This window comes from Bos grunniens, chromosome X (genome assembly GCF_055505025.1).
Source record: "Bos grunniens cultivar Pamir isolate PY7600 chromosome X, Bosgru_T2T1.0, whole genome shotgun sequence".
NCBI classification, from domain to species: Eukaryota; Metazoa; Chordata; class Mammalia; order Artiodactyla; family Bovidae; genus Bos; species Bos grunniens.
This window is the reverse complement of record NC_141194.1, coordinates 126,495,569-126,565,908: the sequence shown is the minus strand read 5'-3', so window position 1 is coordinate 126,565,908 and position 70,340 is coordinate 126,495,569. Positions and strand designations below refer to the sequence as shown.

Genomic DNA, 70,340 nt, shown 5'->3' with positions numbered 1-70,340 from the left:
AATTATAAAAAAAAAATACAGGTACAAAATTGATAACAAATACCAAAAAGCATAAATTAAAAATCTAGAGTAGAGTTTGGAATTTCAGATATACAATGTTATTTAAAAGAAGAAGAGAAAGAAACAGAGAAAAAGAAAAATAAAAAATAAAAAAGGGTCACAGAAATTATTTAAAAAATATATATATATATAGGTACAAAATTGATAACAAATACCAAAAAGCTAAAATTAAAAATCTAGAGTAGAGTTTGGAATTTCAAAAATACAATGTTAGAGAAAAGAAGGAAAAAAAAAGGTCAAAAAATATAAAATATATATATATATATGTATATGAAGTTTGCTTTAAAAAAAAGGGTCTTTTTTTTGCAAAGTAATCTGTTATAAAAGTGGAAATTAAAGGAATAATAGAGGACTTAAATTTTTTTTTAATTAAAAAAAAATTAAAAAAAAAAAGAAAGAAAGAATGATCGTACAAATAGTAAAAATATATCTAGGACTTTCTCCGGTTTTGTTGTGAGTATTGTGGGTTCAGTTCATTTTTGGCTAGTTCCTTGGTCTGACTTATATTTCTCAAGATCTATAGGCCCCTTCCTATGTAGTTGGTAGTAACCACAGGGTTTTAATCTATTGCCTGTAGCTTCCAAGGCGGTTCCCTCTGTTATAACTTCTTCTGTTTGCTGGTCTCTTCAGTGTCTGGTTTCTGCCCTGACACAAAGGGGACGGTGGAGGACACTTTTTTTTTTTTTTTTAGGCTCACTTGTTCAGTCCCACTGAGGGGAGGTGGGGAGGTAGGGAGGGATGCTGCAAACAAATAACACTGGTGTGTGCTCGCAGTGCCTCAGCCACATTGGGTCTGCCCCCTGTTCACGGCGCGTGTAGCCTCTCTGCCCACACTGCTCAGGCTCTAGGTTGCTCCGCCGGGAACCATCCATGGCCGGCCCTGGGCTACCTGTACTTCCCAGGTCCAAGCCGCTCAGGTTCAGGCACTCGGGTAGTCCTCAGAGGCATAGACTCTCGGTTGGGCCTGCGTTTTGTGCCCTTCCCAGATCCGAGCAGCTCAGGTGATGAGGTGTTTGGCACGCGCAATTGCTGTGACTTGTCGCCTCCCTGCCGCTCGGTTATCTAGGTGTGCACCAGCACACCTTCTCAGGCAGATGTTGACCGTCCAGACCCCCAAGAAGTTTTAGTTAGCAAAGAAGCCTGCTTACAGTTTTGTAGATAATGTCTCTCTGGGGCAGCGATTGTCCCCTTCCGGCTCTGGCTGCCTATCACCAGAGGGGGATGGTCTGCCGCCGGTATCTCTGTTCAGTCCTTTGTTCCGTGCGCGGGCGTGGCGGTGTCATAGGTTAGGGCTGGCTTTTCGCGTGGTAGATATTCCACAGTCTGGTTTGCTAGCCCAAATTATTTCGCTCAGATAGCGCTCGGGGTATTCAGGCCAGATTCTTGCGATGCAGCCCGCGCCGCGCCTCCCTGCCCAGCCCCCACTTGCTAATGGCGGATGCAGGTGTCTGCACTGCTTCTCTGCTGGGGGAGTTAGCGTAGGGCTCGCAATGTGCGGGTTTTAATTGTTTATTTATTTTTCCTCCCTGTTATGTTGCCCTCTGTGCTTCCAAGGCTCGGCACAGATTCGGCAGTGAGAAGGTTTCCTGGTGTTTGGAAACTTCTCTCTTTTTAAGACTCCCTTCCCAGGACGGAACTCCGTCCCTCCCTCTTTTGTCCGTTTTTTTGTCTTTTATATTTTTTCCTACCTCCTTTCGAAGACTTGGGGTGCTTTTCTGGGTGCCTGATGTCCTCTGCCGGCATTCAGAAGTTGTTTTGTGGAATTTACTCGGCGTTTAAATGTTCTTCTGATGAATTTGTGGGGGAGAGAGTGTTCTCCCGGTCCTACTCCTCGCCATCTTAGCTCCTCCCCCGACCACAGCTTTCTTATCCATTCATCTGCTGATGGACATCTAGGTTGCTTCCATGTCCTGGCTATTATAAACAGTGCTGCGATGAACACTGGGGTACACGTGTCTCTTTTAATTCTGGTTTCCTCATCAGAATTGATGCTTTTGAACTATGGTGTTGGAGAAGACTCTTGAGAGTCCCTTGGACTGCAAGGAGATCCAACCAGTCCATCCTAAAGGAGATTACTCCTGGGTGTTCACTGGAAGGACTGATGCTGAAGCTGAAACTCCAATACTTTGGCCACCTCATGCAAAGAGTTGACTCATTGGAAAAGACCCTGATGCTGGGATGGATTGGGGGCAGGAGGAGTGGGGGATGACAGAGGATGAGATGGCTGGATGGCATCACTGACTCGATGGACGTGAGTTTGGGTAAACTCCGGGAGTTGGTGATGGACAGGGAGGCCTGGTGTGCTGCGATTCATGGGGTCACAAAGAGTCAGACACGAGTCAGTGACTGAATTGAACTGAGTGCAGAGGAGCATGAATGTGAAAGAACATGGCCTTCTCAGGGAAGAACACATATTCTGGCCTCATGGGAGACGAAGAGAGTTAATGATATAACTTGCAAATGATGAAGGGAAAAAAGATAAGTGGCCCAAGGCAAAGAAACATGAGTTGGATGTGGTAAGCTCCACTGAGATCCAATTTCTTTTCAAATCTACCATTTGGGTGTCAGTGCAGGGTCAGAAGAAGAGGGAGACAGAGCACCCATGGTCACCGTACTCCAACACCACGTGAGCCTTTCACATGCACAAGCACAACATGTCTGCTGCCCCGTGGAACAGGGCGTGGCTGTGGGTGCAGACATCGAAGGCAAGGACCATGGTGTCACCAGAGAAGCCATAAAGGCAGCCATTAACCACATGTTAAACCAGGTCAGTCCTGTTGGGACCATCTTGAGAAGAGGAATGACCACCTCCATGGCCACCTGCAGTAGTGCTTGAATGCAAGTGTCAGATGCATTTTGAGTTTCAGCAGCCATGCATGGAGACCCCAAGGATTGGCAGCCCTTAGTGGATCCCTCCAAGAGCCCGTGAGCCAGATCTCTATCCTGCCTCCCTGAGGCAGACTCTAGACTTAGCCCTCACCACCTGGCTGAGGGCTGGCCTCCAGATATCCTAGAGGATCTGCCTGCCTAAGCCATGCTTCTGGTACCTCCCTTGGGAGGCCTGGCATGGCCACACCTCCTGGCATCCCTTCCTGGGGTCAGGTGTGGGCCTGTTACTGACACTACTTGCCTGCCTGTCCACATCTTTGATGCTCCTCCTTCTGTCAAAGCATTGAGTGTCTGCACTGAAGTAGTGTTCACCAGGGCTTCCATACGTGTAGGTAAACACACACACACACTGACAAAAGGTCATTCACATTATCAACTTTATATTATATGTGCAAAGCTCCTACAAAAGATGTCTCTCAAATTTGATCCACTCATGGATGAAGTGAAAGCACCGGTTTCCCTGCTTTCTTAATGTTAGATTTTCCAACCAACATTGTACATGTTATAGGGAAAAGGCGAGTCTTAAGTTCTTTGGTTTGCATGTGTTTGTTTGTTTGTTTTTTGCATGTGTTTGAATAATACTCGGGGGCAGACAAAAAGCATTTGAATGAAAATTATACCAGATATTCACTGGACTTCTGGAACTATTCTCTGTGGATTGCCTGATCAAGAACTTGGCCCATCGATCATTGGTCAGTGTGAGGGTGTCCCTGGTAAATCCAGACTTGTGTCTGGTTTTTGTAGTGATGGCATTCTAGCTTAGGACAGTGACATTAACCAGTGAAGTTCAGTGGAACCGGGAATCCTTAGTGTCAGAGTTGCCACCCTCGTCCTTCCCTCAGGAGATGGGCTCCATGCTGCCACAACATAGGGCTGGACCAGGGTATGAAAATTGTCGTGTGTCATCTTCTGGGACTTGGTTCAGTCACTAAGAGTAGATCTACATCTGGAAGAGTAATGGCTGCCCCAGTAGACCCACATCACTTGTCACAATCAGCAGAGAAACTCAGACCACACATAGCAGGAACTGGACCTTCATGTCGGTGCCACTGTGGCTGGAGACTAGGACGAAATTGTAGCCTGTGTCCTAGCCTGTGTCCCTGGGATACAGACAGATGGAAAAAGAAATCACTGGAGGGATATAGTGACAGAAAAACGAATGGGGAGGCAGAAGGAAGGCTGAAAGGACACCAGTACTGGAAGCAAGGCACAGACTAGCCTGCATTTGCCTCTGTCTAGAGGAGACTTGTGCCCTAGGGGCTTCCAAGATACTCACAGCCTTTCCAGTCTGAGTCCACCCTTCCTCCAAGCATCACCAGAATACCTCCGTGCCTGGAGATCCATCCCAAATATCATGAGATGACCACCAGTCAATCCCAAAGTCTTGGCAGAAAGGTGGTCTAGGCCTTTCATGTCTTGGCATTCCTTCGGTGGGGAAAAGAATCAGAACAAAAAGCAGAAAAGGAACCCAGAATGGGCAGGTCCCTACTGATCCTGTTCTCCTATAACCTACCTGTCACCCATTCATTTATCTCCTAGGTGAGACCACATTCAAGGAAAAACATGAGTAGAATTAGGCAGCGATCCCCTGCTCTCTGAATGTGTGTGTGTTGGGGGGGGGGTGGGGGGAGGTGGGGTGTGGAAGGGGCAGGTGAGCCTTAGCGATTTACAAGGTCCTTGACCTCCACCAGAAGAACAGAGTTCTAAAGGTGCACACCAGGTTCAGGAGTTATGTGTGCTGCTTTATGAATGTGCCTGTGCACTGAGACCCTCCTTCTGAGTGTCAGGATATCCTGTGTTTCACATAGATGCCCTTGCATCATCACATTTATCCTCACATCAATAGTTATGAGGGAGACACATACAGCCTGGCCCATAAAAAGCCCTCAATAAATGGAAAAAATTATGCTCACTCTCTCAAGTCTTCCCCAGGTTCAAAATGCCTTGGTCTCTTATAACACAGAAAACATGCCCATTGATTAATTTTGTAATTGATAACCACAGATCCTGTATTTGGAGTACTGGTGAGAAGTAGTCCCACCTGCTCCATCATCCAAATCTCAGCATGTTTCTCTCCTGCCTGCTGACTTGGACTTGCATAGCTAAGTCTGGTAGCTCACATCTTAATGGATAAGTTATTCTTTAACACCAGTAGGTCATTATACTGAGACAAAGAAAGAAATTTCAGCTGTAATGACTGTATAGAAGACCTTCAACCTCCACATACAGAGGAACCCCTTGGGCGGGAGGTCACACATTGCAGCTTTGGGGATCCCTTGACCGTGATGGCAAGATGTGTGTTGCTGACACCTGCAGTCTTGAAGGTCCTTTTGAATAACTGGGGAGAAACCTGAGCCCACCACCCGGTGGGCACATCTTCAATCAGGACAGACTGTCACAGTCTTGCTTTATTTTCCTCAGGAGGATGATTTCAATGAGCACAAGGTTTTAATGACCTCCTTAGCCCTCCTTGCCTTAGGCTGTCCAGGCACCCAAGTTTTCCCCCTCAATCCAAAGTTACATGAGCCTTGTGCAAGCATGTGCACTACATGTGTGGCGGCCATGTGGAACAGGGTGTGACTGTGCATGTGCACATAGAAGACAAGGACCATGGCTTCGCCCGAGGAGCAGTATGGGTAGCCACCCACCCCATGTTGGACAAGGTCAACATATAAATGAACTGGAGGGTGAACAATGGCTCCTACTTATTCCTCTTGCTTGTGGTACTGTTGGCACAAGTTCCACTGAAAGAAGTTCCCTGTGGCCTGAATTTTGCCCAGGGTGCGGCAATCACAATTTGTGGGGGACAGAAACCTGCAGAGACCTGATTTCTCATGTTAGGGTATTGGAGGCAAATACAAAGCTACATAAGAAACAAAGCTTTAATTTTCCCTATTAAACTGACAGCACACCTTCACTCCTCCATTTGCTTTAGAAGGTTAACTTTGGAAAATGTGTCAGTTCTTCATCTGCCTCTTTATATGTGTGGAAATCATTTAAAAAGCTCAATAAGCCTCTTGCCAATTTGACAACTCAGGAATGCTCCTTTAAGGACCTGGCAGGAAAATCCTTGCAAAGCGTGGTGCTAGGTCAGAGAACAACTTAAGCAGTTGAAACCAGAAAGTGCTAGAGCTCCTGGACACTCAGAGAAAGAAAAGACCATCAAAGCAGTGCACAAGAGTCAGTAAAGCTGCAGGAGAAAATCATGAAAAGGTGAGGGAAGGTAGCATCTCAGGAGGATTACAGCATCTGCAGAAGCAAGAGGTGTTCCTTCTCAGAACTCCCTCAGGTTATGTTATTATGCAAGAGGAGGAAACATTATAAACAAAATTAAACAGTGTGCAGAAAGTGCAGAGGTAGGGAAATCATCTCCTGGCAGAGAGGACCACAATTCACTAGGAAAATGAAAAGTGAAGACTTGAACCCAATATTAATGCCTAACATTCAATAGAGGTCCAAATTCACAAACTTCACACCTATCCACGTGCTTTACTATCTTCTATATCACAGTTATGGCCACCCAATGGTAGTGTGAGTGAACACGATTAGATGACAGGAGAAAGAGCCCTGAACTCACAGTGTCTCCCATATGTTTCACACCAAAGATCCTTGTCCTCTCCACTGTCAGTCCACTCTCCGAGCCTCTTCCTCATACCCCTGCTGACCCAAATTTCCCTAATCAAGAGGAAGCAAGACCTTAAATGGGGGAACTACTGGGCCCTTTCCCTCCCCAAAATGAGCTCCCCTTTCTGCTCACCCACTCCTGTAGCACAACACCACAAACAATGTGTAACTTCCCCTTCACTGTGGTACTAACAACACCTTCTTCCTTGAGAGTGCAGATAAGGTCCCCTTGAGGCAGTATCATTCCCACCAACCTGAAGACGCATATGGAAGTGAAGCCACCACCTAGCAGAAAAGGCTATCTAGCAGATCCACAAGGGGAGAGACAGATACAGCCTGGGGGCATAGCCCTCTCCAGCAAGAGGAAACCAAGGTTTTCATCCTCCAGTCGTCACACCTGACTCAGGAGTTTCCTGGACATCCAGGCTCATTGGTGCATGCCCGGAAGGAAAAAAGGCCTGTATCAAGGACGGCTCATTGACAAGACCTACCTGACTTCCTTTTTCCAACCAATGTGCAGAGTGTGCTCAGCGGAAGAGTGCCAAAAGCAAACGTGGAAAGTTCTAAAAACATACCCACACACAGAGATGAGACACCTCACAATTCACAATATCCCTGCTCTGCACAATGGCACAGAATTCTGACAACAAGCGACTTTCAACTTCTGCCCAGAGCTTACATTACCCAAGGCTTTTGCGGCACAGATGTCTGATTCAGGCCAGAGGTAGCTTACCGTCCAGACCCAACATTTCCCATAACCCTTGCTTAGAGTAGTCTGACACAAGCCAGAGCTCACTACACCCAGAACCCCTCATTTTGAATGTCCCTTGCAGCATTGAAGTCTGACTCACCAGAGCTATCTTACCATCTGGATGCAACATTTCCCATGACCTTGACTTTAGAGAAGTCTGACTCAGGTGAGAGACAACTGATGCCCTGATCCCCACATTTCCTATGACCTCTGTGGCTCAGAAATCTGACCCAGGCCAAAGGGAACTTAAGAGCTGGGCCAAACATTTCCCATGACCCTTGCTTTAGAGAATTCTGACTCAGGCCAGAGCCAACTTACACCCTGAACCCCACATTTCCTATGTCCTTTAGAGAGGGTATCAGGCAGGAAGGAAAGGCATCTCCAAATGGAGGAGATAGGCAGCAAGTGTCAGACACTTTTTCTCTCTCCCTTAAGCAGCAGGAGGAAACAAACTACAAGTGTCGGATTTTTCCCTTCTCTAATTTCTTTTAAAATTTTGTGTTGCCATGACTTTACCTGGTTCCACCTGAACTTAACTTGCCTCAAACCCTGAGGTAACCACACATTTTTCTTATGGAAATGTTTTTCTTAAGCTATGTTAGTGAACTATGTATTTACCCTAGACTCTGTCTTTCTTCACATTGGTTCTGCCTAAGACTCAGAAGGGACTTGACAAGCCAGGATGTTTTAGTCCTGCAAGTGTTCTTTTAAGCTATGCTTCAAGGAGGCTATCACTTTGTTTGGAAACCTGCCTTTCTTCAAGATTCATGTCAATGGTTTTATGGCACAGGACAACTCACCTTGTGCCAATGCTATCACAAAATGCATGATGTGGGTGAGGAGCCTGGTGCCAGTCTCTGAGTTGTGAGACGTTTCCTTTCTCTGATTAGCAGCATGCTGGTAGTGATATCAGTTCAGTTCAGTTCAGTCGCTCAGTCGTGTCCGACTCTTTGTGACCCCATGAATCGCAGCACGCCAGGCCTCCCTGTCTATCACCACCTCCCGGAGTTCACTCAGTGAGTCAGTGATGCCATCCAGCCATCTCATCCTCTGCCATCCCCTTCTCCTCCTGCCCCCAATCCCTCCCAGCATCAAAGTCTTTTCCAATGAGTCAACTCTTCCCATGAGGTGGTCAAAGTACTGGAGTTAGCGATATAACTTCTGGCTAAAGACTAGCATGGGGACACTCTTTCTGCCCCCTTCTGATGTCTACATCACAAGCTTACACTATCTACTTCATACTTTTATAAAACTGTATTACACAAGCACTCTGAGTGATTAGGCTTCATCACTGGCGCAGAATTGAATTCCTCTCCTCTGGAGGCCAAGAATCCCCAATTCTTTCCATGCTCAACAACATTTCTCCTTGCGGTACACAGGTCTGACACAGGAAAGTGCTACCTTACAACCTGAACCCAATATTTCCCATGACCCATGCTCTAGAAAACTCTGACTTGGGCCAGAATCAATTTATTTCCTGAAACCCACATTTCCTATGTCATTTATGACAGAAAGTATGACTCAGGCCAGAGCTAATTTAACACCCAGACCCAACATTTTCCATGGTCCTTGTGGCACAGAAGTTTGACTCAGGACAGAAGTAACTTATGCTCCTGACCCAACATTTCGCATGCTCCTTGCAGAGAAGTCTGACTCAGGAAAGAGCCTATTTAACACCTGGACCTAACATTTCCCATGATCCTTGCTTTAGTGAAGTATGACTCAGGCCAGAGCTGACTTACTACCCCAACCTAACATTTGCAATCCGCTATGTGGCACAGATGTTTGAATCAGGCCAGAGAATCTTTACTACCCAGACCCAACATTTCCCATGACCCTTGCTTTAGAGAAGTCTGACTCAGGCCAGAGCCACCTTAGGCCTGGAACCCCACATTTTCTATGCCATTCATGATACACAAGTCTGACACATGCCAGAGCAAACTCACCACCCAGACCCAGCATTCCCCATGCCAGTGGGAAAAGGGAAGTCTGACTCAAATTAGAGCCATTTGACGTTCAGGATCCAACATTTCTATGGCCCTGTGTAACACAAACGTCTGACTCAGGCTAGAGCAAACTTTTTCCCCAGACCCAATATTTACCATGACCTTCTTGTGACACAGAGTCTAACTCAGGCCAGTGCCATCTTACCACCCACACCCAACTTTCCCCAAGCACCATAGTACACAGAATTCTGACAACAATCGCCATGTCCACAAGCTACCAATGCCACTCTGGGCCTTCTTTAGGACTTTCACAAGGCACTTGGGTTGTGTGAGCTTTGAAGGAAGTAGAGTCTGGCAGGTATCTCAGTAGAACATACCAAGAATAGCTGCTGACTTTCAGCTGTCTCTTTATGGCAAACAGGGACATCTCAACAGGAGAGCTGAGCTCAACCAAGTACAGTCAACCTCAATGGGCACCTCCCAGGAGACCCTCAGAATACTCTTCTAGGCCACAGTATAGGAGGGGCAGTGGCCACGTTTCCTGAGCTGTTTTTAACAGCCTAAGGCAGTGCCCAGACTGAAGCAGGAACACAAGAACTTGTCTAGCAGTGACATCTAATAGTCTGAGGAATGCTGTAAAGAAGGGTAAAGCCCCCGTTATAAAAGTCTCACCTGTGCCTGAAGGCAATGTAGTCTCATGTCTCACTCAAGGATGTGCATTTCTATCATTGGTCTTCATGCTTTGCCGATCCCAGGCAGGGACAAGTATGTGGAAGGGGAAGAAAACACTTTTTGGATACAGGAAGCTTCTCGTATTTTTCACACCACAGTGCTTTGTCCTTAATCATTATGAGCAGCTGCATCCAGTGCTGCTCTGCCCTACCCTCTGCCCACCTGCAACCCGCAGGCCTCAGAAGGAGAGACCACGGTCTATATGCCATTCCATCTTTCCTGATCAGAGACTCCTGCCCTCGTGTGACCCAGTAACCTCTATAAGCCTCTCTGAAAGAAGAGACAATCAAACTGGCTGGCCAATCAGCCATGAAATCCATTTATTTCAACATGTATTCTCCCCAATTTGGGGAACATTTACCTTACCCGTTATTTCTACTACAGTAAAAACACACTGTGTCACCCCCAGATAACGATGTTGACTGGAAATGAAGTGGAGATGGAGGTGTGGGAACCACTGACTTTTGAAGCAAGAAAATATTACTTAAGAAGGCTTCTCACAGCTTCATAAATAACATCACCAGATATGGGGCCAGCTAAACCCAGCTGTAACACCCATCTACACCATATGTGGGGGGAGGAGCTCTGTTACCATGGCAATGTAATGATCCATTCTATACAACGAATGTCCCCTGCAAAATAGAGCTTTATCTATTTCTTACAAAGAGTACTCAAATCACAGGATTTGAGAAGATTAAGAAATAAACCAATGAAAAGAACTGAGGATAGTTCTTGCTTCTATTAGCCTTCGTATCAGTGGTGGTTGTGGTGGATTTCTTAATAGCATCAGCACCAGCAAAAGCACTATCATGGCCACCATCATCATCGTCATTTCCAGTAGGCTAACATGCCACTCCAAATGACTGCTGGTATCCTGATGAATCTAGTTTCTGCACATAACAGGAAAGCAGTATAAAAAAGAAAGATACCCCATTGCAAAATAATCGCCTTCAGATGCCAAATATTTCCCATTTCTCTGTCACCCACAGAAATCAGGGGCAAGCATGAGCTTGACACAGATAACTTAGATTGAAGACCTTAGATTGAAGACATTACCATTCCCACCCGAGAGAAAACATTCATTATTTGAACTTGATACAGGTAACTTGATAAATTCATTCATTGATACGGATAACTTGACACAGATAACTTGATACATTCATCGATTGAGCTTGATAAATATCATTTAGATTGAAGACCTTAGACTGAAGACATTACCATTCCCACCTGAGAGAAAACATTCATCAAATATATGCCTCAGGAGGCTAAGTGACTATGCAGGGCTAGGGAACAGCACCAGGAATAGCACAGAGGAGCCAGGTCACATCTGACCTGTACTGAGTAGCGTCCACTTGTCTTGCTCAAGACTGTCAGTTCTTGAGACTGCCGCCAATGGGCAAAACACTCTTTGCGAGTGCTCTGCCTTGTGACTGCTTCCTAAGAAGACAATAGTCAGCAGAAGTACGCATGAAAAAATTCACTGAGGCCCTTCCCCCTCCAAAGAAGAGATTCAGGATGACTGGGATGCAATGGGCAGCCAGTACAAGCCTGTGTGGAAAGGAGAGAAGGGGCCACGGTTAGTGTTAAGTTTCACAACTCTTTTGTCTAGCAGATGAGCCGGGCTTGGTCACCATCATGTCTCATGGTGACTGAACACAGGTTAGGAGAAACCTTTCTCTCAGTATTATACATTTCAGTCTGTCACCGCATGAGGAATCCACAATGACACCCATCATCCAAGGATTTAAAGTAATTTAACCCATTAAAAGTGTAAAAGAAAAGAGGATGAATGTCAATGTGCTGGGAAAAGGCCACACACTCTAGTTTCCCACCAAAAAGGAAATGTGTAATTTGAACATCGGTGGGTGAAATTCAGGACTTGTGATGCCAGCTTCTGACTCAAACTTGTACCACTAATAAACCAGAGGAACCAGAGCTGTCTGTTGAGACCGAAGGTTAGAAGGCTCTTTGAGTACATTTCTACTGAACATTTTCTCCTCCCACTTCAGTTGAGCAAATGACCTCGCCTGAATGTTGATAAATTAATCAACACAGAGAAAAGAAATAACTTAATATACAAAGAGGAAGAGTAGAAACCTTTCTGTCACTGCCAGGTAACAGTCACCCTCTGGCCAGCAGAGGGTTCACACCCTGGAAACTCTTCACAGGTGCAGGTGTGAAGCCATGTCAGCCGCCACATGAGGTGTCTAAGTTGACCAGTGCAGAATGTCACTCTCAGTAAGGAAAAGCCGAGTCCAGGGCTGCCTCTTGCTTTACAGCAGGACTAAGGACTTGTGGTTTCCAATAAGATTCTTCAGTAACTCCTGAGGTAACTTGAGGGACCAGAGAAAGGAAACAAGCGTGTAAATGAAATGATGCCAAAGTGTAAAGAGCTGGGGCAGGAAAAGGAAACGGTGGCAAGAAAAGGAGTTGAACCTAATACCATCCCTTTCTGCTCCAGCAGGTGGATTCACAAAGTGGGGGACAATATTCCTTGAGCACCAACTGTACCCGAAGTACTTAATAAAGGTTATCACACTGGATTCTCACAACATCCAAGACAGCATGCTAGAGATCCCATTGTGCAAAAGAGGGGGGAGTCAAGCTCAAATGTGATACTAAGAGAGAGCTGAGAGACTTTCAGATTCAGATACTGGAGGCTTTTTGTGTACGAAACACTTAGTATAATCCCAGCAATGTCTGCAAGGAAACACACAGCCAAGAATTACTTGAAGGGTGAAAATTTGAAGAAGTATTGATTCCTGACTTGACAATCACTTCTATTATATTCCCAGGAACCTTATCACATGTAAAAGGGGTCTGGGAATCCACCACTGACCACCACCCGCTTGGTCCACAGGTTCCATTTTAGACTTTTTCATAGACAGAAATATTTTCAATTACCTTCAGATCCATATTGTCATATTTGGGAAAATGGCACCCAGGCAGCACAAATTCCTCATTCATGTGGTTTATTTTCAACAGGCCAAGCCAGTCTATCTCTCTGCTGCCAGCTAGTACATGTATTTCCAAGCAGAATAAAAAGAGAGATCAACCCTTTGATGGTAAACCATCAAAATCATGTGATTTTGAAAACTGACATTCTAAAAGTCAATGTGTCTGCAACACAGGCAACAATGAACAGAGGATCATGATTAAGGACTGGAAAAAGATACCACTGTCTTATTTAAGGAACTGATTCAATTAACAGCTTCCACCACAGAATTAGCAAACCATGTCCAGGGAGAGACCTTGACACTGTTTTCTTAGGGACCCAGGAAAAGCATTTCAGCACCATCTTCAGTTATGCTACAGGTGACAGGAAACAAATCTTACCCTCTGCCCAGCATATTTGGCCCACATAACATAAGTTTGATCTTACGTGTCTAGTGGATCAGGCCAGTTGGTTCCAAATCCACTCTTCACTTGACAGTCCCCTAGGCTGACCAGCACTGGACTTTTCCATCACACGTCCTAGAGGAGACCTGCAAGAAGACTGCCTGTGGGTAGACAGACTAGCACAACTGCAGGAAAATCAAGTAACTTGAAAATTCATATAGGTGGGTGTCTGGGGCAAACACACCGTTTCCCTTATGTAGAGAAGCTTCCAAAAACATTGAGCTCTGGAACCCAATCATGCTACATCTTCCCATGATCAAGTAGGCCAAATGTTATGAAAGGTAACATAAGACAGAGACTGATCTTCAGAGATATGGCTGCCTCTTGAAAATGAACCACTGGTTCATCCTGCTTTAACCAAATATCACAGAGTAATTATGGAACATTACAGTGAAAGGCCATGACACTTGAAGAAGGACAGTCTCAGAGAACACCTTTTACTTTTTCTTTTCTCAGAGCTTGGGCCAGTGGACAGTTTGACATCAGTCGCTGCTGTTAAACAAGGGTTAAAAAACCAATCAGAAAATTTTTTCCTTATTTATGCAAAAAAGATAATGGAAAACTTTTACAGAAAACTTATGAAACAGCCCTGGACCTACATGTAACTGGGTTAAATGACACCAAACACTTACATTTTCGGCAGAAGATCCCAAACTCCATTAATCGCAGACGTAGTCAGATGAAATGCATTCAGTGTCATAACACATCAAAGACAAAGTCATATGATTAATTCTGCATTTAAAAATCAACACTATGCCCCAATGTTTATTCTCAAGGATGTTTATGAAGAAGGAACAATACCAGAATATAAACAAAATTATTCTATCAAACAAGAAATTATAATACAAAATAAAGCATAATCAGAAGTGAAGTTCATTTCCTCTCAATTGAAATTTGCACAAAACTATTTAAAGAAATACTAGGGTGCCCCAGGGACACAATTTACTGAATGCAGTGGGATGAACATGTAAAATGAAAATGTTAAGAGCATCCAGTCTTGGCTGACAAGAGGGGCTCATGCACATCCACAGTGACTGTGCACATTCGAGCACCCAGCCGGTCCATTCAATTCAGAATATGCCCACTGAAAATACGTTTATTTGAAGAGTATTTGTGAAACACGACGAAGATCGCAGTTAAGCAAAGTCAAATGATTTCAACGCCCTAAAAAGGCCCACTCCATTATAATGTATAATGAAAACAAAAGGAGAACGCTGGGTGCATGATATCCTTCTCAGTTTGAAAGAAAGCAACAGCCCAAGAGAAGGCTCTTCTCTTATTTGTAACCTTCAAACATCACCAAGTATTTTAAGGGCCATTTGTGCTTGAACAGAACGATCTTAAACACACACAAAATGCAAAACTGCTTTCAAAGGTGACTGAAGACCATGTCCAGGGTCTGTGAACAAGCCCCAAGCCGATCAAGCGGTCTGTGTACTCAATTTTCTCGTTAACATTCTCAGGATTTGTGTTCCATTTTAAGGCAAAACCACGAAGGAGACTAATCTGAAAGTTAACAAAGAAATGATATTAAACTTAAAGCCAAGTTGTTAAATGAAACATAGAACACCAAGGCAGCCAAGGTCTGTCAGCTTTCGAAATAGCGCCCGAATGCCCTCAGAGACTTACTTTCTCCTTTCACGTGGAAAATAACAGAAACACTCTCAATGGTTAAGAAATGGTTAAGAAAGTTACCTAGGACTGTTACTTTATCACCATGCATGTCTCTGGGCAAATACACCCTCCTTTCTAGAGACTGTATCATGCTAGCTGCACCAAGAGTCTACTTTCTCTGATTATTTTTCTACTTACCATTCATGTACATAATCCATATCTTTGGCTATTTGGGGACGTTTGTGTTTCCATATGAATTGTGAAATTTTTTGTTCTAGTTCTGTGTGTGTGTGTGTGTGCCTGCACGTGTGGAAGCCCTGACGCACACACACTTACAAAATTCATTCACATTCTCAACTTTACATAATGTGTGCAAACCTCCTAAAAAGATGTCTCCCATATTAGATCCACTCATGAATGGAATGCAAGTACCTGTTTCCCTGCATTTTTAATGTTAGATTTTTCAATCATCATTGTACATTTTATAGGGAAAGGTGCATCTTAATTTCTTTGATTTGAATGTGTCGCATAATATCCGGGGGCAGACTGAATAACATTTGAATGAAAATTATACCGGATATCCACTGCACTTCTGTAACTAGCCATTCTGTGGGTTGTCTTTTCACCTTGTTTATACTTTCCTTTGCTGTTCAAAAGCTTTTAGGTTTAATCAGGTCCCACTTGTTTACCTTTGTTTTTATCTCCATGACTCTAGGAGGTGGGTCATAGAGGATCTTGCTTTGATTTATGTCATCAAGTGTTCTGCCTATATTTCCCTCTAGGAGTTTTATTGCTTTTGGCCTTACATTTAGGTCTTAAATCCATGTTGAGTTTATCTTTGTGTATTGTATTAGGAACTGTGCTGATTTCATTCTTTTACATTTAGCTGTCCAGTTTTCTGAGCACCATTTATTGAAGAGACTGTCTTTGCCCCATTGTATATTCTTGCCTCCTATCTCAAAAATAAGTTACCTATAGGTGCATGGGCTTATTGCTGGGCTTTCTATCTTGTTCCATTGGTCTATGTTTCTGTTTTTGTGCCAGTACCATACTGTCTTGATGACTGTAGCTTTGTAGTATAACCTGAAGTCAGGAAGCGTGATTCCTCCAGCTCCATTCTTCTTTCTCAAGACTCTTTTGGCTATTTGGGGACGTTTGTGTTTCCATATGAATTGTGAAATTTTTTGTTCTAGTTCTGTGAAAAATGCCACTGGTAATTTGATAGGGATTGCATTAAATCTGCAGATTGCATTTGGTAGTATTTTCGCAATATTGAGTCTTCCTACCCAGGAACACGGAATATCTCTCCATCTGTCCATCTCATCTTCGATTTTTTTCACTAGAGTCTTATAGTTTTTATCTATAGTTCTTTCATCTCCTAAGGTAAGTTTATTCCTAGATATTTATTTTTTTGTTGCAATGGTGAATGGGATTTATTCCTTAATTGCACTTTTTGATTTTTCATTGTTAGTATATAGAAATGTAGGTGATTTCTGTGTATTGATTTTGTATCCTGCAACATTGCTAAATTCACTGATTAGCTCTAGTAATTTTTCATACTATCTTTAGGGTTTTCTATGTACAGTATCATATCATCTGCAAACAGTGAGAGCTTTACTTCTTCTTTTCTGATCTGGATTCCTTTTATTTCTTTTTCTTCTCTGATTGCTGTAGCTAGGACTTCCAGAACTATGTTGAATAATAGTGGTGAAAGTGGACACCCATGTCTACTTCCTGATCTTAGGAGGAATGCTTTCCATTTTTCACCATTGAGAAGAATGTTTGCTATAGGCTTGTCAAATATGGCCTTTCCTATGTTGAGCTTGGTTGCTTCTATGTCCTTCTTGTTCCTTCTATGTCATCCTTTCTTGAAGAGTTTTAATCATAAATAGGTGCTGAATTTTTCAAAAGCTTTTTCTGCATCTATTGAGATAATCATATGGTTTTAATCTTTCAATTTGTTAATACGGTATATCAATTGATTGATTTCCATATAATGAAGAATCCTTGCATCCATGGAATAAACGCAACTTGATCATGGTGTATGAGCTTTTTGATGTGTTGCTGAATTCTTTTTGCTAAAAGTTTGTTGAGGATTTTTGCATGTATGTTCATCAGTGATATTGGCCTGTAATTTTCTTTTTTGTGTGTTGTCTTTGTCTGGTTTCTGTATCAGGGTGATGGTGGCCTTGTGGAATGAATTTAGAAGTGTTCCTTCCTCTGCAAATGTTTGAAAGACTTTTAGAAGGATAGGCATTAGCTCTTCTCTAAATGTTTGATAGAATTCTCCTGTGAAACCATCTGGTCCTGGGATTTTGTTTTTTGGGAGTTTTTTTTTTTTTAATCACAGCTTCAATTTTAGTGCTTGTAATTGGGTTGTTCATAATTTCTATTTCTTACTGGTTCTGTCTTGGCAGATTGAACTTTTCTAAGAATCTGTCCATTTCTTCCAGGTTATCTATTTTATTGCCATATAGTTGTTCATAATAGTTTCTTATAATCCTTTGTATTTCTGCATTGTCTGTTGTAACCTCTCCTTTTTCACTTCTAACTTTGTTGCTTTGATTCTTCTCTCTTTTTTTCTTGATGAGACTGGCTCAGAGTTTTCTTCCAAAAGGAAGAAAGAATTCAACCTTCTTCAAGGGAAGATTTCAACTTTCCTTGAAGCCTGAAAAAAGGAGACCTCAAACACAATAACTTAAAAAGAAGTGAAAAGGCAGAGAAATACTGCACAAGTGGTGGAACAAACTAGAAACACAGAAGTCAAAATAATTGAAGAGGAAATAGGAAAATTACCTGAAAAAGAATTCAGAATAATGTTTGTAAAGATGATCAAAAGCCTTGAAAACAAAATGGAGAAAATGCAAGAATCAATTAACAAAGACCTAGAAGAATTAAAGAAGAAGCATACAGAGACAAAAAATCAAAATTATTGAAATCAAAAATACTCTAGAAAGAATCAATAGCAGAATACCTGAGGCAGAAGAATGGATCAGTGAGCTGGAAGATCAAACTGTGGAAATAACTTCAGAAGAGAAGAATAAAGTAAAACGATTAAAAAGAAATGAGGACAGTGTCAGAGACCTCTGGGACCATATCAAACACACCAACATTCGAACTACAGGCTTCCCAGAAGAAGAGGAAAACAAATGGTACGACAAAGTTTTTGAAGAGATTATAGTTGAAAACTTCCCCAACATGAAAAAGGAAATAGCCGTTAAGTCCAAGAGGCAGAAAGAGTCCCATACAGGATAAACTTTCATGACTATCCCTGTGACTGAAAGTTTTGGTAATAAAACACTTGTAGGGTTCCTGATGTAGTTCGTGGAATTCACCAGCAGATGGCACTGCTCCACTACCTTTTCGAGTTAAATGACACTGTACACCCTCCCATTGACAGCGACTATCCCCACTCCCTTCCTATGCACCAAGTCCTCTCTTATCTACCCTCTCTTGTCCATATCACAATTAGTTGTGGACAGCTAATTGTCCCTTCCTCTGAGTGCCTTGGAAATACATCTTTCCCTGGAATTTCTGCTGTCTTTCAAGAAATTCACCAATGGATGCCATTGCTCCACTAAGTTCTCCAGTTATACAAGATTTCATACATTCCATTGATATCTACTACCCACTCCATTCCTGTGTCCCAGGATCTCTTTTCTTTCTTTTCTTTCCTTTAACAAAATGGCAGTTTTTGAGTGTTTTCCCATGTCGTGAAGGCCGTGGCAACACTTCTTTCTCATGGCTTTCTGTTGTAGTTCAAGGCATCCACCATCAGACTGTGCTACTCTAGCCGGTATCAAGTTATACAAGTCTCTACATGTTCCCATTGACATCTACTCCCACCACTCCTTTCCTGTGCCACCACCTCTCTTCCCTTAACACTACGGGGTGTGCTTGGGTGATTGTCCATGCCAATGAGTAAGTGAAAGTCACTCAGTCATGTCTGACTCTGCAACTCCATGGACTTTACAGTCCATGCAATTCTCCAGGCCAGAATACTTGAGTGGGTAGCGGTTCCCTTCTGCAGTGGATCTTTCCCAACCCAGGGATCGAACCCAGGTGTCCCACATTGCAGGCAGATTCTTTACCAGCTGAGCCACAAGGGAAGCCCCCGTGGCAATGAAGGTCTTGGCAACGCATCCATCCTTCCAATGGCTTTCTGTTGTAGTTCAAGGAAACTACCACCAGGTGGCGCTGCTCCACTTGGTTTTCAAGTTATGTGAAACCCTATAGGTTCTCATTGACATCTATTTCCCCCACTTCCTTCTTCCCCAATACCTCTTTTCTTTTTCTTTTCCTTGCTCTTAACAAAACAGGCTGTGCCTGAGTGACTGTCCACATCAATGAAGGTCTTGGCTATACATCTTCCCAAACGTTCTCTGCTGCAGGTGGAGGAGTCCAACAGCCTATGACATGCTCCACTAGGCTATCCGCTGATACCAGGCTCTACACCCTCACATTGACATCTATTCTACCCACTCCCTTCCTGTGCCCCAAGACCTTTTTCCCTTTTTTATCTTGCCCTTAAAAAATTGTCTGTGCATGGTTGTTTCCCTGTCTCTGAAAGACGTGGCAACACAACACCTCTATGGCTTTATTATATACTAGAAGCATTCCACCAGCAAATGATGCTGTTCCACTAGGTTCTCAGGTTATACTATGCTCTACACTCTCCCACTGACATGTACTACCCCACACTTTTCTGTGCTCCAAGACCTCTCCTATCTTTCTTTTCTTGTCCATATCAAATCTGGCTGTGGACGGGTGATTGTTCTTGTTGCTGAAGGCCTTAGAAACACATCTTCCCCTCGGGCTTTTGCTGTCTTTCAAGGAATTCACCAGTAGGTGGTGTAACTCCACGAATTTTTTGAGTCATAAAAAGTTCTACACACTCCCATTGACATCTACTACCACACTCCCTTCTTGTGAAACAACGTGTCCCTTCTCTTTCTTTTCTTTCCCTGAAGAAAACTGGCTGTGCTTGGGTGATTGCCCATGTCTTTGAAGGACTTGGCAACACATCTTTCCTATGGCTTTCTGCTGTAGTTCAAGGAATTCACCAGCAGATGGCGATCCTTTAACAGGTTTTCAAGTTACGCGAGCCTCTACACTTTCCCAGTGACATATACTTCTGCCACTCCCACCCTGTGCCCTGATACTGCTCTTCTTTTTCTTTCCTTTCCTTTAACACAACTGGCTGTGCTTGGGTGACTGCCCATGTCAATGAAGGCCTTGGCAACACATCTTCTAAAATGCTTTCTGCTGCAATTCAAGGAATCCACCAATAGACGAGGCTGCTCCATTAGGTTTTCTCTACAGCCTCACATTGACGTCTTGTCTACCCACTCCCTTACTTTGCCCCAAGACCTCTTTTCTCTTTCTTTTCTTGTCCTTATCGAAGCTGGCTGTGAACGGGTGATTATCCTTATCATTGAATATCTTGGCAAGACATCTTCCACAGAGGTTTCTGCAGTCGTTCAAGAAATCCACTGATAGATAGAGCTGCTCCACTAAATTTAAGAGCTATACAAGTTTCTACACTCTCCTCTTGACATTTACTACTGACTCCCTTCCTGTGCCCCAAGATGTCCCTTCTCTTTCTTTTCTTTCTCTTAACAAAACTGGCTTTGCTTGGGTGACTGTCATCATCACTGAAGACCTTGACAGCTCAAAACACACCCTTGGCTCTCTGATATATACTAAGAAATCCAACAGCATATGGCTCTGGTCCACAGGTTTTCCAGTTATACGATGCCCTACATCCTCACATTGACATCTAGTCTACACACTCCCTTCTTGTACCCAAAGACCTCTTTTCTCTTGCCCTTAACATAAGGCGTTTAAAGGTGACTGTTCCTGTCGGTGAAGTACTTAGCAAAACAGTATACCCATGTCCTTCTGATGTACTTCAAGGAGTCCACCAGCACATGGTGCTGCTCCCCTAGAGTTTTGAGTTATACAAGGCTCTACGGACTCACATCGACATCTACTCCCCTCACTCACTTCCTGTGTGCCAAGACCTCTCTTCTCTTTCCTCTCTTCCCTTTAACAAAACTGGCTGTGCTTTGATGACTGTCTATGTGAATGAAGGCCTTGGCGACACATCTCACTCGGGGCTTGCTACTGTAGTTCAAAGAATCTACCCATAGATGGCGCTGCTCTACTAGGTTTTCCGCTGATAGGCTCAAACCTGGGTCCGGAAGATGCCCTGGAGAAGGAAATGGCAACCCACTCCAGTATTCTTGCCTGGAAAATTCCATGGATGGAGGAGCCTGGTAGGCTACAGTCCATGGGGTTGCAAAGAGTCAGACACGACTGAGCAACTTAACTTTCTTCTCTTTTCTTTTCTCCCACTTCTTTCCTGTGCCCAACATGTATCTTCCCTTTCTTCTCTTGTGCTTATCAAAACTGTCCATGCTGGATGGCTGTCCCAGTGGCTGAAGGTCTTGGTAACACAGCAACCACAAGATTTTCTGCTGTAGTTTGAGAAATCCACCAGCAGACTGCACTGGTCAACTAAGCTTTGGGGTCATAGGAGGCTCAACCAACCACCTCACACTGACATCTACCCCATCCACTCCCTTCTGTGCACCAAGACCTCTGTTCTCTTTCTTCCCTTGCTTCTATCAAAACTGGCTGTGCACAGATGACTGTCCTTGTCGCTGAATGCCTTAGCAACACAATACTCTTGTCTTTGTGGTGTAGTTCAAGGTACCAGCAGATGATGCTGCTACTCTAGGTTCTCGAGTTATATGCAGCTCTGCAGCCTCACATTGACATCTACTCCCCGTCAATCTCTTTCTGCGACCCAAGACTACTCTTCTCTTTCTTCCTTGCACATAACAAATCTAGCTGTGGTTGGGTGACTGTCCATGTCGCTGGAGGCCTAGGCAAAACATCTCTCCCTGGACTTTCTGATAGACTTCAAGGAAACCACCCATACATAGTATTGTTCCATTCAGTCACTTCAGTTCAGTTCAGTCACTCAGTCATGTCCGACTCTTTGCGACCCCATGAATCGCAGCACACCAGGCCTCCCTGTCCATCACCAACTCCCGGAGTTCACTGAGACTCACGTCCATCGAGTCAGTGATGCCATCCAGCCATCTCATCCTCTGTCGTCCCCTTCTCCTCCTGCCCCCAATCCCTCCCAGCATCAGAGTCTTTTCCAATGAGTCAACTCTTCGCATCAGGTGGCCAAAGTACTGGAGTTTCTGCTTTAGCATCATTCCTTCCAAAGAAATCCCAGGGCTGATCTCCTTCAGAATGGACTGGTTGGATCTCCTTGCAGTCCAAGGACTCTCAAGAGTCTTCTCTAACACCACAGTTCAAAAGCATCAATTCTTCGGCGCTCAGCCTTCTTCACAGTCCAACTCTCACATCCATACATGACCACAGGAAAAACCATAGCCTTGACTAGCCGGACCTTTGTTGGCAAAGTAATGTCTCTGCTTTTTATCTAGGTTGGACATAACTTTCCTTCCAAGGAGTAAGCGTCTTTTAATTTCATGGCTGCAGTCACCATCTGCAGTGATTTTGGAGCCCCCAAAAATAAAGTCTGACACTGTTTCCCCATCTATTTCCCATGAAGTGATGGGGCCGGATGCCATGATCTTCGTTTTCTGAATGTTGAGCTTTAAGCCAACTTTTTCACTCTCCTCTTTCACTTTCATCAAGAGGCTTTTGAGTTCCTCTTCACTTTCTGCTATAAGGATGGTGTCATCTGCATATCTGAGGTTATTGATATTTCTCCCGGCAATCTTGATTCCAGCTTGTGTTTCTTAGGTTTTCTAATAATATGAGGCTGTACAGCCTCACATTGACATCTTCTACCCACTCCCTTCCTGTGCCCAAGATCTCTCTTTTATTTCTTCTCTAGCCCTTATCAAAACTGTCTGTGCAGGGGAGTCAGACCCGGTCACTGAATGCTTTGGAACACAACACCGACCAGGCTTTCTTATATAGCTCGAGGCATCCACCAGCAAATGGCACAGCTCCACTAAGTTCTCGAGTTATATGAGGCTCTAAAGCATCACATTGACATATATCCCTACCACTCCTTTCCTGTGCCCCAAGATCTCTCTTCTTTTTCTTTTCTTGTCCGTATCAAAACTGACTGTGCATAGATGATTGTCCCTGCCGCTGAATGCCTTGAAAACACATCTTCCTAGGGATTTCTGCTGTCTTTCAAGGAATCCACCAGTAGACGGCCCTGCTCCACTATGTTTTCCAGTGATACGATGTTCTATAACCTCACATTGACATCTCATCTACCCACAACCTTCCTCTGCACAAAGAACTCTCTTATCGGTCTTCTCTTGCCCTTCTGAAAACTGGCTGTGTACACAGTGGTCTATGTCGCTGAAGGCCTTGACAACAAAACACCCCCATGGTTCTCTGATGTATACCAAGAAATGCAACAGCATATGGGGCTGCTCCACCAGGTTTGCAAGTTATAGGAGGCTCTACAAATTCTTATTGACATCTACTCCCTCTCACTGTCTTCCTGTGCCCCAAGACATGTCTTTGTTTTCCTCTCTTGTCTTTATCAAAACTGGCTGTGCAGAGGTGACATTTCATGCCACTGCAGGCCATAGCACCAAAATAACCCATGTCTTTGTGATGTACTTCAAAGTAATCTGCAAGCAGATGGTGAAATATCACTAGGTTTTTTAGTTGCATGGGGCTGTACAAGCAACTATTGACATCTACTTCCCCCAGTCCCTTCCTGTGACCCAAAACCTCTCTTCTCTTTCTTTTCTTGCCCTTATAAAAACTGGTTGTGCACGGAAGACTGACTCTTTGACTTAAAGACTTAGAAACACAACACTCCAACTGCTTTCTGATGTAGAATTTATCCACCAGAAGATGGCAGTGCTCCACTCCGTTTTTAAGTTCTATGAGGCTCTAGCCTAACATTGACATCTATTCTTCCCACCCCCTTCCTGTGGCGAAACCCCTCTCCTCTTTCTCCTCTTGCTCTTATCAAAACTGTCTGTGAAGGATGACTGTCCCTGTGCCTGAAGGCCTTGCCAACACAACAACTTCAGAGCATTTTGCTGTAGTTCAGGTGGGTGGAGTTGGATCTCTTCTCTCTGGAATGCAATGAAGTGTCCAGTAGTGAGTTTGGGGGTATCTATGGGTTTGGTATGTATTGGGCAGGGCATCGATTAATGTTCAGGGTCGCGTTCCTGTTCTGCTGGAGAATTAACCTGGTGTGTCTTGCACTGGAACTTGTTGGCTCTTGAGTGGGGCTTGGTTGCAGTGTAGGTATGGAGACTTTTGGGTGAGCTCTTGTTTATTAATGTTCCCTGGAGTCAGGAGTTCTCTGATGTTCTAAAGTTCTGGAGTTGGGCCTCCTGCCTCTGGGTTTTGGTCCTCCTCTTACAGTAGCCTCCAGACTTCTCTATCCATACAGCACAGAAGATAAAACCCCTAGGTTAATGGTGAAACAGCTCTCCACAGCCAGGAATACCCAGAGAGATTCACAGAGTTATATAGAGAAGAGATGAGGGAGGAGGGAGATAGAAGTGATCATGAGGAGAAAAGGGAGAGTCAAAAGTGGAGAGAGCAATCAAGCCAGTAATCATATCCCTAAGTGAAAATGGATACTGAAGATTAGATTCTTAAAGGTACAAAATTGATAACAAATATCAAAAAGCAAAGTTTAAAAACCTAGAAGTTAGACTCTCAAAAACACAATATAAAAAATATGAAACAAAGTCAATCACAAAAATTGAAAAATATATATGGAATTGATTTTTAAAATAGGGGTTTTTTAATATAAATTTATTTATTTTAATTAAAGGCTAATTACTTTACAACATTGTATTGATTTTGCCATACATCAACATGAATCCGCCACAGGTGTACACGTGTTCCCCATCCTGAACACCCCTCCCACATCCCTCCCCGTACCATCCCTCTGGGTCATCCCAGTGCACCAGCCCAGAGCATCCTGTATCATGCATTGAACCTGGACTGGCGATTTGTTTCACATATGATATTATACATGTTTCAATGCCATTCTCCCAAATCTTCCCACCCTCGCCCTCTCCCACAGAGTCCAAAAGACTGTTCTATACATTTGTGTCTCTTTTGCTGTCTCACATACAAGGTTATTGTTACCATCTCTCTAAATTCCGTATATATGTGTTAGTATACTGTATTGGTGTTTTTCTTTCTGGCTTACTTCACTCTGTATAATAGGCTCCAGTTTCATCCACCTCATTAGAACTGATTCAAATGTATTCATTTTAATGGCTGAGTAATACTCCATTGTGTATATGTACCACAGCTTTCTTATCCATTCGTCTGCTGATGGACATCTAGGTTGCTTCCATGTCCTGGCTATTATAAACAGTGCTGCGATGAACATTGGGGGTACACGTGTCTCTTTCAATTCTGGTTTCGCCCAGCAGTGGGATTGCTGGGTCGTATGGCAGTTCTATTTCTATTTTAAGGAATCTCCACACTGTTCTCCATAGTGGCTGTACTAGTTTGCATTCCCACCAACAGTGTAAGAGGGTTCCCTTTTCTCCACATCCTCTCCAGCATTTATTGCTTGTAGACTTTTGGATAGCAGCCATTCTGACTGGCGTGAAATGGTACCTCATTGTGGTTTGATTTGCATTTCTCTGATAATGAATGATGTTGAGCATCTTTTCATGTGTTTGTTAGCCATCTGTATGTCTTCTTTGGAGAAATGTCTATTTAGTTCTTTGGCCCACTTTTTGATTGGGTCGTTTATTTTTCTGGAACTGAGCTGCGGGAGTTGCTTGTATATTTTTGAGATTAATTCTTTGTCAGTTGCTTCATTTGCTATTATTTTCTGCCATTTTGAAGGCTGTCTTTTCACCTTGCTTATAGTTTCCTTTATTGTACAGAAGCTTTTAAGTTTAATTAGGTCCCATTTGTTTATTTTTGCTTTTATTTCCATTACTCTGGGAGGTGTGTCATAGAGGATCCTACTGTGATTTATGTAAGGGAGTGCTTTGAATATGTTCTCCTCTAGGAATGTTATAGTTTCTAGTCCTGCATTTGAATCTTTAATCCATTTTGAGTTTATTTTTGTGTATGGTGTTAGAAAGTGTTCTAGTTTCATTCTTTTACAAGTGGTTGACCAGTTTTCCCAGCACCACTTGTTGAAGAGATTGTCTTTAAAAATAGGGCTTTTTTTTAAAGAAAGGTTATAGGCTATAAAATGAAAGTTAAAGGAGTAATAAAGAATCAAAATTTTTAAAACTCTAAACATGATAATAGTAAAAATATATCTAGGTATTTCTCTAGAGCTGTTGTGGGCAGTGTGGGGTCAGTTCAGTGTCAGATAATCCCTTATTCTGGCTTGTACTTGTTCTCAAAAGGTCTATAGGTGCCTCTCAAGTGCACAGTCTCGGCATTAACTGCAGGGTTTTAATCTGTTGCACCTGTCACTTCCAGAGTGGTTCCCCCTTTGTTTATTTTGGCTTCCTCTGTTTGCAAGTCTCTTCCATGTCTAATTTCTGCCCTGATACAAGGGGGCGAAGTGGCCCCTTATTTAGGCTCACTTGTTTAGTTGTGTTGTGGGGAGGGAGGGGCACTGCAAACAAATACCACTGGCATGTGTGGGGAGTGCTTGCAGTGGATGGACCACACTGGGTTTGCCACAGCCCAAGGCGGCGTGTCCTTCCTGGGTCCACCCTGCTCAGGCTCCAGGGTGCTCTGCAAGGGAATTGTCCCAAGTGGGCCCTGTGTTTTATTCACTTCCCAGGTCTAAGCCATTCAGGTTCTCAGGTGCTCCACAAGGCCACAGACCCAGAAGGGCTGTGAGTTTTGTGCCCTTCCCTGGTCCAACCCACTCAGGAGACTGGGTGCTTGGCGAGCACCCGGTGGGCCATGAGTTTTATGCACTTCCCCGGTCTGGCTGCTTGGTTTCCCAGGTGAGGGTACAGTTCCAGGTGTGCTGTGTGACTCCTCTGGGGAGCTGATCTCAGGCCGTGACACTCCTGGCAGATGTGAACTGCCCAGGATTCCAGGAAGACACGGTTAGCAACTGGGAGCCTGCTCACAGTTTGGTGGAAGCTGCAGTCTCTGGGGCCAAGAGGGCAGCAGCCCCTTGCCCTCTGGCTCTGGCTGTCACACAGCTGCCTCTCTGGCTCTGGGGAGGGAAGGCCCTAAACAGCAACGGGCTTGTTCTCCTTGTTCTCTAGGGCACAACCCTTTGTTCTCTGAGCATGCCAGGGGTCACCATATGGCATTAGAGCCTTTTGTAGGAAAGGTCCTTTTTTTTTTTTCTTGCCTCATTCGCAATCCCAAGGTTTGGGTTGTTATGTCGCATTAACTCCCTCAGATTGTCCTCAGGGCATTCAAGTCTGGTCCTTACCCTAAGGACCGATGAATCAGCCCATGCTTCCCTGCCCAGGCCCCACTCACTGCTGCCAGATGTGAACTTCTGAGCTGCTTCTCCACAAATATTCGTGGTTAGGCACGTATTCTATGGGTGTTTTTTTTTCAGTTATGTTACCCTCTGAGATCCCAAAGCTCCCCACTGACGTGCCCATGAGAGGGTTTTCTGTTGTGTGTAAACTTCTCCTTCTTCACCCCTCCCTCCCCAGGATGGGTCTCTGTTCCTAAATCCTTTGTTTCTGTTTTTGTCTTTTATATTTTGTCCTACCTCCTTTTGAAAAGATTGGGCTGCCTTTCTGGGTGCCTGGTGTCCTCCACCAGCGTTCAGAAGTTGTTTTGTAGAAGTTGCTCAACATTCAAATGATCTTTTGATGAATTTGGGGGGAATAAAGTGGTCTCCCTGGCCTATTCCTCTGCCGCCTTGGGACCTCCCCCCACAAAAAATTCATGAAATAAATAATATTTAGATCTACATCCTCACCCCAGGGACAAAGGCACCTGAGCCATTCACATTCAGTCAGTCTTGTCCAACCCTTTGTGACCCCATGGACTGTAGACCCAAGGCTCCTCTGTCCATGGGATTCCCCAGGTAAGAACACTGGAGTGAGTTGCCATTTCCTCCTCCAAGGGATCTTCTTCACCCAGGGATCGAACCTGCATCTCCTACACAATAGGCAGATTCTTTACCACTGAGCAACCTGTGAGCTTCCTCAAAGCCACCAGAGGAGTCCTCCTATTGTACACTCCTGTCCAGTCCATCTTCCTGCTGCTTCCTACTATGGTGAGGCTTTCTTTTTTGTGTGTAAATTATGTTTTATTGAAAGTATCTTTCATTCATTGCATATGCTTTCTGTGTTATGCCACGTGTTTTAACATCAAAGGTTAAATTATTTTTTACATGCAAGGAGTGGAAATAGTTTTCCCCACATGGGATTACTGATTATAAGATGATGACACATCACATGGGTTGTGTGTTTTTAAATTGAATAGCTAGCTAACTGTCTTAATTATATTTCCTCCCAAACCACGAACTGAGTAGTAACTGAACACATTCAAAGCTGAGAGGATTAAAAATGCAAAAACAAGTCCTCAGATCCAGTTACCAGAGCCCTGCTACATACTGGCTAATCAATACCAGGGAGATGGAAGACATTCTGATAACACCACTTGGAGCATTTATCTCAAGTAAGATAAGGCTTTTTTTTTTTTTTTTAGTAAATCATAATAATAAAGACCAGAACTTTGGTGCTTAGAAGAATAAAGACCAGAACTTTGATGCTGAGAAGGTCAAACTTAGACGAATTTTAAATGAGAACCATCTAATAAACTCAATCTGTTTGTTACAGCAGCACCCACAGTGAACAGAGGAACACAAATAGACTGGAAAAAGATGCTACTGACCAGTGAGAGGAGTAGGTTGTCTCTACTATGGAGCAAATCAGCAATGCCCTGGAGTGACCCTACCCCTACTGTTAGTTCCTGTCTCTAGAGACCCAGGGAATGCATTTCAGCACCAACTTTAGTGATGGCACAGAGGATAGGAGAGAATTGCTGCCTCTGCCAGTACTCCTACCTCCCTAAATAGAGATGTACTACTTTTCTGGCTGGTCTTGACAATTAGGTCTGGCTCCACTTTCTTCACAAGTCCCTAGGCTAACCAGTATTGAATTTTTCCAACAACAGGTCCTGAAAAATTGACTATTGTGCATGCTCTGTACACGTAACTATCGCTGTGTGCTATGTGTACCAGAAGACTGGAACTCACAGACTGGGTTCCCTCAGCCTCTGGCTGGTGGTTGGGTTTGGTCAACGGTAAGCAACTTCATGAATTCCAAGGATGGGGGAGGGGAGAGGCCAAAGTGTTTAATCCCTACCACAACCCTGAATTGTCATTATTGTCACCAGACCAAACTTGGGTCCATCCATCCACAGGCAGTCAAGCCAGAATACTAACACCAGGTTGTGGTGAAGGAAAATGCAGCATTTTTCCTAAGGGTTCCAATACAAGGATGACAAGTGCATCCTACTTTAAAACCCTGAATTCCCCAGAAGGTTGCAGCATAGCATTTTTAAAGGCCAAGTGAGGGAGGCATGTGTCAGGGCCTATGATCAGCTTGTGCACAATTCTCTGCTTGGCTGGTGGTGATCAATTCTTAGGCGCCAGAAGGTCTAGGGGCTAGTGATCATGATCCTCAAGCAGTTAATTTCTTCCATTTGATTTTGGTGGGTTTAGCATCGGAAAAACTCAGGAAATTTGCATCACATAGCATCATCTAGGTACTTCAGAGAGAAACTAAAGTAAAGGATATGGGGGAGGGGTATGGCCCCATAGGGTCCTACTCAGTTCCACTGTGTCTCTCGCAGTGGCTGTGTCCCTCCGCAATTGTGGCTGCTGGTGAGTGCCCCTTCCTCTATGAATCTGTAATGACAGAAACTAGATCGGTGGTTGATGAGAAGTGGGAAGCAGGAAAGGACAGGAGGAAGAAATTACAAAGGGGCCTGAGAAGACCTGTGGGTGATGGATACATTCACTTGATTGTACTGATTGATAGTTTCAAGTGGGCATACATACTTTAATAGTTATTAAATCATATACTTTAAATATATTCCTTATATTGTGAGTCAATTTTACTTCAATAAAAGTGGCTAAAAAAATAAAATGAACATTCTCTTTTATTTCATGCCATATGCACACATTTTTTGGCCAGACCAGGCAAATTCTCTCCTGTGTGCAGACAACTCCAGTGGGCCCACCTGCTTACTCTCTTGGCAGTCCTTTGCACCATGAGCAAGAAGTGCCCAGCCACCACTGCAGCAGAGCAGGGGAAACCAAAAATTATTTTGAAGTGTGTAACAGATCAAAGTGTAAAACTAAAAGAACTAAAAAACAAGGCTTAGGAGGTCTTGGCAACTTTTTAACATGCACAGATTTCTTACATAGCATCAAAAACCATGAACCATAAAGAAAACACTGATAAATTTCATCAAAATTTGAAAGAAAAGTCATCTTTGAAATACTTTGTGATACTTAACAGCAAGCCACAGAGTGGGAAAAAGTACTTTCAAAACATATATCCCTCAAATGCTTGATATCTAGAATATACCAATATAAAGCCCTCTTATTGTTGTTGTTTAGTTGCTAAGTCACGATCGATTCTTTTGCTAACGCACAGACTATAGCCTGCCAGGCTCCTCGTCCATTAGATTTCCCAGGCAAGAATACTGGAGTGGGTTGCCATGCCTTCCTCCAGGGAATCTTCTTGACCTAGGGATCAAACCCATGTCTCCGGCATTGGCAGGCAGATTCTTTACCACTGAGCGACCAGTGAAACCCATAAAGCCCTCTTACAACTCAATAATAAGTAAACCAGCTAATTTGTTAAAGGAGTAAAAGATTTGAATGGATACCCTACAAGAAAATAGATACTGAATGGCAAACACGCACATGAAAAGATACTCAGCATCATTACTTGTAAGGGAAATGCAAAAGAAATCCACAGTGAAATATCAGTACACGAGGGCGGGATGATTTGAGAGAACAGCACTGAAACATGTTTATTACCATATGTAAGGGCTTCCCTGATAGTTCAGTTGGTAAAGAATCCACCTGCAATGTAGGAGACCTGGTTGGATTTTTGAGTCAGGAAGATCCACTGGAGAAGGGATAGGCTACCCACTCCAGTATTCTTGGGCTTCCCTTGTGGCTCAGCCGGTAAAGAATCTGCCTGCAATGCGGGAGACCTTGGGCTTCCCCTGTGGCTCATCTGGTAAAGAATCTGCCTGCAATGCGGGAGACCTGGGTTCAATCCCTGGGTTGGGAAGATCCCCTGGAGAAGGGAAAGGCTACCCACTCCATTAATCTGGCCTGGAGAATTCCATGGACTGTATAGTCCAGGGGGTCACAAAGAGTCGGACACAACTGAGCAGACACAACTGAGCGACTTTTCACTTCAGACGGGCTGGGGAGGGAGGTGGGACGGGGTTCAGGGTTGGGGAACACATGTACACCCGTGTCTGATGCATGTCAATGTATGGTAAAAACCACCACAATATTGTAAAATAATTAGCCTCCAATTAAAACAAATTAATTTTTCAAAAAAGAATCCAACTGCCAAGGGTTGCTATTAAATGTATGTCAGTAGGTCAAGCCTACATTCAAGACTGCAATTGTCCAAGGGAGTGGATACCAAGCAGCTGGGATCACTAGGTGCAGTCTTAAAGGCTGATTACCATACATGAATTGCTCAGTGATTAGTGACATATCTATATAATAGAACACTACTTAGCAATAAAAAGGAATTAAATATTTACTTGCAACAACAAGGATGAATCTCAAAAATAATATGCTTATATGCACACTACTATATTTAAAATGGGTAAGAAAACAAGGACCTACAGTATAGTACAGAGAATTCTGCTCAATATTATGTAACAACCTAAATGGGAAAAGAATTTGGGGAAAAAATACATGTGTATGTATAACTGAATCACCTTGCTGTACACTGGAAACTAACATAATATTGTAAATCAACTATCAGTTCGGTTCAGTTGCTCAGTCATGTCCGACTCTTTGTGACCCCATGAATCGCAGCACACCAGGCCTCCCTGTCCATCACCAACTCCCAGAGTTCACTCAAACTCATGTTCATCAAGTCAGTGATGCCATCCAGCCATCTCATCCTCTGTCGTCCCCTTCTCCTCCTGCCCCCAATCCCTCCCAGCATCAGAGTCTTTTCCAGTAAGTCAACTCTTCGCATGAGGTGACCAAAGTATTGGAGTTTCAGCTTTAGCATCAGTCCTTCCAATGAACACCCAGGACTGATCTCCTTTAGGATGGACTGGTTGGATCTCCTTGCAGTCCAAGGACTCTCAAGAGTCTTCTCCAACACCACAGTTCAAAAGCATCAATTCTTCAGTGCTCAGCTTTCTTCACAGTCCAACTCTCACATCCATACATGACCACTGGAAAAACCATAGCCTTGACTAGACGGACCTTTGTTGGCAAAGTAATGTCTCTGCTTTTCAATATGTTATCTAGGTTGGACATAACTTTTCTTCCAAGGAGTAAGCGTCTTTTAATTTTATGGCTGCAATCACCATCTGCAGTGATTTTGGAGCCCAAAAAATAAAGTCTGACACTGTTTCCACTGTTTCCCCATTTATGTCCCATGAAGTAATGGGACCAGATGCCATGATCCTCGTTTTCTGAATGTTGAGCTTTAAGCCAACTTTTTCACTCTCCTCTTTCACTTTCATCAAGAGGCTTTTTAGTTCAAATTTAAAAAGTTTAAAAAACAAAACAACAAAAAATATGCTTAGCACAGGAGGCTAGATTTCATAGTGTATAATTCCATTTATGTGAAACAGAATAACAAATCTATAATAGCAAAAACAAATGTAGAATGACAGAAAACAGATCAAGGGTGGACTAGGCATGAAGAGAAGGCGTTGTCTGTAGAAAGGAACTTTCTGCTGTGATGGAAATATTCGGTATCTTGATTGTGGCAATAGCTACACAGGGGAATGAATACTTTTAACAGAACTCATCAAAATGTGTTCTTATTAGCACTGCATTTCATTATATGTTAATTATGCCTCAAACACAGGAAAAGGTGGAAGTAGGGACTCCATCAGGACCCTGGGGCTTAAGGAAAGGCCTGGCAGTGAACTCCCTGGGTGTTATTTTGCCTCTCACATATCCCCAAAAGGGCACTGGAGGAGCCTGCAATCCAGAACCATCAACAAAGAAAAGCTCCAAGAAAAGCTCTTCCCCATAACCAAGGGACTGGGAAAAGGTGGCCTAACAGAGCAGGGCACCTTTTTGCCAATAGTCACCTTCCTCCAAGTCTCTTTTCTGCAGTTTCAGCAGGGCTGGGTGGGGAGCTGGTCTTCAATACCCGCTTCAACCTCCTCATGAAAATAAGAGGGCAGGACTAATCAATCCTTTGCTTTTCTACCCACTGTCAGTAGCCAATTATTATTAGTTTTTAGCTTTTATTTTTAAATTAATTTGTATTGGAGTATGGTTGCTTTACAATGTTTTGTTAGTTTCTCAGTGTGCAGCAAAATGAATCAGCTGTACATATAAATGTTGCTGTTGTTTAGTCCCTAATTCATGTCCAACTCTTTTGCAACCCCATGGACTGTAGCCTGCCTAGCTCCTCTGTCCATGGGATTTCCCAGGCAAGAATACTGAAGTTGGTTGCCATTTCCATCTCCAATACATATACATATAACTTTTGTGGATTTGGGTTTCCTTCCCATTTAGGTTACCACAGAGCATTGAGTAGAGTTCCCTGTGCTATACAAGTAGGTTCTCATTAGTTATCTATTTTATATATAGTAGAGTATATATGTCAATCTCAATCTCCCAGTTCATCCCACCCCCTTCCCCTCTTTGTATCCATATGTTTGTTCTCTATATCTGTGTCTCTATTTCTGCTTTGCAAATAAGTTCATCTGCATCAGTTTTCTAGATTCCACATATAAATGATATACAGTATTTGTTTTTCTCGTTCTGACTTGCTTCACTCTGTATGACAGTGTCTAGATCCATCCATGTTTCTTCAAATAGCACATTTCGTTCCTTTTTATGTCAACAGCCAATTCTGTATCTAGCAAATACAACCTTCAGGAATGAAAGTGAAATAAATATATTCTCAGATGAAGGAAATCTAAGAGAGTTGGTTGCCAACAGACCTACCTTTAAAGAATGGCTAAAGGAAATTCATTAACTGCCGGGAGCCGGTGAGGCATTCCGCTCGTGACAAAGGTCATGAGGAAGGAGGCTCGGCATACGCAAAGGCGGGATCGAGCCTCAGGAGTCCCCCCGGATATTCTCGAGCATTTTCCCCCCAAAAAACCAGAGTCTGCCTACTTTATTGCTTTGTGCTCTCACCTCTGACTTTACTGGGGGCTGTCCCCTACCACCATCTCTCTCTCTCTGTCAAAGAGTTAACTTACAGCTCCAATGAATAAAGTTCCTGGGCAATTAGGAGTGTTTAAATCCAAACCCCTCAGATGGCTCTCTAACTCGCCTTACAAGTTTACCCGGACTCCTGCAGCTATGCATACGATTGTTTACAGTCTCCTAGCCTCCAGAGGCATGGGATTCTTAAGATATTCAAATAGCTTAGAGCCTCTCAGAGAGTTAAAAACTGTCAGAATAAACTAGTAAAGGATTTCATTGATGAGTCAATGCTTGTTGCCAAGTTTTCACATCCCCTGAATTGTATCCTTGAATGTGTATTAATTAATAGTTGGTATATAGAAAAAAATAAGTAGTGGCCTTGGTGTTAGTAACTTTAGACCCTTAAGGTAATAAATTATTTTCTTTGTTGTAAACCCATTACACATCCGCCCTATAGGAATGCAATTTTATCTTTGGAGGATGGCACGAAACCTTAAAATAATTACTCTTAGAGAAAATAAGTCTTTGTTGATAAGTTCTTGTCAAGAGTCATAAAATGTTAGTAGGCCTTCTGGCCAGAAGATGATGTAAATCACCTAAACCATTTGTATACGATAAATTTGCAGGAAAGAAACCTTGGTTTTTGATAAGAATCAAAGACTGCTGACTTTGCATCCCCTATTATCCTCTATGTGTAACTTAGGGTATAAAAGCCCCTGTTAAAAATAAAGCTACGGGCCTTGCTCCCCAACGCTTGGTCTCCCCATGTCATTCTTCCCTTTAACTTCCAGCTGAGTCTCCATCTGGAACGCAGAACCCACCACGCTTACTAATTATGCCTGGGCTTCTAAGACCCACTCGAGAAGGTGTCTAGGGTGAGGCACCTTCCGCTATTCGAGAGGGTGCCTGCGGCCTACGTAAGTGGTGCAAACTTCTTGTCTTGAAGTTTTATTGGTCTCCCGTGTAAACCAAGCTACTCAGCCTCTTTTCTCCACTGAATTTTCCTACTGAGCTATCCTCATTCTATCATTCTTTATATCTCTAATTAGCATATAAATAGTCGCCTAGGCCGTCTCTCCTTCGAATACCCTGGATCAGCTGGGGCTGGTCCCCAGCAAGTGGCGCCCGGGACAGGTGTTTTCGAAGGTAAGCTCCCAGCAATTGGGGTCACCAGCCCTATTGCTCCCCGTTCTCGGAACAACTGGGTTATCAGCCCTCTTGTTCCCCCACGGAGCACTTTGGGTCAACAGCCCTACTGCTCCTCCCTTGGAACAGTTTGGGCCATCAGCCTACTGTTCCTCCCCCGGAACAATCTGGGTCACCAGCCCTATTGTTCTTCCAGTGTTCGGGACGGCTAGGACCCCACTCAAGGGTGCCGCGGTCCCCCCTGTAGGATAGACAGGGCGAGAGGAGTGGGAAGTGTTGAAAGTGTTCAAGAGTTAGACTTAGAGAGAGAAAACAGTTTCTGAAGTTAAAAGGCCAAAGAAAAGCCTGATCTTTTGATAGCTTAAAGCAAAATCTTTTACTACACTTAATTTTCTGACATGGGTAATACTGAATCAAATGAAAGACAGCTCTTTATAGGAGTAATTTTACAGTTATTAGGTAAAAGAGGAATCAAAGTTAAAAAATCTGCCATTCAATCATTTTTTTCATTTGTACAAGAGCACTGTCCCTGGTTTCCAGACGAAGGCTCTGTTAACTTAGATGTCTGGGAAAAAGTAGGAAAACAGCTAAAAACTTACCATGCCGAACATGGCTCAGAAAAGGTGCCTAATGACGCCTTTTCCTTATGGAATATCATTAGAGATGTCTTAGACCCTGCCCCTGATTCAGAAAAAGTACATCTTAAAAGTGATAGTGAAGAAAATGCTGTAGCTAAACCTGCCCCTGAATCTAAAAGAGTAACTTTTAAAGAGGAAAATGAGGTCGAAACTGTAGTTAAACCTGAAGAAAATGAGAAAAACGAAGACCCGCCTGACTATCAGCAACTAAGAAAAATGTTAGCAGCCATGACTACTCAGGAACAACCTAAAGATAGGGATGAGGAACAAGATCAGCCTTCCCCAAAAGAAAAAGAGAATTTAGGCGAGATAACAGCTAAATATCACTCTGATGGAGATTGGCATCTCTTAAACAAAGATGCCCCAAAAGGCCTAAGAGAAACTTCCCCTGTCAGACCATCCGCTCCTAGGAGCTTGAGGGAAACATCCCCAATCAGACAGTTTGTAAGATTTAGTCACCAAACAGTTAAAGGATCTCCGGAGCAGGAGAAGAGAAATACGGGACGCTCCCATGCCTCCATGCCTCCTCCTCCGTGTGGGGGTAAAGGGCCTCCTCTAGGAGTTTCCCGGAGAAGGGTTTTCTCTAGTCCCGAGGATAAATTTGATCCTCACCTTGAGGCTTCTTTTCTAGTCCCCTCTGCAGTTTAGATAGGGTAAAGAAGATACAAAATAAATAAAAATATTCTCAAAAAAAATTTTTAAAAAATGGGTTTCTCTGCATCTAAGAATAGACAAATGTTTATTGGCTCTGTGAAATATGATTAGAAATGTCCTGGACCCCTGTCATGAGGCTGTTAAATAGCCTTTGAGGGAGGCTATAGTGGTAGATGGTGGTGAGTCTCCACTTTCTGCATAGATCATAATTTCTGCTATTGGAAAAAAAAAAAAAGGAGGGAGAAAGTGCTTTACCTCCCGAGGAAGGAGAGGGTTTACAGGACGCTGCGGCCGAGCGCCCTGGAGAGCTCCCCCCCCCCTCTGCACAAACCTTTAAAAAACTTATCCACCACTTTCTGATTTAAGGTGATCGCCACCACCTCTGTTGGTGCTTCCCAGGACCCAGGAGTTCCCCACTTTGCCCCCAAAGCCTCTCAAAGCGTTGCCTAAGCCTGAGGAAGATAAAAAGTTTTTTGAACAGTGGAGCTTTTAAAACAGACTGCGTGCACAATATGCAGAGCATGCTCCTTAGAGAAAACCTCCTCAGGGGGGTCTCATCCAGGCTAGGAAAAAAGCGAAAGGGGATTTAGCAACAATATTAACCCCTGATGTGCCGCTTACTCCAATTCCAACGGGAGTGGCTGGCCCCCTACCTGAGGACATTGTAAGATTTGTCCTGGGGCGTAGCTCACTTTCTTTTCAAAATAAAAAAAAAAAAAAAGAGAGAGAGAGAAAAGAAATTTCGGTGGTGCATGGTGTAGTAGATTCTGATTATATTGGAAAAATTAAAAGTTTTGATCTCACCGCCTAACAAAACTGTACAAATTAATAAAGGTCAAAGAGTAACACAGCTTTTACTTTTACCTTACTATCAGACAAGAAAAAACTTGACTTCTCAAGCTAGGAGCCACAAAACATTTGGATCTAGTGATCTAGCCTTTTGGGTGCAGGAAGTTACAGTTCCAAGGCCTTTAAAAGATCTTTTAATTCAAGGGAATAAAATGTCAAGACTGAGCAGTTATTTAGGCTTTTCAACATTTAAGAGACCACACCTTTAATCTTTTGACTGACTCCAGATATATTGTGGGGTTATTTCCTCATATTGAAACTGCTAATATTCCAAAAAATAAAACTACTATCTTCTCCTTGTTATCTGATTTACAAAAAGAGATTAAACACAGAGATAAAAAATATATTGTGGGACATATTAGAGTCCATTTCAACTTGCCCAGCCCTTTACATGAAGGAAATGCCTTGGTAGATGCATTGACTAAAGTAATTGTTTTAAATTACATAAAAAGATTGATAAGGCCAAAAATTCTCGCAAAATTCACCATCAAAATGCAGCTGGTTTAAGGTATAAATTTCATATCCCTAGGGAAACAGCTGGACAAAAAGTTATGTCCAAATTGTAATTAATCACTTAAACGTAAACACACAGGGGCAGACTACAATGATGAGACACTAGATGCCTGAATTACAGGCTACGACTCGGCCCCTGGTCAAGTAAAAAGACCTCCTTACTGGAGAGTGTAAAAGGCCAGATGTGTTGCTAACTTGTGGGAGAGGGTATGCTTATATATTTCTACAGAATGCAGATTCTCCGATTTGGATCTCAGAAAAATTCGTCATGTCACATTCCCCAAAGACCAGGTTCGCGGCGCGCGCACTCGCTCGCTCCCCCTCCCCTAGCCAGCTCTCTCCTCCACGCCGCCAGCGGCGCCCCGCACCCTCCTTGCAGCACCCTGCGACCTAGAGCAAGAAGTCTGTGCGGCGAGTGAGGGCCAGAGAGGAAAGCGCGCCCGCGGAATGCAGTCCAGACCAGCGCACTCCCGCCGGCGACAGGAAAACGCCCGGAGCCCAAGCGGCGGCGGCTAGCCCGAGTCCGCGAACCCCGCCCCTCCGCCCGCCGTAGACGCCGCAGCCCACAGCCTGCCGTTCCCGTTCTGCCTCCTGATGCTGCGGACACTGCTCCGCCGAGCCGATGCCTACAGCTGCTCCTTGTTTCATCTTGTTTAAATCCTCAATATAATGTTTGCTCCTTTGTGGTGGTGTTGTGAACAAATGTATGCTCTCATCTTGTTTAAATCCTCAATATAATGTTTGCTCCTTTGTAATGTTACAACGTCCACCTTATCTTATGATGTAACCACTTATTGAATTATGCTCTTGCTGTATTACAACAACTGCAGGATTTAATGCGAACACGACGGTTTGTGGGCTTACTTATCTTGGGAATAGCAGCTTTGATAAGTGCAATTACTTCTGTTACTGTGGCAGCAATATCATTGACTCAACAAGTACATACTGCTCAATATGTTGATTCTATGTCCAAAAATGTTTCTTTAGCATTGGCAACACAGGAAGCTATAGACAGAAAATTAGAAATGAGGGTAGATGCCCTAGAGGAAGCAGTAATACATATTGGGACTGAATTGCAGGCTTTAAAGGTGAAAATGGCATTGTCTTGTCATGCTGACTACCGGTGGATATGTGTAACACCCCTGAAAGTAAATGAGACAGATTTTGAATGGGAAAAGATTAAAAACCATATTTCAGGTATCTGGAACAGCTCTGACATTGGCTTAGACTTAGGGAAACTTCACAATCAAATAGCAACCCTGGAACACTCCCGATTAGATTTTACTGCCGCTGGAACAGCAAATGATTTCTTCCATACTTTCTCTAACTACATTTCAGGAAAAAATATTCTGTCTACCTTCCTTGGCTATGCTACGTTGGCTGTTTTAATTTTACTTCTAATAATCATTCTTCCTTGTATTGTCAGGATTCTTCGGCAGAGCATTCAGAGGCTCGCGACTGAGCTACATCTGGCTGTTTTAAGAAATAAAAAAGGGGGAGATGCCGGGAGCCGGTGAGGCATTCCGCTCATGACAAAGGTCATGAGGAAGGCGGCTCGGCATACGCAAAGGCGGGATCGAGCCTCAGGAGTCCGCCCGGATATTCTCGAGCATTTTCCCCCAAAAAAACCAGAGTCTGCCTACTTTATTGCTTTGTGCTCTCACCTCTGACTTTACTGGGGGCTGTCCCCTACCACCATCTCTCTCTCTCTGTCAAAGAGTTAACTTACAGCTCCAATGAATAAAGTTCCTGGGCAATTAGGAGTGTTTAAATCCAAACCCCTCAGATGGCTCTCTAACTCGCCTGACAAGTTTACCCGGACTCCTGCAGCTATGCATACGATTGTTTACAGTCTCCTAGCCTCCAGAGGCATGGGAAGCTTAAGATATTCAAATAGCTTAGAGCCTCTCAGAGAGTTAAAAACTGTCGGAATAAACTAGTAAAGGATTTCATTGATGAGTCAATGCTTGTTGCCAAGTTTTCACATCCCCTGAATTGTATCCTTGAATGTGTATTAATTAATAGTTGGTATATAGAAAAAAATAAGTAGTGGCCTTGGTGTTAGTAACTTTAGACCCTTAAGGTAATAAATTATTTTCTTTGTTGTAAACCCATTACACATCCGCCCTATAGGAATGCAATTTTATCTTTGGAGGATGGCACGAAACCTTAAAATAATTACTCTTAGAGAAAATAAGTCTTTGTTGATAAGTTCTTGTCAAGAGTCATAAAATGTTAGTAGGCCTTCTGGCCAGAAGATGATGTAAATCACCTAAACCATTTGTATACGATAAATTTGCAGGAAAGAAACCTTGGTTTTTGATAAGAATCAAAGACTGCTGACTTTGCATCCCCTATTATCCTCTATGTGTAACTTAGGGTATAAAAGCCCCTGTTAAAAATAAAGCTACGGGCCTTGCTCCCCAACGCTTGGTCTCCCCATGTCATTCTTCCCTTTAACTTCCAGCTGAGTCTCCATCTGGAACGCAGAACCCACCACGCTTACTAATTATGCCTGGGCTTCTAAGACCCACTCGAGAAGGTGTCTAGGGTGAGGCACCTTCCGCTATTCGAGAGGGCGCCTGCGGCCTACGTAAGTGGTGCAAACTTCTTGTCTTGAAGTTTTATTGGTCTCCCGCGTAAACCAAGCTACTCAGCCTCTTTTCTCCACTGAATTTTCCTACTGAACTATCCTCATTCTATCATTCTTTATATCTCTAATTAGCATATAAATAGTCGCCTAGGCCGTCTCTCCTTCGAATACCCTGGATCAGCTGGGGCTGGTCCCCGGCAATTAACCAGAAAGGAAATTATAACACAACAAGGATGGGTCTTTAGGAAAGAAGAGCGATAAAGTGAGTAAAAGTTAAGGCAAATAGAATACTCCTCATGAATTTTTTAAGATCATGTTTCATCATTAAAGCAAAAACTGTACCATCATGTGATGTGAGTTCAATGTGCACAGAGGAAATACTTAAGTTATTTCTATTTAAATGTGGGAGGATAGAGGAACCAAAATGGAAGCAAAATTTTTCTACTTGATGAAGTGATTGAAATGATGATACCAGTAAACCAGGATATGTACACATGTATATTGCATTGAAAACTATAAAATAAAACAATAAAATAAACCATATGAAGAGCTATATTCAAAAGTAATTTCCAAAAAATGCTTAGGTGTCCTACAAGAAAGCAAGAAAAGGAAAACAGAGTAATGAGAAACAGAAAACAAATAATAAAGCAGCAGACTTAAGCTTAAATATGACATAATTACTTTAAATGTAAATGGTGTAGGAATAACAATTAAAAGAAATTAGCAGAGTAGATTTTTTAAAAACACCACCAAATTCTATGCTGTACACAAGAACCTCACTTCAAATTTTCATGGTGTTTTAAAGATTTATTCATTCTAAGCATAGTTTTATGCTTCTTACACACAACAAAGTAAAATTACTTTATTTTATAACATAAACAATGGTGAACTTGAAAGCAACCAAGCCTGGAACTGTGAAGGATCTTTTGTGCCATCTAGTTTAATGGCCTCATCATGGAAAACTTAGTTTAACAATATCCTAGACCAACAATTAATTTCTAGGTGATGCTAGTATACTTAAGATGGCAGTCGTCTCACTACTCCTCAAGTCTATCCATTCCCTAGGTTGACCAAGGACGGTTGCAGCCCTCCGGTCTTAATTCCAAACCATGCAATAGTACAGCGGTAATTTCATTTCTCTTGGGCCTGGTAAACTTTCAAGTATTTGAACATGCTGTCATATGTCCTTTCCAAGTCTTTGTTCTCTAAACCAGGTGTCCCCCACCTCCGGGATCTAATGCTTAATGATCTGAGGTGGAGCTGATGTGATAATAATAGGAATAAAGTGCACAATAAATGCAATGCATTTGAATCATCCTGAAACCACCCCCCAACACTGTTCCATGGAAACATTGTCTTCCACAGAATCAGTCCTTGGTGCCAAAAAGGTCTGTTGGCAACCAATTCTCTGCTGCTCTAAACCACAAATGTTTCTTTCATCCATTCATCACAAGACATGGATCCAGCTCTTTTATCACCCACATTGCCTTCCTCTGGAAACACTCCAGAAGAATGCTTTTCTTAAAGTCTTAAAACAAATCTTTAAGTATTTAAAAGCATTGAAAGTATACAGAGTTTAATTTCTGACCACAATGGGATCAAACTAGAAATTAATAACAGAAGGACAGCAAGAAAGTCTCCAAATGTGTTGAAAAAAACCACACTTCTAATTAATTCTCCATAATTTCTATATGGTAACAATAAGCATGTAAAAATGTAAACTAATATATATTTATAATTTATAATTGCTTCAAAGAAAATGAATACCTGAGAACATATTTATTAAACATACATAGGATCTGAATGCAGAAAATTATACAAATTTTGGTGAAATTTATTAAACATGTACAGGATCTGAATGCAGAAAATTATACCAATTTTGGTGAAAGAAATCAAGGATCTAAATAAATAAATAAAGAGATATACTCATGGGAAATGCCAAATGAGTCATAAGCTGGAATCAAGATTGCCAGAAGAAATATTAACAACCTCAGATATGCAGATGACACCACCCTAATGGCAGAAAGCAATGAGGAACTAAAGAGCCTCTTGGTGAAGGTCAAAGAGGAGAGTGAAAAAGCTGGCTTAAAACTCAACATTCAAAAAACCAAGATCATGGCATCTGGTCCCATCACTTCATGGCAAATAGATGGGGAAAAAATTGCAACAGTGACAGATTTTATTTTCTTGGGTTCCAAAATCACTGCAAACAGTGACTGCAGACACAAAATTAAAAGATGCTTGCTCCTTGGAAGAAAAGCTATTGACAAACCTAAACAACATACTAAAAAGCAGAGACATTGCTTTGCCAACAGAGGTCCATATAGTCAATGCTGTGGTTTTTCAGTAGTCATGTACAGATGTGAGAGTTGGACCATAAAAAAGGCTGAGAGCCAAAGAACTGATGCTTTCGAACTATGATTCTGGAGAAGACTCTTGAAAGTCCCTTGGACTGCAAGGATATCAAACAAGTCAATCCTAAAGGAAATCAATCCTGAATACTCATTGGAAGGACTGATGCTGAAGCTGAAGCTCCAATACTTTGGCTACCTGATGCGAAGAGCTGACTTATTTGGAAAAGACCCTGAAACTTGAAAAGATTTAAGGCAGGAGGAGAAGGGGATGACAAAGGATGAGATGGTTGGATGGCATCACCGATGCAATGGACTTGAGTTTGAGAAAACTCTGGGAGATGGTGAAAGACAGGGAACCTGGCCTGCTGCAGTTCATGGAGTTGCAAAGAGCTGGACATGACTTAGCGACTGAACAGCAACAATAACAACTGTGTTCATGGACTGAAATATTAAACATATAAATGATGTCCATTCTCACCCAAACTGATCTGTAAGTTTAACACTTGCTAGCAAGCATTTTGTACCCATAGACAAGTTTATCCTAAAATTTGTACAGATGAACACCAGCCCTAGAATAGCTAAATAAATGTTGAAGAAGAAAAATAAAGTGTGAGGAATCACTCTAACCAATAGTAACATATACTCTATAGCTACAGTAATCAAAATAGTGTGATATTGGAGAGAGGATGGATAGACACATAGACCAAAGCAACAGAAGAGAGAACATCAAAATAGACCCACAGAAATATGCTCCACTGGTTTTTGACAAAGATGAAAGAAAAAAAATTCAAGGGAGGAAGGATAGCTTTTTTAAACAAACTGTGCTCTAGCAATTGGGCATTTTTAGTCAAAAATTGAACCTGGATTTAAACCTCCAAACCCTAAATAAATATGAACTCAAAATGGACTACAGACTTAAATGTGAAATAAAACTTTAAAATATTTAAAAGAAAACATAGAATATCTTTGAGACCTAAGGCCTGGTAAAAAGTTCTGACATATAATACCAGAGCCATGATCCATAAATAAATTGGACCTCATCAAATCAAAAATTGTGCTGTAAGAAAGCCCTTGTTAACAGAATGAAAATACAAGCTACAGATTGGGTGGAAAAATATTTGCAAACCATCTATCCAACAAAAGAGTCATATCTAGAATATATTATATAGAACTCACGAAACTTAATAATAAAAACAAGCAGTTCAATTAGAACATGACAAGACATTTAGCTAAGGAGGATATATGGGGTTTCCCAGGTGGCGCTAGTTTTAAAGAACCCACTTGCCAATGCAGGAGACATAAGAGATGCGGGTTTGATCCATGGATTCCCTGGAGGAGGGCATGGCAACCCACTCCAGTATTCTTGCCAGGAGAATCCCATGGACAGAGGAGCCTGGCAGGCTACAGTCCATAGGGTCGTGAAGAGTCAGACACAACTGAAGCGACTTAGCGTGCATGCACAGACAATATACAGATAGAAAATAAGCACATAAAAAGATTTTCGCCATTATTAGCCATAAGGGAAATATTGGGTTAGCCAAAAAGTTTCAATTAACTTTTAGGCTAACCCCAATATAAATTAAAACCACAATAAGATATCACAATACACCTATCATAATGGCTAAAATTTTTAAAAATAGTGATAACATCAAAGGCTGACAAGGATGTAGAGAAACAATATATTCAGAAATTGCTGACCCAGAGTGTAAAATGTTACAGCCACATTGGAAATTTTAACTGAGTCTTATGAAACTAAACAGGCACTTACCATACAGCTTAGAAATTGTACTCTTGGGCATTTATCCCAGATAAAGAGAAAATTTTGTTCACACAATAATCAGTGAACAAATATTCACAGCAGCTTTATCCCTAATAGTTCCAAACTGGAAGCCCTGGTGTCCTTCTTGGGTAGGAGGTATACAAATTCTGGTGCAACCATGCGAAGGAATACTAACTTAGCAATAAAAGCAGTGAACTATTGACACTTGACATTTCCAGCAACTTGGATGACTCTCCAAAGAAGAATGAGAAAAAAAAAATCCCAGACTGAGTGAAAAAGCCAATCTCCAAAGTAAAAAAAAAAAAAAAACCCAATCCCCAAAAGTTACATCCTATAAGATTCCATTTTTACAACATTCTCAAAAAGACTAAATTATAGAAATAGACAGCAGATTAGTGGTTGTGAAGCATTAAGGAAGGCGAACAGGAGAGAAGTGGGTGTGGTCAAAAAAAAGGGCAACATGAGGGATCCTTATAGTTATGAAACTGTTCTGTATCTTGACTGTGATGGTGGATGCATGAACGCACATATGTGATAAAACTGCATAGAACAATTCACAAACACACACACACAAACGAAAAAGTAAATTGGGGAAATCTGAACAAGATCGGTAGATTGTGTCAATGTCCTGATTTTGATATTGCACCATACTGCAGTTTTGATAGATGTGGAAAACTGTGGAAAATTGGGTAAAATGTACGCGGATCTATTTTTTTCTTGCAACTGTATGTAAATCTACAGTTACCTCTAAATAAAAAGTTTCATTAAAAATTCAATTGCAGGGACTTCCCTGGTGGTTCAGTAGCTAAGACCCTGATCTCCCAGCGCAGGGGGACTCAGATTCTATCCCTGGGTAGGGAATTAGATCCCACATGCCACAACGAAGACGGAAGATCCTGTGTGCCACAACTAAGACCTTGGTGCAGCCAAATAAATAAATTTTAAAAATAATTGCATTCTGTATATGGAAAGTGAACATGTGGAAACCAAAATTAAGCACACAGTACCATTTACAGCCATTCTAAAGGAAATGAAATAGATGAAACTCTAACAAAATATGTATAGGGTTGCTGAGTAAGTACAAAGAGGTGGCTCAAATCAGTTCTTTTGTGGTGTTGGAATATTTTTGTATCTTGATCATAGTGGTGGTTGCATGAATCCTGACATGGGATAAAATTGCTAGAGCGATACAGGCACACATACACACAAATTAATGCAGGTTAGAAAAATGGAGAAACCCAAATTGGGCCTGTAGTCTAGTCAAGAGTAATATACCAGTGTCAGTTTCCTAGTTTTAATATTATACTGCATCTACAGAAAATGTCACCATTGGGGTACGCGGGTAAAAGGCACAAGGTCTTTTTTGTGCTATTTGTGCAACTTCCCTGAGTCTATAATTATTTCAAAATAAAATGCTAAAGATAAATGAGATGTGGACAAGAAGAGGTTTCAGAAATGATTGGAGGGAACAGGCTCTGCACATGAATGAGGCAGGATCCAGTCTAGGAAAAAAAAAAAAAAGGTTTCTATGTAGCTTAAGTCTATATTCATGTGGCCCCTTCTGTTTCAAATATTTTTGTTGTATTATACAAGTAATAGTTACAGATACACAAATGGATATACATACATATACACGAAAAACAAAAGGTATGTCTTTCTTCCTACTTCCTTAACCAGAGTAAATGATGTTCAATAATGTGACATTTATCTACCCTGATTTTTTTATGCATTCGTATTCATGCATGGTTATATTGTTGTGATCCAATAACCTAGTGCCTCTCAAACTCTCTCTTCTCCAGGACAACTGCTCAATCAGTGTATATGAATCTGCTGGGTTTCTTAAACATTTATACAGATGTCACAGAGATATTCAGTATGACTGAACAGGCATTCTGAGAGGAATTAGTAAGGTATTAACTTAGGCCAGCCCTCCTTGTGAAAACTGGGATGAAATCTTCATGAATCAACTTTTGCAGACGGCTTTTTAAAAGTCCTGACTACAATGAAGCAAGCACATTTCAATAATTCTGAAAATGTCATGGACTTTGAATTGGATTTGGTTTAGATAAAGATTAGGTGAAACCACGAAAGGGCTTTAAAACCCAAGAGCAGATAAACAGCAATGAATGAGGGCAAATGTACAGCTGAGAAGACCTTGCGCAGCATCCAGGGCAAAGACAGACTAAGAGGAGTGCATAGAAATCACCATGGGATGAAAGGTAAGGACAATGGGGGTAAAGGAGCATTCACGAAATACACATGAACGGGGGGGAAATGAGCATGTAGGTTTGGTGAAATTCCACAGTGCAGAGTTACCAGAAAAAAACATGAATTAAAAGTACAGTGGCTAGCTGGCCAGATTTTCTGCGGAGACAGTGAGGGAAAGGGGATGGTGTAAACGGATAAAGAGCTCCGGGTGGGCCTTCCTTGCAGAATAGCGCATTCTGCAAAAGGATCCCAGGAGCGCAGCACTTGACAAAAAAAAGCTTTCAGGCCCTCCGGCTCTCTTAGGAGTCTGGGAGGAGGCGGGGCTTCTCGGAGGGGCAGGTACCGGGGGTGGGGCTGAGTCGTTGGCAGCAGCTCTGTGGTACCCGACAAGGGGCAGGGCCATGCTAGGGGCGGAGCTGCGCAGGCGGTCGCCAATGTGCGTGCAGGCGAGGGGGCGGAGCTGTCCCTAGGCAGCTCAGGTGGGGCCTTGGCTGTGGCGGAGGAGTCATCGGGAGCCCAGCCCCTGAGGGGAGACTGAAGGCGGGGCGCGGCGGAACAGGGCGGGGTGGGACGCGACTGCTGTTGGCCAGCGGCTCCAGGCCTTGCGTCCACCTGTCCGCCAGCTCGTGCTGCGGTCGGTCCGCGGGGCCCGCGCCGGCCCGGGCCCATGGCGGCGTCGGGGGCTCTGTCTGCGGCGGCGGCGGCAGCGGCCCTGTCGGGCGTGGCAGTGCGGCTGGCGCGCTCAGCCGCGATCCGCGGCTCCTACGGTGCCTTCTGAAAGGGGCTCACGCGCACTTTGATCACCTTCTTCGAACTGGCTTAGCGTCTGCGCATGAACTTCCCCTATTTCTACACCGTGGCCTCGGTGATGCTCAACGTGCGCCTGCAGGTGAGGATCGAGTGAACGCCCGCTACCACCTCCGCCCGGCCGCGACGGCAGGGGCATCAGCATGAAGGATCACTGGGCCGGGGGCCGCCGGGACGCTCCGGGGGACGAGGAAGGAGCGGATCAGGCCTCTGAGCCCTAGACCTCCGCCGAGGACACAGCCACCGAGCCCTGGCTCTGGCCAGCCACTTCGCGGCCGGTGACGAACTGCACTGAAACTCTCAAAACAGGCCCTTTGCATCGAACTCGAGAAAAGTATCTGAGTGCAGCCGACCTGTTGCCTCACTTTGGCCGAAGGGGGGAGCAGAAGGAAGAAATTCTTCAGTAGGAACATGAATGACTGACCCCGACCGAAAAGGTAGGAGGCCAGAGGTTGGACTTGCGGGCTGGAGGGAGGTGGTGGCCATGACATCTAGATGTCCAGGCTGCTGGGTGGCTTGGGGAGATGAGGAAGGGACCTGAGGAAACCAGCCTGGAAAGCTGCCTGGCCGAGAGCAGGCAAGGCAGGGTGCATGCAGGCCCTCTGGACTCCCTTGTCATATATCCAAGATGGGGATGAGGGGCAGCTGCCTGGGCATCTCCGAGGGTCAGCCCATCACCTCGGCCCACGGCCCCGGTAGTGTCGCCTGAACACAGGGGAATAGAGGGAAATGGCCCTGGAGAGGCCCAGAAAGCCCTGGAAGAGAGCGGATGCTGGCCCCCTTGTCCTCCACCCCTCGAGAGGCAGCCTGGACGGATGGTTGTGTTCTTGGCCCAAGCCCAGGTCTGTCTCTTTCTCAGCCCTTCACAAGACTTCCTCCTGGCGGGTCTCTGGGACTGCTCTCTGCCTGCTCCTGCTGTCTCTCTTGCTCCTCTCCACCCTCCAAAGCTTTGCATCAGGGGACAGGGAAGAGGGAAAGACGTGTTCCTCCCAGCCCTGCCCCATCTCAGCCACGCTCCCTCCACCTCCTATCAGTGCCTTCCTGGTGCTACAGAATGCGCTGCTCCAGTCCTGGACAGCCTCCAGCAGCCCCTGTGTCCCAAAGGATTTGGGAAAGTGGGGGTCTCCTTGAGTGGAGGGCAGCTGTCAGGCTGGGATGGGAGAGCCGATGGAGAAGAGGCTTGTAGGGTAGGCGACAGTTGGGGAGACAGGGATGTCTTTGGGTGAGGAGGCAACTCTCAAGTCCCAATGTTTTTCTTGTAAGAACTGGTGTTATAGAAGGTGAACTGCCCCTTCTGTGGTCAAGAGAATCAAATCCCTGCCTGGGGCACCCGAGAGAAGGGACTGACCCCTCGAGGAGAGGCAGGGCCTTCCAGGTGGAGAGCCCAAGGGGAGGGGTGGCCTGGTGATCCAGTACTGGCATGAGGGAGGAAGGATGGTGCTGGAGACACTCTGGTGGAGCTCTGTTCTCCCCACCTGCTGGGCTCTGGGAAGGGAGACATTTGCCCTTGTCACATAGATCAGAAGTGGGGGAGCTGAACCTGCCTCCAGGCCTGAATTCCCCACCTGCCCCCCAGTCTCTGGGAGACCTGGCACAGTGGGATGGGGGAAGGGAGCACAGGCTCCCAAGGGACCTAGAGAGAAAGGCCCGTGGCAGGGAAGGTGGGGTGTATGGCAAGTCACGGGGAAGAACCAGGGGACAGTCTAAGCTGAGATGGTCACAGGAGAGATGAGTCCCAGAACCCCTGGGGAGCAAGGTATTCACACACAGTCAGGCCTTCCCACCCCAACCCAAGCCCCACACAAGGCTTAACCAGGGGTTCCTTGGTGTTGAGTGGCACAGGCCTCTCAGTTTGGGTAGGAGTGTTGGCTGGCTCCTGGGGCCGAGTGTAATAGGAGGGAAGGGATACAAGTGGGTGGGGTGGAGCTGAGACCCACGCATGACCCCATGTCTCTGTCTCCAGGCTGCCCCTCCTGCTAGGATCACACAGGAGCATCTGCTCTGGATGGGCCTGCAGCGGTCCTGGCTGTGCTGCTGACTGGTGCACCAGGAGCGGCACTGAGGGGAGCCGGGAGAGGCCCTGGCCCTCACCTCCATCCCACATCCACGTCTGCCCCCTCACTGATTGCTTGCGGTCCTGGTCCTCAGTTCCTGGGACTAAGAACCACAGCAGCCTGGTTGCCCCTGGGACACAGGGGCTGAGCCTCACACCATGTGCCCTTCTCAGCCACCCAGGGCCCGGCTGAAGAGCTCTGCCTGCCTCACCCCGAGGCCTGAGGCTGCACCCAGGCTACCACATGCCCCCCGCAGATTCCCACAGATGGAAGGGCGCTGATGGCTTCCTCCCTTGTGCCAAGTTGCCTGGAAACCCCTGGTCCTGGTGGCCCCTCCTCCACCCCAACTGTGTCCCTCCAGGACCACTTCCGGGAGACTGCCAGCCTTTGGACTGCATCCCTGGAGTTCTGAGAGACTGTGACTTGGGCTGCAGGGGAGGAGAGGAGCGGAGGACCAGGGGCCTCCTTGGGGCTGATGCGTAAATGGGCCCTTTTCAAGTTTGGATCTCACCCTCTGGGTGACTGGATCCCCAGCTGCAGCCTCTTCCTGGGCCAGCCTAAGAGGGCCTGAGGAGGGCACTAGGGAGGGTCTTTACTTAATATGTGCATGCCTGTGTGTGAATGTGTGTGTGAGTGTGCATGTTGAGTGCATGTGTGAGTGTGGGATGTGTGTGGGCATGTATGTGCGAGTATGTATGCACATGCATGAGGGCTTGAGTGTGTGAGTGTGTGAGGGGGTGTGTGGATGAGTGTGTGGGTATGAGTACAGATGCATGAATGCACAGATGTTTGTGTGTGAATGTGCGGATGTGAGTGTGTGTGTGTGTGAATACACGTGTCAGTGTGCATTTGTGAATGGGTGTGTGTCTGTGCACAAGTGTGTGATTGCTTGTGCACACACAAGTGACTATGCGCTGCAGAGGGTGCAGAGCTGTTTAGCTGGTGTGCAGTGCAGGACGGGCTCCCTGTCCTTCCCGGGCTCGTGGCTCTGTTGGAGCTGCCTGGGCCCTGGGAGGGTGTTTCCCAAAGTGGATAATGTATGTTGGAGATTCAGGGGCCCCGGGCTCAGAGACCCCTCGTCACCTGCAGAGAATCCCCGCTCCTTGTGGGGCTCTGGCTGGGGCTGTCCGCCCCCAAAGATGTTGGCCGTGGGAGGGGCGGGGACACGTCCTCAGCACGTGTTCCTGCCACTGCTCTTCTTACCGTTTTGATCTTGAGTCGTTGGCTGCTTCTGCTCTCCCGTCTCTTCCTCATCTCCCGACTGGGCCCCTGCTGCTCTCTTTGCACTTTATTTTCAGTCTGGTTTTCAGGCAGTGGAGCTTACACACAATCACTGACTTGAATAAGACCACTGCTCCTTTTCTGTGTGTGATGACCTCTGCACCAGTCAGCGCAGTCTGGTCAGAGAAATGTTCTTGTTTCCAGTGTTGTCAAATCTTGTGTCTGTCTAAGTTAATAAAAAATATTCTTTGAATTGAATAAAATGAAAACTGGAGGCCTCTTGTTTCTGGTGTGGTGCCCCCTTGGAGGAGGGGGGCTGGGGGTGAGCTCACCCTACTCTGGCGGCCAGAAGCTGGGGCAGGGGAGCATCCTGAGGGCTATAAGTGGGTGGGGTCATGGCAGGGATGGTGGCCTGTTCAGAAGATGCTCTGAGACAGGACTTGACTTGGAGCGCTGCTCCCATGATGAGAAGTCAGCAGCACAGGCCTGGCCTAAGATGAAGCGATTGTCCCAGTTTGTCCCATTCACAAACTATTTGAATAACCATACAGCTAAGCGTTTTCTTTATTTTAAAGCCTGGTGTTAGAAAGCACTTAATTCAGTTGAACCCCAAGGATGGGCTGGGGTAGGTGAGGTGAAATGGACCGTCTGCAGATCACTTTGTGTCACCCGGAGGCCCCTCTGCAGCAGCAGGTGGCAGGGACCCATCGCTTCCCTGGCAGCCAGGTTGGTGCTCGTTTTGAAGAAGATCAACGTTGGGGACCAGAGACCAGCTTCCCTTCCCTCCACCTTAGACTCAAGCTGTCCCATCACAGGGCCCGGGGTGGGGACTCCGAGACTGCTGCAGAGGGAGCGGGGGTGGTGGTCAGAGGCTGTGGGAGGGAGGCCTGCAGAGAAGCACAGCACCCACCTCAGAGGGAGGAAGGTAGGGCCCTCTTCTGCGCACAGAAACAGAAACGTCAGGTCGTGGGGTGGCTGAGACCTGTGCTTAAGCAGAGTCCCACGACAGGACCAAGGCTCTGAGCTACTGGCAGATCTTAAGGCCTGGCCCTGACATTCCCTGAGGGTCCTGTCACCCCACTGGAGGGACTCATTCTCTGCTCCCCATCCTCCCTGTCTGCCTCCTGACTCTGCCCACCCTTAGACCAGGATCCAGCTCAGACCCCACCTCCACACCTGCATTCACCTACCCAGGCAGGGAGGAAGAGCACACAGCCTCCCCAGCCCTTATCTGGGCACCCTCGGCCCCCCCCAAGAGATGATTGTCTGCTCTCCCTCCTTAGCCTCAGCCTCTGGTCTCAGCCAGACCTCTCCTGCTGTGTCTTTCCTGTCACCTCCTGCTCTGCTCTTTCACTTCCACCACCCTGAGCTAAGGGCTGACTCAGCATCTGGGCCCAGGCACAGCCTGTGGCTTCTGGTCCAGTGTTCTCGCTGCCTCTGGGTCTCCTTCTTGGCACCCATGATTGTCCTGTGCCTGAGGCTGCTTCTGAGCCTGCACCCTGCACCCCGTCCAGCTCTCAGCTCCCTGCACCCACTTGCCCAGCCCCTCCAGGGAGGCCCATTCCAGCCCTTCTGCTGCCCCCCACACCCAACCAGGCAGGAGGAAGATGCCCAGACAGTGCCTACCCATGAAAGCCAGCACAGTGGGGCTTCCCCTCTGGCCAGAGCGCCTCCTGGGGCCTATGACCGACTTTCCCAACCTCCACAAACAGTAGGCCTCCATGGGCCACAGCTCCCCACCAAGGCACTGGGTATCCCCCCCCAACCCTGTGCACTCAGAGACAATCTCACTCCCCACTGCCCCGCTGACAGTGGCAGAAGCTCCTGATTATCTTGAGGCTGTGTTCCACCTCAGCACTGGGAACCAGGCTGAACCTGGGAGCCTCTGCCTCTTCTGCAGAGCAGTCCCCAAGGCTACCTCAGGCCAGCTTCTCCCTTGCCTGGTCACCAAGCCCTTCTCGAGGCTTCCCTCAGTGGCTGCCATGACAGCCCTCCCTCTCTGTGGCCACCACAGGGTCCATCTGCAGCAACCGCCACTGCTCATCCACCCACAACACCCCTTACCCAGAAATCCGAGGTCTCGTCAGGAATCCCTCCTTCCCCTGCCTCCCACACCCCAATTTATGCCACACATCCCCTGTAGCTCATTAACATTCACCCTGATAATGGGGTCACAGTGGCACCCAGAGGGCCTCAGGGAAGGTGATTCTTCAGAGACCCTCAACCGCTCATTTGGCAAGACATATTTCCTGGACTCCTCTCCATGCCCGACCCCAAAGTAGGCCCTGAGCACTGAACCCATGGACCAGACAGAGGAGCCCACACAGACCATGTGAGAGCATAATAGGTGCAGGGCTCATGGGAGGGTTCAGTCAGGAGGAATGCGACCCCTCGTGTACCCAGGAAGTAATCTGGGGTGTCGTTGCTATGGCCAGCTCCAGGTCCAAGGTTAACTCAGAGCAGCCTGGCCACCCGGAGCAGCAGAGCCATAGGTGACTTTCCCAGTTCCCAGAGACTGGCAGCCAAAGATTGTATTTTTACATGGTGTAGATTAAAAAGAAATGTCAGGACACATGTGGCAGGAATTCCAATGAATGCCCCAGACACAACTGGAAGGTAATTCCATCGATGTTCTCGAGGCAATTTTTCTGGAAAGTCTTATCGAAAGTTGTTTCCAGGTGAATACCACGGCAGATCGGAGCACTTTTTAAAGCATTTTTTATTCAGATGTTGTGCACATCCTTAACCCAGACCCCGTGGAGTGTTCTCCATCCTGCTTTTCCTACCTCTCTCTACAACAGGGTTTTGCACCCAGGAGTACAGAGGGCAGAGCCCCAGTCCAGGAATGAAAGGCCGGGTGGGTTCCAGCTCCACAGATCACCAGCTCTGGGCATGTGGGCATGGCACCGTGCCTCCCTGCACCCATTTCCTGGCCTACAGGCACAGTAGTGCAGGCCCCAGGGAAGCAACTTCTCAGTTCTTTTTGATAGTTTGAGACCAGTAAACTATTTTCTCTATGTTTCTGTTTTCTCATTTTCTATGACTTCATGATGATGGCAAAAATCCATGTACATGCCACCTGCGAAATACCGCAGTTTGACCTTGCCTTGCCGGGCGCCTTTTCTGCAAGGTCAAATTTAACAGAAAGCCAGTCTCTGTCACCCTGGGAATCCCAGTCATAGCTAAAGCAGAGGCTCTACAACCTCATCTTGACACCCATTCCTCCCACTCCCTTTCTGTGCCCCAAGACCTCTCTTCTCATCCCCTTAGCATCTATGTCGTTTTTTTTAGAAATGTCTGTTTAGCTTTTCTGCCCATTTTTTTCATTTTCTTATATTGAGTTTCCTGATTTGTTTGTATATTTTGGAAATTAAACCCTTGATAAATTAGGAGTATGGTATTAACGTATACACACTGCTGCTGCTGCTAAGTCACTTCAGTCGTGTCCGACTCTGTGCGACCCCATAGATGGCAGCCCACCAGACCGTGCCGTCCCTGGGATTCTCTAGGCAAGAACACTGGAGTGGGTTGCCATTTCCTTCTCCAATGCATGACAGTGAAAAGTGAAAGTGAAGTCGCTCAGTCGTGTCCGACTCTTCGTGACCCCATGGACTGCAGCCTACTAGGCTCCTCCGTCCATGGGATTTTCCAGGCAAGAGTACTGGAGTGGGGTGCCATCGCCTTCTCCCATATACACACTACTATATATAAAATAAACAAGGACTTACTGTAAAGCATAGAGAACGATATTCACTATTTTCTAATAACTCAGAAAAATTTTAAAAAGAATATACGTATATAAAACCGAATCACTTTGCTGTGCTCCTAAAACTAACACAATATTGTATATCAGCTGTACTACAATTTAAAAAACAAAGCTGACTGTATATGCATGACTGCTTCTGTCAATGAAGTTCTTGGTCACACAATACCCACTGGGTTTTCTGATATAGTTCAAGGGATCAACCAGCTCTGGCCAGCCTTGGACTGGAGCATGGAGCCTTCACCAAGTTTTGGCAGAATTTGCTTTCTGTAATGAACAAACCATGAGGACGAGATATACAGGTTTTCAAGTTATAGGAGGTGCAAGATCTTGAGCAAATAAGAATCTATGAACTGACTATGTGCTTCAGATTTCTATGCACACCACAAGATTTGAAAATACATCTGGGATGCAGGGTACCCCCTTAAGTCACCAGGGACTTTTCAGAACACCAGCAGTACTGGAAATTGTCATTACCTCTTATACACCAGGCACGTGGTGCTTGGAGCAGACTTGGGAGGGGAAACTAGCTGGGTTCGAACCCAGACTCTTGACTGGAGTCACTTTGGCCAGGTCCTTCAGACTCTCTGGGCTTCCCTGGTGGCTGAGTGGTAAAGAATCTGCTTGAAACCCGCTTGAGAGGCGGGTTCGATCCCTGGGTCAGGAAAATCCTCTGGAGAACGGAATGGCTACCCACTTCAGCATTCTTGCCTGGAGAATTTCAAGGACAGAGGAGCCTGGCGGGCTATGTTCCATGGGGGTCATAAAGGGTAAGACAGGACTGAGCGACTGAGCACATTCAGATTCTCTGTCATTCACTTCATCTGCGAGATGGTGAGTAATTCCATGGTTCTCTGAGGAACATGTGAACCAGTACACATCAATCACTGAACACTGAGCACGGTGACTGACTCGTGGAAGTGGTCTGTACACAAGACCCCATCTTTGTTAGTGATCAGCTCGATTCAGAGCTGGTCAGAAGAGCTGCTCAGTCTCAGGACATCAAAAGACAAGCTGCTCTTGCTGAAGCTGGGGAGGGGCTGGTGACTAGAGTCCTGCCTCTGGCCTCCACACCAGCAGAGAGCGCCCTTGAGCCACTTCTGTAGTGGACGCTTGCCTGCTACTCAAAGTGTGGTCCAGGGACCAGCTGCATCAGTATCACCTGGGAACTTGTCACTCTGAGGCCTCCACCACAGGCGTATTGAATTAGGACTTACACTTTCATAATAACTGGTGATTAGAGTTTGAAAGCACTACTCCCTGATATCTTGAGAGTCGAGAGGTTGACATAAGTAAACTGTATTTTAAATGAACTGAAAAAGGACGTACAGTGACGTACCCAAAACCACAAAACTAATGGGTGGCAGAGCCAAGATTAGCATCCAGGTTTCCTGACTTTCAGCTCAGGCTTTTCTGCACGATTCTGATCAGTTGCACCCTGTGGCAGATTCTCCTCTGGTCCCAGGGGACAAGTTCATGTCTTGTTTCTGCAACCAAGCCCCTGTCATATGTCCTTGCATCTAAATCCATGACTTGTGAGACTTCCTTGGTTATCCAGCAGTTAAGATTTCACCTTCCAGTGCTCCCTTGATGGTTCAGTGGTTGAGAATTATCCTGCCAGTTCACTGCACAAGGCTTCCATCTCTGGTCCAGGAAGATCCCACTTGCCACAGAGCAACGAAGCCAGGTAGCCACAACCGTGGAAGCCTTCTGGCCCTAGAGCCTGTGCTTCGAAACAAGAGAAGCCACGGCAATGAAAAGCCCACGTACTGAAACCAAGAGTAGCCCTGGCTCGCTGTAGCCAGAGAAAAGACCCAGCACAGCCAAAATAAATAACTTAGGAACCGCAATGGCACCCCACACCAGTACTCTTGCCTGGAAAATCCCATGGACGGAGGAGCCTGGTAGGCTGCAGTCCATGGGGTCGCTAAGAGTCGGACACGACTGAGCGACTTCACTTTCACTTTTCACTGTCAAGCATTGGTGGAGGAAATGGCAACCCACTCCAGTGTTCTTGCCTGGAGAATCCCAGGGACGGCGGGGCCCGGTGGGCTGCCATCTATGGGGTCGCACAGAGTCGGACACGACTGAAGCAACTTAGCAGCAGCAGCAGGAACCGATTACATTCTTCCGATTTCTGAGTGGAGCATCGCCACCTGCTGGTTGATCCCTTGAACTACATCAGAAAGCCCTAAAGGTGTTGTGTTGCCAAGGCCTTCAGCGACAGGGACAGTCATCCGTACACAGCCAGTTTTGATAAGGGCAAGATAAGAAAGAGAAGAGAGGCCTTGGGACACACGAAGGGAGTGGGAGTAATATATGTCAACGTGAGTGTGCAGAGCCTCCTATAACTCGAAAACCCAGTGGAGCTGCGCCATCTACTGGTGGATTCTTTGAATTATATCAGAAAACCTGGGGGTGTTGTGTTGGCAATTCACATCACATCAATCAGTGGACACTGAGCACAGTGGCTGACACGCAGAAGCGGTCTATCCATGAGGACCCGTCTTCGTTAGTGATCAGCTTGATTCTGAGCTGGTCAGAAGAGCTGCTTAGTCTCAGGATGTCAAAACGGAGCACCGCGTCAGGGTCAAGGGCATAAACTCTCTATTTAGACACAGCAGCTCTACCACTTAACCAGGGCAGGCCACTCGGCCTTTCTGAGCCGCAACTTCGTGACTGGTCAAATTGGCGTGGGTAGCACCCACCTGGCGACTGTCGTGGGTCCAGTGTGGCCGCGAGCATGGGTAAGGGCCTGGCTCGTCCTGGGACGGGTTCGGTGGGCGGCAACTTCTGTGTGAACCCGGCTGCGGGGGCGCCCCCACTGCACACCATCTGGAAACAACTCACTCCTTCCGCCTCATCTGTAGCTCCTTCACCCAGTTCTCATCTGCTTGCCCTCAGCTGCACAGAGTGGGTAGCCGAGATCCAAAGGAAGAAAAAAGAAAACAGGAAATGGAAGGGATTCTATTCATCAACCTTCCCTGGATTTGGGAAAGACAAAGCCACCCTGCGACTTTCAGGGTGTACTACAGCTGAAACCCCCTCACAGCCTCCCCCTGCTGTCTCTTTGGTGTACCTGAACCTTTGGCCTCCCACAGCCAAAGGAGCAAGACAGTTGGTACTACTGCCTCTCCTTCTGGGTTCGGGGAGGGGGGCCGCTGGGAGGGCAACTGAAGGCTGAGAGCTCCGCTAGATTCCTGCCCTCCCTCGGTTCTGCCCTCTGCCTCCACCAATCCCTATCTATGCTTTTCCATCATCTGTGTGCTCCATGGAGCATACGGATTTGCTCAGCCTTTTATGCCACAGAGGACTTAAACCTGCAAAGTCAACCACATTGTTTTCCTCTGGAAGATTTATGGAACTGCAGACTATTATTTTTCACCTGGGGCTTCTGAGGTCCCCAGTTAAAATACATCTGTTCTGGCATCACTTTCCCTCAAGAATACTTTCTGCTTTCTAATTCGTGTTGGTATTTTACCCTGACCATTATAGTTCCCACTGTAGTTCTGATTGGCATTCTAGCTTGTAGATCAGTCTCTGGTGAGTATATCTTAATTTTTGACTCTTGCAAAAATGAGTTCATTACCCTGCAATATCAAGAACCAACCCTTAGTGGTAACCAAGCAGATTCTCATCAGAGATCTAGCTGCTTTTGGCACACTCAAGTGTTCATAGCCAACTGTTCCAAGTTGAATTTGTCTTTTCTAAAAACCCAAAATACCCTTCTTTTCTTTTTTGGTTCCCTATCTTGTGTGGTGTCACCACCATCCACTCCAAAATCAGGAGTCGTCTCTTTACTGGCTGTGTCCTTCTCCCTCATGCATCCAGTTAGTAAGACTCTACTTCCTGTTGTTTCTTGAATCCATCCCCCATCAACCTTGCTTCGGTTTAGATACAACTTATGTTGCTGTTGACTCTCTACAAGTTTCCTGTCACTGTCTACCCATTCCCAGGTTTTCAGCCCCACCCCAACCAATGCCAAGTTCACCCTCCTTCTCCTAGATAACATGGTTCATAAATATAGCCATCCCATTCTTCTCTCAATATCTTTCAACAAATCCCAAAGTTTAGGATGAAACTGCATCTCCAGAGCACCTCTGACCCCATCTCGCTGATGCACATTGTGCACTGTGAGGTTTGTTTTCTTGCTCTCCAGAGACTAATGAGGTAAAAGAGCACTTCATGTGCACCAGGGCCTGCACTTGTAGCTTTTCGCCAAACAGATTGCATTTCACAAACTTCATGACAATGATCAAAACACATGGAAGTTGAAAAATAATACAGAGATACTGCATGTTCTCATCATCTATGAGCAATAAGTATCAACCCATACACAATCAGAATTGATCTCTGCCCCCTTCTCTTTCCTGCTGCTGCTGCTAAGTCACTTCAGTCGTGTCAGACTCTGTGTGACCCCACAGATGGCAGCCCACCAGGCTCCCCCATCCCTGGGATTCTCCAGGCAAGAACATTGGAGTGGGTTGCCATTTCCTTCTCCAATGCAGGAAAGTGAAGTCGCTCAGTTGTGCCCGACCCTCAGCGACCCCATGGACTGCAGCCTACCAGGCTCCTCCGCCCATGGGATTTTCCAGGCAAGAGAACTGGAGTGAGGTGCCATTGCCTTCTCCGTCTCTTTCCTACCACCATGCAATTAATTCAAAATCAACCCCATATGAGTATGTGCAGGAAATTGCTTTCAAAGGTGAACTGGAAGGCCTTATGAATAACACTAAATAAGCAATTTTTGGATCTGTTGTATTCCTCCATTTTATTGGCTTGTGAGATAATTCAGACATCCTCGATGCAGGAATAATGTTTTCAGTTTCTAGGTCAATGAACAATACACAGCCTTATAGGAAAAGAAACTTTTGCAGGTGACTCCAGCCAATGCAAGTGAGTGTACTAGGCCATGTGGTGTGCTGTGTGATGGTGCTGTAGGGCATATCAGGTGGCTGTAAGAAGCCTATGCCAAGCCAATAGATGAGAGTCTTCCTGGCACATACTAGAGGAACTGCATGCTCTCTTCATCTTTTCATTGCCTCCCTGATACTAGATGACTAAATGCCCCACTGTGAGATACCAGGTCTCTCAAGCTGCCCTGCGTAACTGGTGATTTCTGAGGCTTAACAATTCATTAAGGAAAGAAAGAGAGTAAGTAAATAAATAGATCCCTATAAGAAATTATCCTTTGGGCCACAACACAAAGGCCACACATACATATTTGAGGACTATAAGAATGTTTAAGGAAATCTCCTGACCCTGCTAAGGTAAGGCAGAATTAGAGTGATTGGTATGCTCCTATGCATGGTCACAGAAGAAGTCAGGAGGTTCTGACACCAAAATCAAAGGAACAAAAGCAAAAAATAAGCAAGCAGGGCTATATTAAACTAAAAGGCCTCTGCCCAGCAAAGGAAACCATCAATGAAATGAAAAGGCAACTATTAAATGGGTCAAAATACTTGCATGTCATGTATCTGATAAGGGGCTAATATCCAAAAAAAATATGGGAACTTCCCTGGTGGCTCAGATGGTAAAGAATCTGCCTGCAACTCAGGAGATCCAGATTTGACCCCTGGGTAGGGAAGATCACCTGAAGGAAGAAATAGAATATGTAAAAACCTCATACAACTCAAGAGCAGAAAAGTGAATAGTGCCATTAAAACTGGGCAGAGGATCCGAATAGAAATTTTCCCAAAGACATACAGATGACCAGTGTTACTCACTCACTTGTGTCTGACTCTTTGCAGACTCCATGGACTGTAGCTGGCCAGGCTTCTCTGTCCATGGACTTCTCCAGGCAAGAATACTGGAGTGGGTTGCCATTCCCTTCTCCAGCGGATCATCCCATCCTAAGGATCAAACCCAGGTCTCTCACATCGCAGGCAGATTCTTTACTTCTGAGCCACCAGGGAAGCCCAGATGGCCAACAGGTACATTAAAAGATGCTCTCACCACCATTATTCAACATAGTTTTGGAAGTCCTAGCTACAGCAATCAGAGAAGAAAAAGAAATAAAAGGAATCCAGACTGGAAAAGAAGAAGTAAAGCTCTCACTGTTTGCAGATGACATGATACTATACATAGAAAACCTTAAAGATACTATCAGAAAATTACTAGAGATAATCAGTGAATTTAGCAATGTTGCAGGATACAAAATCAATACACAGAAATCACTTGCATCCCTGTACACTAACAATGAAAAATCAGGAAAAGAAATTAAGGAATGAATCCTATTCACCATTGCAACAAAAAGAATAAAATATATAGGAATAAACCTACCCGAGGAGACAAAAGAACTGTATCCTGTATACAGAAAATTATAAGTCACTGATGAAAGAAATAAAAGATTAAAAAAACAGGTGGAGAGATATTCCATGTTCCTGGGTAGGAAGAATCAATATTGTGAAAATGACTATACTACCAGAAGCAATATACAGATTCAATGTGATCCCTATCGAATTACCAATGGCATTTTTCACAGAACTAGAACAAAAATTTCACAATTCATTTGGAAACACAAAAGACCCCGAATAGCCAAAGTGGTCTTGGGAGAGGAGAATGGAGCTGGAGGAATCACCCTTCCTGACTTCAGATAATACTACAAAGCTACAGTCATCAAGACAGCATGGTACTGGCACAAAAACAGAAATATAGACCAATGGAAAAAGATCCAGAAATAAATTCATGCATCTATCCATACCTTATTTTTGACAAAGCAGGTAAGAATATACAATGGGGCAAAGATAGCCTCTTCAATAAGTGGTGCTGGGAAAACTAGACAGCTACATGTACAGAATGAAATTAGAACACTTCCTAACACCACACACAAAGATAAACTCAAAAAGGATTAAAGACATACATGTAAGACCAGAAACTATAAAACTCTTAGAGGAAAACACAGGCAGAACACTTGATGACATAAATCAAAGCAAGATCCTCTATGATCCACCACCTAGAGTAATAGAAATAAAAACAAGAGTAAACAAATGGGACCTAATTAAACTTAAAAGCTTTGGCACAGCAAAGGAAACTGTAAACAAGGTGAAAAGACAGCCTTCAGAATGGGAGAAAATAATAGCAAATGAAACAACTGACAGAGGATTAATTTGCAAAATATATAAGCAGCTCATACAACTCAATACCAGAAAAACAAACAACCCAATCAAAAAGTGGGGAGAAGACCTAAACAGACATTTCTCCAAAGACATACAGATGGCTAACAAGTCCATGAGAAAATGCTCAACATCACTTAGTATTAGAGAAATGCAAGTCAAAACTACAATGAGATATCACCTCACACTAGTCAGAATGGCCCTCATCAAAAAGTCTACAAACAATAAACCTGGAGAAAAAGTAACCCTCCTGTGCTGTTGGTGGGAATGTAAATTGATACAGCCACTATGGAAGATGGTATGGAGATTACTTAAAAAACCAGGAATAAAACCACCGTATGACGAAACAATACCACTCAGAGGCATATACCCTGAGGAAACCAAAATTGAAAAAGACACATGTACTCCACTGTTCATTGCAGCACTATTTACAATACCTAGAACATGGAAGCAACCTAGATGTCCATTGACAGATGAATGGATAAAGAAGTTGTAGTACATATACACAATGGAATATTACTCAGCCATAAAAGGAATGCATTTGAGTCCGTTCTAATGAGGTGGATGAAACTAGAGCCTATCAGAGTGAAGTAAGTAGAAAGAGAAAAATAAATGTCGTACACTAATGCATATATCAAGAAGGTCAAGGTCAAGAAGCAACAGTTAGAACTGTACATGGAACAATAGACTGGTTCCAAAGCAGGAAAGGAGCGTGTCAAGTCTGTATATTGTCACCCTGCTTATTTAACTTCTATGCAGAATACATCATGAGAAATGCCAGGCTGGATGAAGTACAAGCTGGAATCAAGATTGCTGGGAGAAGTCTCAATAACCTCAGATATGCAGATGACACCACCTTTATGGCAGAGAGTGAGGAAGAACTAAAGAGCCTCTTGGTAGAAGTGAAAGAGGAGAAAGAAAAAGCTGGCTTAAAACTCAACATACAGGAAACTAAGCTCATGGCATCTGGTCCCATCACTTCATGGCAAATAGATGGGGAAACAATGGACACAGTGACAGACTTTATTTTCTTGGGCTCCAAAATCACTGCAGATGGTGATTGCAGCCATGAAATTAAAAGATGCTTGCTCCATGGATGAAAAGCTATGACCAACCTAGACAGCATGTTAAAAATCAGAGACATTACTTTGCCAACAAAGGTCCATCTAGTCAAAGCTATGGTTTTTCCAGTAGTCATGTATGGATGTGAGAGTTGGACTATAAAGAAAGCTGAGCGCTGAAGAATTGATGCTTTTGAACTGTGGTGTTGGAGGAGACTCTTCAGAGTCTCTTGGACTGGAAGGAGATCTAACCAGTCAATCCTAAAGGAATTCAGTCCTGAATATTCATTGACTGATGCTGATGCTGAAACTCCAATACTTTGGCCACCCGATGCAAAGAACTGACTCATTGGAAAACACCCTGATGCTGGGAAAGATTGAAGGCGGGAGGAGAAGGGGATGACAGAGGATGAGATGGTTGGATGGCATCACTGACTCAATGGACATGAATTTGAGTAAACTCCGGGAGTTGGTGATGGACAGGGAAGCCTGGCATGCTGCAGTCCATGGGCTGGGAAACAGTCGGACACGACTGAGTGATTGAACTGAATGCATATACCCGAAATCTAGAACGATGGTAACAAACAATTTATTTGCAGGACAGCAGTGGAGAAACAGACATAGAGAACAGACTAATGGACACAGGGAGAGGGGAGAAGAGGGTGAAATGTATGGAGAGAGTAACATGGAAACTTAAATTACCATATGTAAAATAGATAGGCAGTGGGAATTTGCAGTATGTTTCAGGGAAATCAAACAGGGTCTCTGTTTGAGACCCACAACCTAGAGTAGAGGGATGGGATGGGGAGGGAGATAGGAGGGAGGTTCAAGAAGTAAGGGACATATATATACCTACGGCTGATTCATTTTGAGGTTTGACTGAAAACAACAAAATTCTGTAAAGCAATTATCTTTTAATTAAAAAATAAATAGAAAAAAAAAAGATGCACTATGCTGTTAACCATCAGGGAAATGCAAATCAAAATGATAATGTGATATCACATCACACTTGTTAGAATGGCCATTATGAAAAAGAAGAGCTGTAACAAGTATTGACAATAATGTGAAGAAATATGAATCTTCCTACACCACTGGTGGAAATGTAATTGGTGCAGCCACTATGGAAAACAATATGGATGTTCCTCAGAAACAAACAAACAAAAAAATAGAGCTACCATATGATCCAGCAATTCCACTCCTGGGTACGTATCACAAAAGAAAAAGAAAAATGCTAGCTTGAAAAGATACATGCAAGCCCTTTCCCAAGTGTTTTGGAGGAGACAAACTCAGCTGGCAGAAGCATTTGTAAAATGCTTATGTTTTTCAGTAAGATATGTATGTTGAAAAAGCTCCCACTTGCAGATGTTATTATTTGTGATGACTACAAGCATGATTGATGAAGATATGGCTCTGGGTGTGCATCACACCAGATACCGAGTGGGACTCTGGGCTCCGTAATCTGGGCATTGATGAGAGGTGGTGGGTGGCAGGGGGAGGGGTCTCCAGGCCGGAATTGAAGTTCTCCCCTGGTTAAGGTAAGAAAGGTGGTAGGTAATCTGACACCTTCCTATGTGAAGTGATCCTTTTGCCTACCACATGAGAGCCACAATACATGTTCAGATATTGTGGGGTGTTGGGCAGTTCCTGGTAGAGTGAGGCAAAGTTAGGGTGACCAGCACGGTTCTGCAGAACATCAGTGCAGAAGTCACAGGGAACAAAACCGGAACCAGTGAGCATGCAGTTCTGTCTGGGTAAGATGGTAATTGATGTGAATGGTAAGTCTCATAAGGATTTACCCTCTCCCCACTGCAGCCACTGTAATAGCCCCCATACAGATCTTATGAGGTCACCAAACTGATGTTGCTCCTACTTGGAATGTTTCCCTTGACGCCGGAGCAAAGAGGAGGCCCATATAATTGCTCTTAGGCACTAAAAAGGCATTCCAACAGGGGTCTTCACCTAGTCCCCAATTGAGCCCCCCTTCTGGTAAGCTTTCACTAGTGGTAAAGAACCCATCTGCCAATGCAGGAGATGTAAGAGACACGGGTTCCATCCCTGGGTCAAGAAGATCCACTGGAAGAGGACATGGCAACCCACTCCAGTATTCTTCCGTCCACCTTTAAAGTTGTTTGCTGCTCAGGATCACATCTTGATTCCTTGGGTGACTCAAAGTTGAAGTGTTTACAGGAAAGAAAATCCTTTTTACACAGATTTTACATAGTTTCTCTTTTTTACTTAGTGTTTCAAACATATTAGACAAAACATAAGTATGGAAGAGATCTGGGCGTTATGGATTTAAATTATAAGTGAACTATAAACCTTTAATTATGCAGAGTTTTATAACGGAAAAACGTTTTAAAACGGGTCAATGTATGCTTAAACCACTAATCATATTAATATGTAATGAAATTTAAGTGAATTACAACCTGTCTTCCTGGAGTCTCTAGTCATTTAAATTTTTTTTTCTTTTCTTTGAAGCATATAAGCCATAGTAGGTTATAAGGAAAACTGAAGAGATCATTATACTTATTTTCATATTCATTCTAAATGGCTTACTGTATAATCTAATTTCTAGTGAAGACAATTATAAGGAATAACTTTGAGCAGATTAATATTAAATTTCACATGGTTTACAAATCTCACTATTTAAAAAAGAGGAAAAAGAAAATGCCTTTATCTGACCATCCTCACTGGTGAGTGACCCAGCTGAAAGGTAAGCCTGGAATTATCCAGAAGCAACAATGCTCTGACTTTTCTTCCATTGTCATAAAACATTCGGTTGAAAAGGCCTCACCTCAGGAACACAGCTTTGAAAGAATCATTCTGAAAACGACTCCTTGGTGAAGCAAACATGTTTACTAGTTTTACAATCACAGATAATGCACGGTGTCCTCTCACACTTTAGGGCAGCTTTGCTCTGCAAATAAGGATTAACCTTATCTTCTGAGTGTAATCTTAGTTTGCATGTTAAAAGGCGGACAGGCACTCCTTTTTTATTTTCCTCCTTGGCATGTAGATCTCTGGTATCCTTGCCAGAGGAGTTTCTCACACTGATTTTTCACACTAAGGTCAGTTTCATCTCCAGTGTACAACTGAGCTACACATACATTCTTGTCTTCGAGTATTATAGATAACTTTTGTCCAAATGGCTCTGCTGCTGAAAAGTCGCTTCAGTCGTGTCTGAATCTGTGCGACCGCATAGACGGAAGCCCACAAGGCTCCCCTGTCCTTGGGATTCTTGAGGCAAGAATACGGGAGTGGGTTGCCATTTCATTCTCCAATACATGAAAGTGAAAAGTGAAAGTGAAGTCGCACAGACTTCTCCGACTCTTAGTGACCCCATGGACTGCAGCCTACCAGGCTCCTCCGAGCATAGGATTTTCCAGGCAAGAGTACTGGAGTGGGGTGCCATAGCCTTCTCCACCAAATGGCTCAATGCTTAGGTAAAGGATGAAAATTTGGAGACACTGACAACCTGAGATATCCGGGTTCTTAGCAAGATGCCTTCTCCAAAGAACTATGCTAAGCACTACAGGACGTGTAAGATGAAACAAGAGTCCTGTCCTTCAGGGACGCCTAATACAGTAGCAAAAGCATGGGCTATGACAACAGGAGACCTACAATTGGTCTAAAATCTGCCACCTGTAATCCACGTGACTCTGCGGACGCCGCGTCCTGTATCTGAATTTCTTTATACGTCAAAGCGAAATGTAAACGGAAGGGACACCACGAGGTTCAAACCTAGCTAACAAGAATAACGGAGAAGGCCGTGGCACCCCACTCCAGTACTCTTGCCTGGAAAATCCCATGGACGGAGGAGCCTGGAAGGCTGCAGTCCGTGGGGTCGCTGAGGGTCGGACACGACTGAGCGACTTCACTTTCACTTTTCACTTGCATGCATTGGAGAAGAAAATGGCAACCCACTCCAGTGTTCTTGCCTGGAGACTCCCAGGGACCGGGGGAGCCTGGTGGGCTGCCGTCCATGGGGTCGCACAGAGTCGGACACGACTCAAGCGACTTGGCGGTGGCGGTGGCGGTGGTGGCGGCGGCGGCGGCGGCGGCGGTGGCGGCGGCAGCAGCAGCAGCAACAAGAATAAACAACAATAGTTGGGAAGCACGTGCCTGCAAACCAGAGAAGGATTTTAAAAACATGAGGGACTGCTGCTCCTGATCCAGCGAGGGGTCTGGCCAGGAGGACCAAAAGCCTCCTAACTCGAGTCCTCGGGACAATCCTAGTGATGACTTTCGGAGACGGGGGTCCTAGCCAGGCGAACTGCGCGGTAGAAAAGGCCACCGGCTGTTGGAACGCGATTCGGCAGTAATCTGGACGCAAGACACGCGGCATGTCGGCGGGAGGGGGGGGGTCGGAGATCGCGGACGCTCGCAGGAGACAACCTCCTTCGCGGCGCCGCCAGGACTCCCGTGAGCCCGAGACTCGGTGACCTGAACTGTCCTTTTTTTCTGCATCCGGGGCTGACCCCAGGATGGGGCGGACGTGCGGGACGCTTCCTGACTCGCGTGTGCGCGCCTACGCAGGTTTTGGGGGCAGAGGAGGTGGGGGGGGGGGTGTGATGGGCGTGGCTATCACGCAGCCACCGGAAGCCGTCCTTTCGTTTCCGGTGGGCGCCCGGCCCACAGCACGAGACCCCAGAATGGCGAGCCGGGGTACGGTCTCGAGGCGCTAGAGGGGTCACGCCGGAGACTGAAGTCGCAAGGTCCGCGCGCGCCCGGGGCCTCGCGCCTTCCCGGCACCGCCCCCGGGGGCGCGGGAACCCGCACCTGCCTGCCTCCCCGCGACGGCGTGAGGTGTGGTGACTTGATAGCCGAGCCCAGGAAGAGGGAATTGGCGTCCACGGAAGCCAGAGCTGGGTGGAGGTAATCGAGAAGCTGATTTTCCTTGGGGGTTTGGTCAGGAGAGCGCCGAGAAATCACGAGCCGTACCCTTAGAGATAGCTCACGAGCCGGCGGGGGTGGGGGGAAGGGCGGAAGTTAGCCGGGGCGGGCGGCCTTCTCGATGTCGCTGTGGCTTCTTTGCCGGGCGGCGGGCGGGTCTGAGACCCGGCGATACCTGTTCTCGAGGAGGCCGGTACTCAGGCAGGCACCTACAGTCATATCTAACCTCCGGAAGCAAACTTCTGGACACCGTGTGGAAACAAAACCCAGGGTTGCTGCTGAAGTAGACTCCGGGGGCTGCTGGTGCGTGGAGAGCTTTTGGTACTTTGGACCCAGAAGGTGGAGGTGGGCCATAGGGCGGAAAGGCCTACCAGTGCACCCAGCGAAACTTGCCCGTTTCTGCTGGCTTATGCGCATATTACTGGTGAACTTGAAAGTCGCGCAGTTGTGTCCAACTCTTTGCGAATGCAGTCCGTGGACTTCTCCAGGCCAGAACACTGGGGAAACTGTAGCGTTTCCCGTCTCCAGGGGATCTTCCCAACCCAGGGGTCGAACCTAGGTCTCCCACATTGTGGGCGGGTTCTTTACCACCTGAGCCACAAAGGGGAAGTCCCAAGAATACTGGAGTGGGTGGCCTATCCCTTCTGCAGCAATTCTTCCCGGTCTAGGAATCGAACTGGGGTCTCCTGCGTTGCGTTGCGTTGCAGGCGGATTCTTTACTCAAACTGAACTAGCAGGGAAGCTCCGAGCAAGAGGTCATTTCAGCCTCCAAGACAGTAGTTTGTGCTGACAGAGAAGCGCAGGCAGCGTCCCTGTACCTCTCGAGCCATTTCTTTGAACACCTGTGGCTTCCTTGAAAGAGCCTTGTTGTCGTTTCTCTTGGGTCACCTCTGAGAAAATGAGACTCTCAAGGCCATCGTCAGCCTTGTTTAAAAACCTCTTATGACCCTGAGGAAATACCAAGTCCAGACAAGGGTTACCTTTTCTAGGACCTTTCTTGTTTCCGAACAACCTTTATCGTCCCTGTTTCTCCGTGTGTGTGTGTGTTTTAAGAGTGTGACGTTTGGATATCTTGGAAACAAAGCCAGCTGTCAGTTTTTCTAGTAAAGTGAGCAGAAATTTTCATACACAGGTAGAAAGGGGCTGCTGCTGCTGCTGCTGCTGCTGCTGCTAAGTCGCTTCAGTCGTGTCCGACTCTGTTGGGACCCCATGGACGGCAGCCCACCAGGCTCCTCCGTCCATGGGATTCTCCAGGCAAGAGTACTGGAGTGGGGTGCCATAGCCGTCTCCACCAAATGGCTCAATGCTTAGGTAAAGGATGAAAATTTGGAGACACTGACAACCTGAGATATCCGGGTTCTTAGCAAGATGCCTTCTCCAAAGAACTATGCTAAGCACTACAGGACGTGTAAGATGAAACAAGAGTCCTGTCCTTCAGGGACGCCTAATACAGTAGCAAAAGCATGGGCTATGACAACAGGAGACCTACAATTGGTCTAAAATCTGCCACCTGTAATCCACGTGACTCTGCGGACGCCGCGTCCTGTATCTGAATTTCTTTATACGTCAAAGCGAAATGTAAACGGAAGGGACACCACGAGGTTCAAACCTAGCTAACAAGAATAACGGAGAAGGCCGTGGCACCCCACTCCAGTACTCTTGCCTGGAAAATCCCATGGACGGAGGAGCCTGGAAGGCTGCAGTCCGTGGGGTCGCTGAGGGTCGGACACGACTGAGCGACTTCACTTTCACTTTTCACTTGCATGCATTGGAGAAGAAAATGGCAACCCACTCCAGTGTTCTTGCCTGGAGACTCCCAGGGACCGGGGGAGCCTGGTGGGCTGCCGTCCATGGGGTCGCACAGAGTCGGACACGACTCAAGCGACTTGGCGGTGGCGGTGGCGGTGGTGGCGGCGGCGGCGGCGGCGGCGGTGGCGGCGGCAGCAGCAGCAGCAACAAGAATAAACAACAATAGTTGGGAAGCACGTGCCTGCAAACCAGAGAAGGATTTTAAAAACATGAGGGACTGCTGCTCCTGATCCAGCGAGGGGTCTGGCCAGGAGGACCAAAAGCCTCCTAACTCGAGTCCTCGGGACAATCCTAGTGATGACTTTCGGAGACGGGGGTCCTAGCCAGGCGAACTGCGCGGTAGAAAAGGCCACCGGCTGTTGGAACGCGATTCGGCAGTAATCTGGACGCAAGACACGCGGCATGTCGGCGGGAGGGGGGGGGTCGGAGATCGCGGACGCTCGCAGGAGACAACCTCCTTCGCGGCGCCGCCAGGACTCCCGTGAGCCCGAGACTCGGTGACCTGAACTGTCCTTTTTTTCTGCATCCGGGGCTGACCCCAGGATGGGGCGGACGTGCGGGACGCTTCCT

The 70,340-nt window shown here is 45.2% G+C and overlaps 1 long non-coding RNA gene and 1 pseudogene across 1 annotated transcript; one reads left to right on the top strand and one right to left on the bottom strand.

The window, feature by feature from the left end:
* Nucleotides 1-10,298: 10,298 nt before the first annotated feature.
* Nucleotides 10,299-44,990, bottom strand: LOC147341336 (uncharacterized). Its single transcript, XR_015159597.1, has 3 exons — nucleotides 44,828-44,990; nucleotides 12,100-13,487; nucleotides 10,299-11,550 (listed from the first exon to the last, which is right to left on the bottom strand). It is a non-coding gene; the product is annotated as an uncharacterized LOC147341336 (long non-coding RNA).
* A 2,471-nt stretch (nucleotides 44,991-47,461) lies between these two features.
* LOC147341335 (small integral membrane protein 10-like protein 2A) lies at nucleotides 47,462-48,544 on the top strand (annotated as a pseudogene).
* Nucleotides 48,545-70,340: the final 21,796 nt, after the last annotated feature.